This window comes from Bubalus kerabau, chromosome 5, assembly GCF_029407905.1.
Source record: "Bubalus kerabau isolate K-KA32 ecotype Philippines breed swamp buffalo chromosome 5, PCC_UOA_SB_1v2, whole genome shotgun sequence".
In the NCBI taxonomy this organism is placed as follows: domain Eukaryota; kingdom Metazoa; phylum Chordata; class Mammalia; order Artiodactyla; family Bovidae; genus Bubalus; species Bubalus kerabau.
The window spans coordinates 4,300,939-4,372,148 of record NC_073628.1 but is presented as its reverse complement, the minus strand read 5'-3'; the positions used below and the strand labels follow the sequence as shown (position 1 = coordinate 4,372,148).

Sequence of the window (71,210 nt, the reverse complement as noted above, 5' to 3'; positions counted from 1 at the left end):
CAGACGGGCACAGAAAGCTGCAAGGCAATCGGCTCCTTGGGGACCCTCTGGCTCCTTCTCTTCCCACCCACCCCTGGACAGTGCCCCATCCCAACCCCCCCCGGCTGAGGCCGCTGGACTCCCCAGGCTGGGCCCTTCTCCCAGCGCCTGCTTCCAGCCTGGGGGCCTTGGGAACCAGGGCTCCAGAATAAATTCCTAGGGCCTGATGGTGCAGGGTGGGCAGACCCTCTCCTGGGAGGTCACCAGTTCATGAATTGGAGGGATCCTCCCAGCAAGAGGTGAAACCCGAGACCTGCAAGAGAAGGAAAGGGCAGCCTCTGAAACCCAAGGCCAGTCAAAGGCGCTGAGCAGGAGGCCTGGGCTCAGGAATGGGGCAAAGCTTGGGGGCTCCTGGAGGGTGGCCTGCTGGCCTGAAGGGGAGGGGCCAGAGCCAGCCTCTGGTTTCCAGATCCCAGAAGCCCAAATACCCTTCATAACACTCCCCAGAGAAAGGAGGCAGGGAGGAGGCATTAGACCCCACCCCTAGAGACTGTGGGCTGTGGGGGCCACGCCCCACATGTTGGGAGTGGGCAGGGTCACTGAAGCCCAGACTTCCCAGGGATCTCCATCCTGAGTCACTCCCTTGCCTGGGGTCTAGCAGGAAATGTGGGCCTCGGACTGCCCAGGCTGTGTGACCGTGGGCAACCGGCCCACCCTCTCTGAGCCTGGTGCCCTGTCTGCAAAGCCAGACTCCAGGAAGTAACCTGCACCAGGCTGGGGCTGCTCCCTAAGCAACTGCTGTATCCTTACCCCTGGGAAGAGGGGCAGATGTTAGAAATCCGAGCTGCAGGCCCAGGTCAGGGGCTTGCTCCTGCCGCCCCCCTTGCAGAATTCCACCCGCCCGGGGTAAGCAGTGGGGCGAGAGGGTGCGTCCAGGAGCAAATTGCATTCTTGAGGGTTTTTTACAGTCTGCCCTCTTGTCCTTCCCCTTTTGTGTCCATCCCTTTCTTCTCCAGCCGCTCTCTTCCGAGGCTCTCAGGCCTCCAAATTAGCTAAACCCTGGGGAAGCAGCAGAGCCTGGAGCCTCGAGCAGATGTTAATCTGGTCTCCTCATTTGGAGGAAGAGGCAAGGCCTTTGTCCCCTGGGCAGTGCCTGCCTTCACTGCCGCCACTGGGCTCAGAAGTCTTCAAACAGGCCCCCATCCCCTGGCAAACCCCTTTTGCATAATCCACTGGAATCTCCCAGACAAAGGCCGCTTAGAAGTTAATTTGGGAAAGAGGTAGCCAGGGAAAGAAGGTTCCCGGGTGAGAAGGGGGCCCTGAGGGAAGCTGTCCTGTGGATAGATGCTCCCGGGTTATCTGAAGCGTCAGTTCATGCCGAACAGGGATGGGTTTGGGCTCCAAAGCTGAAGCGAGCAGTGACTCGTCAGGGAGTGTGAACTTGAGCCTCCCCGCAGCTGTCAGATGCTTCCTGGTGTGGGGTTACTTGGGCTTCCAGGAAGCCCCTTAACAAGAGGGTGGCTGGGGCTGCAGACCAGCTGGGCTGCCCAACTCACCAGGCAACCGAGGAGCTTTGGAAGTCCCGGGCACCCTGTGCCACCGAGGGGTGACACACGCGTCCTGCTTGGCCAGGTGAGTCTGCGTGTTATGTCACATCCTCTTTAGCTATCCAGCAAGCAGCTGCTAAATGACCAAGTCAGCTGGCACTAGGAACAGCAACTACATCCTTATGGGCTGACATTCTAGTGGAGGAGACAGAAAACAAGACAGATACACAAAGAACGCCAAGTCCAGAAAATAAGGCAAAGGAAGGTACTTTGGGATGAGTTGCATTGCCCCAAATTCATGTTGGAGTCCTACCCCCAGTACCCCAAAATGTGACCATATTTGGAGATATGGTCTTTACAGAGGTCATCGAGGGAAAGAGAAGTCACTGGGGTGAGTCCTCGCCTCCAGGATGGGTGGCCTCACAAGGAGAGGAGAGGAGGACACGGATATCCCTTGAGGGACCGCCAAGTGAGGACACAGGGAGAGGACGGCAGTCCACGCCCAGAGGAGAGAGGCCTGAGACAGACCCTCCCCCGAAACCCTCAGAAGGACCGAGCCTGCAGATAGCTCCAGTCTGGACTTGTGGCCCCAGAACCGTGAGACCGTCCATTTCTGTTATTTAAGCCACGCTGTCTGTGCAGCAAGAGTGAGTGAATCCAGAAGGCAATAGAGGACGGCAGGGTGGGGATTTAATGGGTGGTCTGGGACAGCCTCTCTGAACAGAATTAAAAGTAAGAGCCAGCCCTGGACAGCAGAGGGGCAGGGTGAGGTCCTGGGAATGGGGAGAGCTTGGCCTGCCCTCCCAAACCAGCAGAAAGTCAGCGAGGATGCAGAGGAGCGAGGGGAGGGCAGAGAGGCAGCTGGGGGATGGACTTGTGGGCTGTGGGAGTTGGTCCCGGAGTGGCTGTCAGCTCCAGCCCTCTTCTGCCAGGCAAACCCCACAAGCCTGGAGCCAGCCTGCAGCCAGGGCCCACTTGCCTCCTTAGCAGAGGTGATGGTTTTCAGCAACGTTCTTCCAGCAGGGCCGCCCTCCTGCAGCCGTGGGGCTGAGCGCCACAGGAGTTTCTGGGTTCCGAGCTGCATCGGAACCCAGACCACGGTCCCCACACCCCAGACCCTGTCATCACCCCTCCCTCTGGTCTCTGAACCGTCTGTCTTGATCCTGTAGCCCCGGCTTTAGCCCCTGGGTCCTCATGCCTCAAAAATGAATTTGGCGTTCAGTTGCTCAGTCGTGTCTGACTCTCTGTGACCCCATGGACTGCAGCCAGGCCTCGTTGACCTTTACTACCTCCCGGAGTTTGCTCAAACTTATGTCCATTGAGTTGGTGATGCCATCCAACCATCTCATCCTCTGTTGTCCCCTTCTCCTCCCACCTTCTATCTTTCCCAGCATCGGGGTCTTTCCCAATGAGTTGGCTCTTCACATCAGGTGGTCACAGAAGTGAAGCTTCAGCTTCAGCATCAGTCTAAACATGATATTATTGTTATTTGTTATTTTCCTTTCTGAAGGGTGGTGATTCTCCCAGCTCAGCTCCTCCTGGGCCCTCTGGCAGCTACGCTGGGCTGAACAGATGTGCTTCTAGGACAGCTGAAGTCGGGGATCCAACCCCTTCCCAGCCCTTCTCTCCACACCGGGTCATGAGCCCCCCACATCCAGGGCTGCAGGCCCTTCCTCCAGACCCAGCTACCCAGGGCCTGGCCCAGGGGTCCCCCTGCACCCTGACCCCCACTTCCCAGGGGCCCTTGGTTCCCAGAGGTGGAGCTCACGGGGTGGCAACCAGGCCTGCAGACTCTGGAGACTGAGCCCATCCCTTCTGGGTCCAGCTGCCAGTCTCCCAGGGGACAGTGTCGCCAGGCCATGGTGTGGTCCCCGGGGTGGTCTTCACAGCCAAGAGGGGCCAACAGGTATGGACAAACGGCCGGCCAGCCCTCCCAGCCCGGCATCCCAGGAATGTGATAAGCCACCCATGCCGCTGACCCCACCCACCCCAGCCCGGCTTCTTGTGTCTGCCCAGCCCTCCTGCCCTTCCCTCCAGCCCCTCAGCCGCTTCCTGGGGCCACAGCTTCACTGCTAACTAACCAAGGGATAATAAAGCCCAGGACAAGGCTGCAGAGGCTGAGCTTCCCAGGGCTCCATGCAAAGGGCCTGGAGGCTGCGGTTCTGCACTCAGAGGAGAGACAGAGACTGGGGGAAAGAGAGAGACAGAGAGACACAAAGAGAGACAGAGATAGGAGGAGAGATGGGGAGAGAGACACAGAGAGATGGAGACAGGGGACAGGAGGGTTCTCCAGCCCACACACTGCCCCAGTTTCAGGGCTGGAGTGTCCCCTGGAGAGGGAAGGGGTCCAGATTCAGATACATCAGTTCCTTTGGTGACTAATCCCTAAAAACCCTCCAGAGAACTGTGGGTGCTTCTACCCCATCTCAGGAGGACCTCTGCCTCCTGCTTATCCTTCAGAGAAGAGGAAAGAAGGGCCACGGAGACACAGCCAGCCAAGGCACGGTGTGCTGGAGGCTGCAGGCCTCACCTTGCAGACCACAGAGTGGTCCCCTTGGGGTCTGGGGTCAGACGGGAGGGGTGCAGCTCTTCTCTGAAGGCAGGGGACCAGCAGGTGGGAGGTGGGGGCTTCACCTCGAGGGAGCCCACTTCTCTCTGAATACCACCTCCAGCCGCTCCCCCACTGCTTGAGGTCCATGGGTCCCCCTTTCCCCAGACAACCAGACTGTGTGTCCTGACCTCCTGGAGAGGGCAGGGGGTAGTTCTGGACATCAGGGAGTCCATCAAGTAAAGACAGGTACTCGGCAGGGGGGTTCCAGCCCCCCTGCATCACATCTGACTTTGTGTCCCCTCCACCAAGCTCAGGGTCTGATTGCTGTGGGGGCCCCAGACAGACTGGACTTAGGTCAATGGATACACCCCTCACTACGTCTTCCATCAACCCTACAAAGAAGGCAGATGGCCCCATTTCACAGAGGAGGAAACTGAGTCAAGGAGAGATTAAAGGTCTAAGTAAGGCCATATGGCAGGGGTGGAGCCAGTCTCCTTCCACTGTGCACCCCAGCACTTAAAGGAAACTGCATACAAAAATGTGATCCCCGCTGTCTCTGGGTGGGCATGGAGTTGGGGTCAGCCCTGGCCATACCAGACCCTGCTAGGGACCCTGGTGGCTCAGGTGTGGGCAGGTGGGAAAACCTCAGCCTTTCCAGAATCGAGGAAGTGCTGAAGGCTCCTCTTGTTCCTCGAGGAGCCAGAAACTGGCTCCAGGACCTAGGTGAGACCAGGCAGGGTCCAGGTGGTGGGGTGCCCCCGCCCAAGGCCCTGACAACCTCTGTTGTCCTAGGTACGGAGGGGGTGAGTACTGGGGACTTGAAAAGGTGTCCCCAGGACAGGCCAGCTTCGGGGAGGTCCTGGCAGCTGAGCAAGGCCAGGCCTGGAAGCAAAGGCCAGTGTGCCAATGAAGCCAGCCCCTGGGCCCACCAGCAGTGCCCAGGCAAACCAGGCACTGAGTTTAAGAAGCCAGGGCCCCTCTTTTCTTTAGGAACGCAGCAACAGAGACCAACTGAATGTCATGCGGCATCCTCCGCGGACATCGTAAGCTGCCCCTTGGGTCTTCCCCGGGACCACCCCAAGGCTCGGCTCCACCTCCCCCGCTGCATGTCACGTGTTTCCACCCACTCCCAGGACAGGCCCTGTGTCGTGAGGTGGCCCCTTTGCTCCTGGCAACTTCATCCTGCAGGGAAAGTGCTCACTGCCCCTGGAACCCCTGCTGCCCACCACATGTACTGTCCAGCCTCATCCCAGGGCACCCAGCCCTCTGCCTCCCACGCCTCCTACATCCCCCCCCACCAGACCCCCCACCTTTTCCCTAGATGCCTCCAGCCAGCTAAGGCTCCACATCTCTGAGCTCCGAGCCTCCTCCTACCTAGATTCCTCTTCTGCTCAGCAGTGATTCCCTTCAAGACCCAGGTGGGCATCACCTCTTCCAGGAAGCTTTCCAGTTGTCCCCAGCAGTACTTCCTGCCTCTCTCCTCCACCTTAGAGTCCTGCAGGGGGTCAAACGGTGATCTCCTCCAAAAGATATGTCCTCCCAGGACCTGTGAATGTGACCCTACTTGGAAAGAGTCTTTGCAGACATAATTACAGTCAGGATCTCAAGATGAGATCATCCTGGATTGGGCTGGGGCCTAAATGCAAGGACAAGGGTCTTTAGAAAGAAAGGGGAGGACGCAGAGAAACATGCAGAGGAGAAGGCCATGTGAAGGTGAAAGCAGAGATCAGAGCAATGCTGCTGCAAGCCAAGGACTGCTGGCAACACCAGAAGCCAGGGAGAGGCCTGGGACGCTTTCTTCCTCACAGCCCTCAGATGGAGCCACCTTGCCGACACTTTGATCTTAGACTTCGCACCTCCATAACCGAGATGGTGAATTTCTGTTGTGTGAAGCCACCGAGTGCGTGACGGTTCATTGCAGCAGCCCCAGGACTCAGATACAAGCTCTTCGTCTGAAACTCCCCACTCCCCATCAGCTGAGATCTCGTCTCCCTCTCCCTGCAGATTGCCAGCTCTTCACTGCTGCATATTGCCAGCATGGATGTTGCTTGATTCACAGCAATAATACCTCAATAAACAAAAGTGAAAGGAATTCAAGGATGAGAGGCCAGGTTTTTCTGGAAAACCCTAGCCTTGCTGGGTGGCTCCATTGTGCCCACAGTTGACATACACTTAACTTCTGTCTTCCTCTTGCCATCCTTTACCATGCCTGGGAAGAGCCGACTCACTGGAAAAGACCCTGGTGCTGGGAAAGTTTGAAGGCAGAAGGAGAAGAGGGCGACAGAGGAAGAGATGGTATGATGGCATCACTGGTTGAACGGACATGAACCTGGGCAAACTCCAGGAGATTGTCAGGAGTAGGGAGGCCTGGCACGCTGCAGTCCATGGGGTCACAAAGAGTTGGACACGACTTAGCGACTGAACACCACCACCACCACCACCACGTCTGAGAACATCAGATTGTCTGGAGGAGGGAGAAGTTGGCCAGATCCCCATGGGCAGACAGGCGTGCAGAGCTCTTCGTCTATCCAGTGGGACTTGGCACCATTCCCTCTGGGACATGCCTCACCTTCTCACCTGTCCCTGCCTTCCTGCATCCGTCATAGCCTCACTCATTTAATGCAGGGATGGTCATCACCTGACCGCTGTCTGCTGCTTCATGGCCCATCAGGGGTTGGGAGCGCCTTACATATATGATCTGGTCTCAGCTTCCAGGGACCCCCCAATCTGGGAGATGAGAACAGCAGACCCAAGATCCCCACTTGGGGTCCTCATTTTGCTGTTCCTACCACCCAGATGGCTCTTTCTTTTCCCAATCAGATGCTTGAGTCCTACCCATTCTTCAAGATTCAGATGCCCCATAGCTTCTTCGCAGATCAGATCCAAGGCTCTTCTGGCCCACCCCACCCACCTCTTCAGGGGAATGTGGGAGAGGGCAAGGGCAGAGTCTGATATTTTCTACTGAGTGCATCCTTGGCACTCACTGGGTTCTCCCAGGGTTCTCTAACGTGTTTAATGTCTTAAGCCTCACCTCTAACCCACCTGCCCAAGCCTTCTTTTAGCCAAAAGGCCACTCTCCCAAAAGGCCCTTCTCCATGGGCAAAGCTGAAGGGGAGCTGGGCTTCTTAGTAGAACACTGACTTCCTGTCCTGTAGGCTACAGGTCTAATACTTTGACCACCTGATATGAAGAGTCAACTCATTGGAAAAGACCCTGATGCTGGGAAAGTTTGAAGTCAAAAGGAGAAGGGGGCAGCAGAGGATGAGATGGTTAGATGACATCACTGACTTAATGGACATGAACTTGGGCAAACTCCAGGAGACAGTGAGGGATGGGGAGGCCTGGCATGCTGCAGCCCACTGGATGGAAAAGAGTTGGACACGACTTAGTGACTGAACACCAAAATAAACATTTTATAGCACTGATGCTGGTTTTTGTTTATAAAAACAAAACCCAACTTTTTAGCCTAGGTACTGGCACTTGGTGATTCAACACCCATCTCACACTGGGAACAGGAGAGCCATCCACAGGCCAGGCGAAACCTGGTGGTCCTGGGGCTTCAGCCACGTGCCGGGCCTTGGTTCTCTCGCAATGTGACCTGCCCCAGCCTGACTCCCATCCACTGCCCACACCCTACAGGGCCCACGCCTGCTTCTCCCACTCAGACTGCAGGCTCACCTCCACAAGCCACCTACTGCATTCTCAGCAAGCCTCTGGAGGACAGCACGTGGCGGGGCAGTGAGTCCTGGCCGGGTCAACGCCAAGACACTCGGCTTCCAAGCCATCTTTCTGCTGGGACCTGCCATGGCTCACTTGTCACTGGGTCTCTCACCCACCTGTGTTCCAACCCCTCCCAGGGTTGTACACTCAACCTTCAACCACTAGGGAGTTCATCCATCCTTACAGGCACAATGAGACCAGAGAGCTCAGGGCTGGGGCCCAGACACGTAAATTAATGTGCTGATCAAGGGGCAGGTTAGGCCACTGCAATGGGACCCCAAAACAGAGTGGCTTAAACCAGGTAATTGATTCTTCTTTCTCATCAGGGCCCAAGTAGGCAATCCAGGACCAGTCTGGAAATGTGATGGGACAGGGTGCCCCTGGGTCCATGAGGCTTGAACTGACTCATGTTTCATCTCATCCCAGCCTGTGGACAGGGCAGAAGGGGAAGGCTCATTGTCTTTTTATTTGTGTGTGTGTGTGTGTATATATATAATTTTATCTTATTTTTTAAACTGGAGGATAATTGCTTTATAACGCTGCATTGGTTTCTACCATACATCATCACTAATCAGTCATAACTGTACATATACATGCCCTCCCTCTTGAGCCTCCTTCCCTCCCCCTCCAATCCCATCCCTCTAGGTCATCACAGAGCACTGGGCTGGGCTCTGTCTGTCTTATACATCAGCCTCCCTCTAGCTATCTATTTTACACACAGTAATGTACATATGGGCTTCTCTGGTGGCTCAGCAGTGAAGAATCCATCTGCAATGCAGGAGACTCAGGAGACGTGGGTTTGATCCCTGGGCCAGGAAGATTCCCTGCAGGAGGAAATGGCAATTCACTCCAGTATTCTTGCAGGGAAAGTCCCATGGACAGAGGAACCTGGCAGGCTACAGTCCATGGGGTCACAAAGAGTTGGACACCACCCAGCGACTGAGCACAGAGTATATATCTCAATGCTACTTTCTCAGTTCGTCCCACTTTCTCCCTCCCCCGCTGTGTCCATAAGTCTGTTCTCTACATCTGTGTCTCTACTCCTTCCCTACAAATAGGTTCATCTGTACCATTTTTTTCTAGATTCCATATATATGTGTTAATACACAATATTTGTTTTCCTCTTTCTCACTTACTTCACTCTGTATAACAGGCTCTAGGTTCATCTACCTCACTACAACTGAAATTCGTTCCTTTTTGTGGCTGAGTAACATGCCATTGTGTAGATGTACCACAACCTTTCTCTTACGTGTGTATTTTTAAAGATCTATTTATTTGGTTGCACCAGGTCTTGAGACACGTGAGACCTCCAGTCTTCACTGCGGCATGTGAGATCTCTAGTCCTGGCATGTGGGATCTAGTTCCCTGACCAGGGATCTAACCCGGGCCCCCTGCATTGGGAGTGTGGAGGCTGAGCCACTGGTCCCCCAGGGAAGTCCCGAGAGCTCGCTGTCCTCCTTTCAGAGGTGGGACTTGGCCACCGCAACATCATCTCTGCTCCCAGCACTGTCTCCCTGCACAGTCAGCGTCCACACGTCACACGTGTTACACGCATGCCTGAGTCATGGCTGCCGACTGGCCACCGCCTGCCAGCCAGGGCCCACACGTTGAGACCCTGCCATCAGGTTGTCAGACAGCCTCAAACTTCTCCTCAGAGACAAAACAGCAGTTCTCCATGTGTGGGCTCAGGAGGCCTGAGGGGTCAAAATTACTTTCACAATAACACTGAAATTTTATTGCCTTTTCCCCTCTCATTATCTCAGGAGCATACAGTGGAGTTTTCCAGAGACCACGTGAAATGGGACAACATTATCACTTCTGCTAGCTAATAGAATATATGCTTCTATACTCTTGTATTTTAAATGTTTTCTCCACTGAAGATTCTTTAAAGTCCCTTGGACTGCAAGGAGATCGAACCAGTCAATCTCAATCGTCAAGGAAATCAATCCTGAATATTCATTGGAGGGACTGATGCTGGAGCTGAAGCTCCAATACTTTGGCCACCTAATGCAAAAAGCCAACTCCTGATGCTGGGAAAGATTGAAGGAAGGAGGAGAAGGGGGTGACAGAGGATAAGATAGTTAGAAAGCATCACTGACACAATGGACATGAATTTGAGCAAACTCTGGAAGATAGTGAAGGAGAGAGGAGTCTGGTGTGCTGCAGTCCTGTGGGGATGCAAAGAGTCAGACACGACCTAGCAACTGAACAACAGCGATAAATACCAATAGATGAAACCTACATCAACAAAATTTTTTGAAATATTCAATAATTTTTAGAATGCAAATGGACTCTGAGATTTTAAAAATTATAAACTACTGAACTAGAAGATAAAACAAATGTGGGGGGAGACAGCTAGCAGAAATAGCTGCTACAATAACCTACAAGGTCTCTTCCGGCCTGGCCCTGGCTTCCAGCTCACAGATTCATGCAAGCACCTGGAAGTTCAGAGTCTGACTCTTAGACATTTGGAAACAGATATATTCCTTATCAGTTAGGATGCCTCAACAGCAATTCAGGGCCAGGCCTGGAGCTCAGTGCTCTAACTGTACTGTTATTAAATCCTCATACTGCTCCTGCAGGCTTGCAGCCCCGTGGAGGTACACTTCCTCCAGCAGAAGGCAGAGCTGGGCTCCATTCCGGGCTTGCCACTTCCAGATTGTACCACTTCCTTTTGCAGATTACTCAGAACCTCAGTTTTCTCATCTTTAAAATGGGGATGATGCCCCAGAGCCTTGTCGGTGGGTCGGAGTAACCAGGAGTTCCAGAAAGCAGTTTGCACAGGGTTAATGCTGCAGTTCCTGAAATGGTGAGCCCTAGCCAGGATCGGAGTGGGGGCGGGGGCAGTGGATTAGGACAGAAATACCACTCCCCAGCTCATCAGCTCTCCTCCTCTCCCAGGGCTCACTCTCACATTCAAGGCTCTGTCCACATGGCCACAACCCACATTACAAGAGAATTTTCTGTCCCACTTTTGAATTCTGCTGAGTCTGACTTTCCCAAGCAAGGGGGTCGCCCCCTGAAGAGCAAAACCTGCTCTGTCAGCCACACGACCACGTTGTCTGGGGAGAGGAGCCGGGACGCGGCCCCCTTAACCACGCTTTCTCCAAAGAGCATTTGTAAACACATGCCTGGTTTATAACATCAGCAAACAGAACATGTTTTCCTACTTAACAGGAAATGCAGTGGAATGGCTGGGTTCCCCCACTGCGGCCCCAGCCTTCACATGCATGCAGCACATGCAGCTAGGTCAAGGTCAGTGACCAAGAGGGGACGGGGCGGGCGGGCGGCGACCAAGCCCTCCGTTTTGCACAAGTTCCCAGCATTCGCACGTGTTGGGAGCCCCCTGTTTCCCTGCACTGGCCCGGGAAATGGGCCCCACATCTTCCCACCCCGCTGCCTCGTCCCCTGGCAACCTGCCTGTTCACGCTGGGGGCTGAAGAGCTTTCTCTGGGACTGGAGTCAGATGGAACCATAAGCAAAGAAATGCGTTTCTAACTGCTCAAGCCCTTTCACTGTCACAAGATCTCGAATGTCAACACTGACCACGCAGGGAAGCCCAAGGGCTATTGTCAGGAGCCGCAGCCAAGCCTCAGAATGACACAATTGTACCAGAACCTTGAAAGGGCTAAGGAATTAAAAAAAAAAAAAAAAAAAACCTCCTCCTCATTCCCCTGGGGGAGGGGTCTCCGCAAGGTAGGCGTGGCCGCGCCATTCATAGTTGCGGGGGACCGAGGCCCCACGCAGAGTCTAGGCGTTCCGCGGCCGCTGATTGGGCCTCGCCGCCGGCCGTTCAGCCAATCCGCTGCCTGGGAAGCTGGCCATTCATGAAAGCAGTTGCGGAGAGGAAGCTGGGGCGGGGAAGTCCCGGATAATCTGTGTGCCTCGCGGTCCCCCATTACGGCACCGGGCCTTCCGTCCTGGCCTTCCCGGGGCCAGCAAGGCGCGGGCCCCTCGTAGGGGAGACCCGACTAGAGGCTCAGAAACAGGCTAGCCTTTTTGGAAGTGCCTCCCGGGCAGGGCCTGGCAGCCAAACTCTGCCTCCTTCAGTCAACTGTGGCCATGAAGTCATTTTTTTCCCCCTGCTGATTGAAATCATCTGTTTTCAGTTCCCTGACAAATTCATTGAGTTCCCTCTGAGGCTGGGGCCCCTCGGCTGCACAGTCTGGAGCCGGAACTGTGGCCCAGACCCACACAGTTTCATCTTGGATTTACATGGGCTCCGGTTTCCAGAGACCCAGTGAAAGAAGCACTGTGTAAGCGATGGACAGTGGGCTTTAACAGCCCTTGCTCCAGCAGGGGTGCTTCTTAAGGGCTGTTTTAGGAGCATCCCTATGCTCCTCAAGGGGCCTGGCCATGGCCCCCCAGCCCTGGTCTTTCAGATTTCAGGGGCTCCAGATGACAATATGGCCAAGGAAAGGCCCGGAGCACCACACATCTGCTCTCTTAAAAGGGAAACGGCTGAGTGGAGTGCTGGCCTCATCTTCCTGCAGGATGAGCCCCTCATTTCCTCTTGCGATGCAGCTAGTGGCTTAAACAACACATTCACGTGTTGAGTTACATTTTGGCAGTGACTGTTCCACAGTTGGGGGAAGGGATGGTGTCTGCTTTTGCACTTACTTCTGCAGGATCATGCTGACTGTGCCCTGACTCCATGGCCTTCCCACCTCTCTGCGCCTCAGTGTTCTCCTCTGTAAAATGGACGTAAGAATACCTAGCCCTCAGCCACTGAGAGCATCCAGCAAAATAAGCAACACAGGGACCCAGTGCGTCGTTAAGAACTGCATCACTGATGCTGGCTGTTGGTTTGAGGTCAGCGGTGACTAACTCAGAGGGCAAGAAAAGGGTCAAGTTGCATTCCCTGGTGCCAGCATCGAGATGCAGAGCCAACAGAGGGCAGCGGGCTCTGGAGTCTTGGGGACACCCCTTCTGAAGCTGCTTACAGCCCCCAGCGACGTGCTGGAGCCGCCGGAAGCATGAGCACCAGGGGAATTTTTCTCAATGGAAAGATTTCTTCATAGCAAGTGTTTTGCAAACCCCTCCTGGGCTGTTGATAATGAATCTTGGCTCCTTGACTTCCAAGTGTGTTACGTAAGCCCAAGAGGTTGGTTGAAGGAAAAAAAAAGAAGACGTATGTAGCTTGAGATAGCAGGCAGGCAGGTTCTGCAGCTGTTCAAACTTTCATCCACCTTCCCAGGCCGAGCAGACTCCCAGCTTCGGGCCTGTCAGGACCAGGCTGGGGAATGTGAAGCATGAAATCTGGGTAAGAGAAGCCAGGATTACAGTGCAGGCTACGGGTGGGCCTCTCATAGGCCTTTCTAAAGAGCTAGCACCCCAGATTCCACTCCAGCAGCTTCATGTCTGGGGTGGGCAGAGAAGGGTGCCCATTCCCACCCCTGTGCCCATCCTGCTTGGCTCTGCAGCACCCATGCAGCAAGCAGGCATGGGGAAAACAAGGCCCAGGGACGAGAGGGGGGGCTGGTTTCCTCTGAGGCCATGTGAGCCTCAGAGGTGGCAGCCACTGAGAGCAAATAAAGGAAGCAGAAGAGGAGCTGGGCTGGAGGGGAAGCCAGATTTCACCACTTCTCACTTCTGCTCTGGGCTCAATGGGCTTCTCTTTTCATCTGTTTCCTTAAACTACAGGTGTTGGGGTAGAAAGGCCTGTGACTTTCCTAATCTGGCTCTTGTTCCGGCTTTGGCAATGCAGATAAAACTGACGAAGACTCAGTGACCTATTTCAGTGTGGGGGTCAGAGGCCTGGTTAAGCCCTGGGTAACTCAAGAAGGGCCACTTGTCTCCCTGAGCCTTTCTTCATCATGTGCAAAATAGTGACCATAGCGGGCTGTCAGCAACCAGCCAGTGGAAGCAGGTTGGAGAAACCTTCAAGGCCACACAAATACATCCGGTATGTCAGAGTGTTATAGCGTGCAACATGGCATTCAGAACATGTGAGCCCAACTAGAAAGCGTATTAGTCAGAACGGGCTGGCTCACGCCATAGTAACTAACAACTCACACCCATCCCCAATGTGAATGACTTAAATCAAGGTCAGCCAACAGTTTCTGTAGAAATACTTTAGACTCTGTGGGCCATACAATCTCTGTGGCAACTCCTCCACAATTATTTATAGTACAAAAGTAGCTTCAGACAAAACCTAAGTGTGTTCTGATAAAACTTTATTTACAAAAACAGGTGGTGAAATTCTAAAAGACACATGTACCCCAACGCTTATTGCGGCACTGTTTACAATAGACGGGATGTGGAAGAAATCCAGATGCCCATCGACCGATGAATGGATAAAGAAGTTGTGCTACTACATATATATATACAGTGGAATGTTACTCAGCCATGAAAAGAAATGAATTTGAGTAAGTACTAGTGAGGTGGATGAGCCTAGAGTCTGTTATACAGAGTAGAGTAAGTCAGAAAGAGAAAACCAACTATTGTATATTAATGCATATACACAGAATCTAGAAAAATGATACTGATGAACCTATTTACAGGGAAGCAATAGAGACACAGGCATAGCGAACAGATTGTGGACACAGTGGGGAAAGGAGAGGGTGGCATGAATTGAGAGAGCAGCATTGAAACATACCCAGTACCATATGTAAAACAGATAGCCAATAGGAATTTGCTGTATGACACAGGGAACTGAAACCCAGTGCTCTGTGGCAACCTAGAGGGGTGGGATGGGATGGGAGGTGCGAGGGAGGTTCCAGAGGGAGGGGGCCTATGTATACCTATGGCCGATTCACGTTGATGTATGGCAGGAACCAACGCAATGTGGGCATGTGTTCTAAGTTGCTTCAGTTGTGTCCGACTCTTTGCAACACTATGGACTGTAGCCCGCCAGGCTCCTCTGTCCATGGGATTCTCCAGGCAAAAATCCTGGAGTGAGTTGCCATTCCCTCCTCCAGGGGATCTTCCTGACCCAGGGATTGAACCCACGTCTCCTGCATTTGCAAGTAGGCTCTTTACCCGTGAGCCACTGGGGAGCCCCAGTCCACACTATATTATAAAGCAATTATCCTCCAATTAGAAATAAATAAAGAAAACAGGTGGTGAGCCCAAATTTGGCCTTTAGGCCTACTGATTCTTGACTTAAAATGACAAAGACTCATTTTTCACTTGTGCTGCACTTCCAAGGTGAAGGGGGCCTGTGCAGTGCTTACTCCAGGAACCCAGGTGATAGAAGGTCCATCTCTAACCATGCTTCCACCATCACCAAGACCAGACTCATGTACTGGTTCTTAATACTTCTGCTCAAGTTTCACCAGCCAAGCAAGTCACTCAGCCACACCTGACTTCCAGGGGGATGAGAAAAACAATCCTATCATTCGTCCAGAAAGTAGGGAGCTGGGAATCTTTGTTCTTACCTCCAGACTAGGAAACCTCGATTCTGGTCCTTTCCCCTGCCACCAGCTGGCTCTAGGACTCTGGCAAGTCCGTTCCTGTCTCTGGACCCCAGAGGCATATTTTCTAGCTTCCTCTCAGGTCTGTGAGCACCACCACCATCATGGAGCCCACTTTTCCAGACAAGGGACAACAATTTCATTTCTGCTGCACATCTAAGGAGCAAAGACAAGCATCAGCCAAGGTGTTTATGTCCCCAAATTCTTGTGTTGAAGCCCTTCCCTCTAATGTGACAGTATTAGAAGGTGAGGCCTTTGGGAGGTGATTAGGATTGGCTGAGGTGATAAGGGTGGGCCACCTGATAGGATTAGTGCCCTTTTAAGGAGAGTCTCCCTCTACCTACCAAAATCTGAGTCTGCTTTCAGAGGAGAACAGCACTCTGGGCCCAGTCACGCCCAGCCCTGGCCTCAGAAGCATTGTGGAGAAGCTCAGAGAAGCCAGTGGCAGCCTGCTCATGTGTGCAGGCTCTCTGCCTGTCGAGGCTGGGCCTCCTCCCAGCCCACTCTGGCCATCCGGGGTACAGGTCCCCCCTCTGGAGGGTCTGGAGGGCCACCCTCTCTGTGTCTTCTCTGGATTTGCAGGTTTGCAGGCTCCTCCAGGGTCTCCTGTGGGAACTGCCGTCCAGCACCCCCCGTCCCCCTGACAAACGGAATCGTGGAAAATCAGCATACAGTTCAAAATGGAGGAAAATGCCCAAGAAAGGTGCCTTTTGGAGTCTGAAGACACTTCTCTTTTAAGAGGGAAATTTGGATTGGGGATGGCAGGGGGACGCCCACCCTCAGGTGTCCTGGAGGGCAAATTAGGAACTGAGGGGCCTCGGTGACCCTGCTTGCTGAGGGCAAACTCTTATAAAGAGGAAAATCACAGCCAGTGGAAGTGGAAATTCTAAACATAGAACCGGGAGGTAGGGAAGTGAAAATCTTTCCTCATCTTCCCCCAGCCCTCGTGGTTTTCACCCCCCATCTCTTTTGCTCCTAACTTTTAGGGGTGGAGGCAGGGGGGCCGCACTGGAGGCGAAGAGGGTGGTCAGAGCAGCAGATGCTGCACCGTTTATGGAAGGACCGCAGCAACGTGCAGCCCAGCACACATCACCCGCGGGCCCCAGCTGTGGGGCCCAGTGCAGATACCTGGGGTGCAGGACGGCAGCTAGGCGGTCAGCGTGGGCGCCAGCTGTGCCAAGGAGAGCCAGGACCAAACGAGCTCCTGCTCAGAGGAGAAAATCTGACTGCCTGTTTCCTTTTCTGGGGCTCTGAGAGGCCTGGGCTACCGCCCCGGGCCCCGTGTGTCACTCCGGACCTGGGGAGGTGATCTGTCCCCAACACAAGCTGGGCTGGTGGCTTTCGTGACAAGCAGGGCTGTCACGTGACTTGTTGAGCTCAGTGCAAAGCTCCCGGTGCCGTGGGACCTGTTCATGGAGGGGGCAGAGGAAATGTCCTGAGCCCTGAGCTGATGCACGGCGACCCCGAGGTCTGGCCACAGTGATGGTCCAGTCCCCACTCCCAGGCCAGCTCGGCTCAGGGGCAGTTGACCCCGGGCCCCTCCTGTCAGTGAAGGCAAGGTTCTGTGTGCCTCCAAGTCAGGCGTTCCTGACAGCTTTTCCTGCCCGAGTCAGAGGGCAGGCCGGGATAGGGTCATCTGAGCCTCAGCTCCTAAAGCTTGCCTCCAAAAATAGGCCTTTCTTCCTGTGTCCAGGGCTTGCCACGGGCCCGGCAGGAACATGTACATTTCCGAGGCGGACGGAGCATCTGAAAATTCTTGCTAGCCCCACGCTCCTGGGTCAGGCCACAGCCAAGAGTCCTGGGGCCCTGGGTGACACCTGGCCCTCGCTTCCTTGCTTGTCCCCTACACTGGGTGAAAAATGTACATTTTTGGAGCCTGAGTCAGGGCAGCATCTGGATGCATTAGGATTGTCAGGTGGGCCCCCCGGGGACCCCTCTCTGCCGTGACCCAGGCCAACCTCCCAGAACGTTCTCTTCCCACCGCTCTGGGAGCATGTGGCCACTCAGCCCAGCTACGGGGCCAGGGCCGCTGCCCCGGGAAGGCCATCCTCCCTGAGAGAACTGTCCGGCTGCCCGCCGTGAGTCACGGCCTGCTCTGGGCAGCGCCCTGCAGATTCAGAAGTGGGAGCCCGTTTCCTGCAGATAAGTGATGACTGCAGGGGGACCCGGCAGGGGAGGGGCCCCACGGGGAGACTGTGCTTCCTTCAAAGCGCCCCCCCCAAGCGCTAATGAGCAATTCCAAGCATAGTTTCAACAGCATTTAGGGATTTCCTCATCCAAATAAACTTCCTCCCGTGTTATCTTCGCTTTTGGCATCTGGTCAGGTCCTTTTTTTTGGGCTCATTTATTTATTTTTTTCACTCCAAGACTCAGGGTGAGCCGCACGGAGCCCTGCTGTGGGCGGATGGGCAGGTGAGGACGCAGGAGTGTTTGAAGCGTGGCCAGTGGAGCCGTGAAAGCCCATCCCTGCCCACTCCCCACTGCCCCATGTGGGGCCCGCCTGGGCTCCCCTTCCCTGGTGGGTGAGCCGCGTGTTTCGGTCCCATATTCGCTCTGGGCTGCTGCAGAGGACACCCAGCTCGGTGGGGGCCCTGGGCTCCCCACAGGGTCCTGCCGCTGTCTTCTTAATGCCCCCACCCAGGCAAGGCCACCCCTTCGGGCCTGGGTGCGCCCGTCCACCCTGCGAGCTGAGGCCCTCGGATGCATGTCCACTGCAACTGGCCAGGACAAGCCCTGGGGGGCCTCTGGGCTGGCCCGGGGACTTCCACTGGGGTCCCCCAGGATCACTGAGTGATGCAGAACATGAGATAAGAGCTTGGCTGGAAAGGTTGCTCATGGCCACTGCCTGCTGGACTCGAGCCCTTGGGTGGGAGCCGTGGGTGTGCAGCCCCCGTGGGCAGCCAGGCCGCTTTGTGTGCTGCGGCTCCAGGCCTCCGGCTGTCACTTCCTGCAGCTCCGCACAGGCTTCGGAAGGCAAATTTTAGCCACAATAGGTGATTTCCTGATGGATCTGCTGATGCCAGGGGTTGACAGGCCTCTCCGGGCCGAGATGAAACCAGATAAGACGAATTCTGTTTGGGGTTGGACGATTGGTCAGGAAATGAGGTAGCAGTTGTTAACGGAAGTAGGATCATTACTTGGTATTTGGGGGAAGGCGGTGTCCCTGGAGGCACCCCCCAGCGCCTCCATCATGCTTCTGAAGACCACTGAGCAGGCCCCGCCAGGGAGGAACAGGCTGCCCACTCTAGGCTATGCTCCGGACGCCAGCCAGGGGCACAGGGGACCCTCCGTCCAAGGGACAGTTCGGGCTGGACCTCAGCTCACACAGGAGTTGGAGGGTGTCATAAGGGCAGGGGGATTACTGTGACCCGGGGCTGCCCGGGGACAGCCCAGAAACCCAGGACTCACCGCCCAGCAGGAGGCAAATGGAAGAGGAAGGAAAAAAAAAAAGGAAGGAAGGAGCAGATGGACAGATAGACTGAGAGATGGACAGACAGACAGATGGAGACTGTGTGGATAGACAGGAAGGACGGAGGGAGGGAAGGAAGGATAGCACCAGACTGCTTTCAATGTATAGCTTTTGTAGGGCGTTTCCTTTTTTTTTTGAGAAAGAGAGAGAAGAGGAAACTAACAAAAGTAACGTTTGAACCCCTCTGATCGCTGCAGCTCAGGCTGCCGTCTAGAACTCCTATTCCTCAAGCAGGCAGGGCGCTGGCCCCACCTGGGAGGTAATAGCTACCCGGAAGTCCAGCCTGCAGGCTACAGGAGAGGGCCACACCACTGTTCTCTGCCCCATCTCTTGGTGGCCCCCTGGGCCCGGCTCCGACCACGGGCTCCTCTCAGGGAGGGCTGGCTGGCCTCATCTGCAAGTCCCAGTCCCAGCCAGCCCCAGCCCCTCGCAGAACCCAGCCCCCTAAACACCACCAATAATAATAGTGACAGACATTAGGTGTACGGAATGCTGCCCTGTGCCAGATGGCTGGATGGAGCCCCTTACATCCCAGCCCTGGTGAGCCCTCAGCCTCAGTAGGCAGGCTTCCTTCCTCCCTGACAGAGCTGAGAGCACAGTCAGGGCCAGAGGAGGGGTGGGGGGCCCTGACTCTGGAGGGCCTCTGGACCTGTCTGTCCCCTGCTCACTGTGGGAACGTCCCCCACCTGGAGTCTCAAAATCGGGTGGATGGGGTCATCTCAGTCCCTCCCAGCTTTCCCAGTAGCCCTTCCAAACTTATACACGTACACAAACACATGTACATACACATGTGTGCACACACACTTGCATATACACACATGTCCACATGCGCCCTAGGTCCCACCTGGGGCAAAGATGCCTGCAGTCAGGACAAAGCACCTGATGACCGATATGCCAAGTTCACCCTCCTTGTCACGGGGACATTATTTACACATAAATTGTGCTTCTCCATCCTATAAAAGTGCTTTTTCTGAGTGAACAATCTTCTTCACAGTCTACACGCTACAGATTTCCTAAGCAGATCCTCATTAATAGAGCAAAGGAAATTCAGCCTTCCCGGCTGAAGGACCTTCAGTCTTTCATGAGTGAAGCCTGAATTTGTGGGCATTTGCAATGCCCGTGAAGTCAGTAAGGACCCTGTAACTCCACAAAGGTCCATATAATCAAAACTATGACTTTTCCATTAGTCATGTACAGATTCATGAGTTGGACCATAAAGAAGGTTGAGCACCAAAGAAATGATGCTTTCAAACTATGGTGCTAGAGAAGACTCTTGAGAGGTCCTTGGACAGCAAGGAAATCAAACCAATCCATCCTAAAGGAAATCAAGCCTGAAGGTTCATTGGAAGGACTAATACTGAAGCTGAAGCTCCAATCCTTTGGCAACCTGATGCAAAGAACTGACTCATTGGGAAAGACCCTGATGCTGGGAAAGATTGAAGGCAAGAGGAAAAGGGGGCAACAGAGGATGAGATGGTTGGATGGCATCACCAACCCAATGGACATGAGTTTGAACAAACTCCGAGAGACGGTGAAGAACAGGGAAGCCCGGCATGCTGCAATCCATGGAGTCACAAAGAGCTAGACACGACTTAGTGACTGAACAATAACTCCACTGGCCCTTTATGGGTTGTCTTCGGTTGGCACAGCACTGCTCCAACTTGAGTCACCTGGGGACCCTTGAACAAGGAGGTTCCGATGCCGCGGGTCTGGCCCTGGTGTCTGCATGACCCTGAGGTCTCAGGTGGCGCCCCCGCTGCTGGCCCTGAGTCTCACTTCAGGTCACCCTGTGTGGGAACAACGCCTTGCATGCAGTTTGGAAATTGACAGACTCAGGGATGCATCTGTGAGTCTCCTGCACACACGGAGCAGGATGGGCAGCCCCTGTCACGAGATGCCTGCTCAAGGGACATCAGCATTCGTGGGGTAGGAGCTGGTGGCTCTGAGGCCGAGGTCACCAGAAGGACATTCCTGGCTTGCCCACATATGCCCTAGTAGAGAGAGTTGGTGGAGGCTGTGTCCCTGGGGTCAACACCCGGCAGTGTCAGGGGACAAGACAGACCCCACCCCTAGCCCACCCTCCTGCATTTTGCCAGGAGAGGAAGCCAGCTGTGAGCAGACCGCAGAGCCAGACACACACAAAAACCGCCTGGATCATGATCCAGACTCACTGGAGGCCCGGAGTCCTGGAGGCCTCATCCATCCTCCCAGACTGTAGGGATGAATGCTGGGAGATGGGGGGATGCCCGGGGGCACCAGGTTGGGGGACGATCTCTCAGACTGCTACGACCTCTCCTTTGAGACTGTGGACTTGGGAGAAAATCAAGGATATCAGCGTTGGATCCATCCACACAGAGGCCGGAGCCAAAATCAACACTGATTCTCTACTGCTGAGGCACGGCCCACGTTACACAAACGGGATGTTTGCCCTGGTGACCAGGCCAGGAACTCGGGAATGCTGGGGCATCCATGTTTGTTTCTCTAAGTGCCTTGAGAAGAAGCCAGGTCAGTCCAGGCTCCAGGGCCTGAGACATGAGTCCCAGTCCCTGCACCTTCCCCAGCTTGGGACCTGCTTTGGTTTCCCATCCTGTCATGTGGGAATCATAGTTCCAACCATCCCCAGGCTTATCCTGAGGGTTGGACGTGATGGTATATTGACCATAACAGAAAGAAAGACATCCGAGGCAAAGATAAACATATATCCATACCCCCAAAGTTGGAGGTCCCCAAACTTAAAGAAACTCCTGAAGTGCTTATGACCAAACAGTTTCCCTGGCCCTAACCCCACCGCAAGGGGAAATCTGCATTTTTCCAAAGCCCCCGGTGGTTTGTATGAGAAGGGATTTGGGGTTAAGCTATCTGGGTTTTCCAGATGATTCAGTGGCAGAGAATCCCCCTGCCAATGCAGGATATGCAGGAGATGCGTGTTCGATCCCTGAGTCTGGAATATCCCCTGGAGGAAGAAATGGTAACCCACTCCAGTATCCTTGCCTGGATAATCCCTTGGACAGAGGAGCCTGGTGGGCTACAGTTCATGGGGTTGCAAGAGCCAGGCACAACCGAGTGACTGAGCATGCATTATCTGGATTCAGCCATCCAATGGTAAAACAGAGCATGAAACATCAACCAGCTCAGACTGAGCACAAGACAAATCAAAGTGTTAGGAATTTTGAGGGTGAGAGATGTCCTCCAGGATAAGATGGCCCTGGGGCTCCTCGGGTACCAGGAGGTAGGTGTCCTGGGCTTCCCTCCCAGGAGACCCATGTCTGCCCACGTCCTCTGCTCATGCAGGCTAATGTGTGAACAGGTAAGGGTGGCTCCAAGAGTGCAGTGATGAGATGGGATTTGCAGGCAGGCAGCTGTTGTTCAGTCGCTAAGTTGTGCCCAACTCTGCGACCCCATGGACTGCAGCACCCCGGCTTCCTTGTCCTTCACCATCTCCTGGAGTTTGCTCAAACTTATGCCATTGATTCAGTGACACTATCCAACCATCTCATCTTCCATCGCCCCCTTCTCCTCCTGCCCTCAATCTTTCCCAGCATCAGGGTCTTCTCCAATGGGTTGACTTTATGCATCACATAGCCAAAGTATTGGAGTTTCAGCATCAATCCTTCCAGTGACTATTCAGGGTTGATTTCCTTTAATACTGAAGGCAGGCAGATCTTGGTTTAAAACCTGTTACTTCCAGCTGTGTAGCCTCAAGCACACCCCAGACCCTCTTATTACTCCAGGGTGGTCCTTGGGGCCGGCAGCCTCTGCTTCACCATGGGCTTACTCAGGATTTCAGATTCCACCCCAGACCTCCGGAGTCAGAGCCTGCATTTTAGCAGGCTCTCAGGGGCATCCTTATGCACTTGAAAGCTTGGTAAGCCTGGTCTTTACCTCTCCAAGCCTGCTTATCCTCACTGCAAAAAGGGAAAATATTCTATGTCAGGAAGGCTCCCTGCAGCTCTAGGTAACATAAAGGCTGTTTCTAAGTAGCCTAAACAATCAAAAGATATGTTGACTGCTGAGACTGGAGCCCAGGGTGGAGCAGGAATCAGGGTCAGTGTGGCCCAGGACATTATACCTATGCCTTCAGGGGCATCCTGACTATGCCCTTCTCTGCTTATGGTTTCACTGTTAGCCGGGGTGCAAGGCAGCGGCAGCTCACCACCCCCTCACATCATACGGGAACGAGCAGAAGGGCAGATTGGAGCTGTCTCCTCCCGAGCTTCCCTGTTGAGAGGTATGGAATGCTTTTCCCCAGAAATCTCCATGAACTTTTGTCTCAAATCTCACTAGTCTATACCTAGCTATGGTCAGTCACTGATTCTGGCACCAGGCACAGGCTAAAGGAACTGATCACACTCAGGTCCACCTGTGGGCCCAAGATGTCTCACATGAACTTCATGAACCTGAATCAGGACAGTCCATAGGAGGGAAGTGCTAGTGGGCGGGCCTCGATCCTGGTCACTACAAGGTGGCCCTGCATTGAGGGGTGGCAGCTCCCTCGGCAGAGTCCCTGGGTTCCTGGAATAAAGTTCTCCTGAAAGAGCAGCAAGTCCTCCTGACTGTCATCATTGAAAGACTCTGCTAGATGGTGGTGGTGTGATCACTCAGTTGTGTCCGACTCTTTGCGACCCCATAGTCTGCAGCCTGCCAGGCTCCTCCATCCATGGGATTTCCATGGCAAGAGTACTGGAGTGGGTTGCCATTTCCTCCTCCAGGGGTTCTTCCTGACCCAGGGATTGAACCCAGGTGTCCTGCCTTGGCAGGTGTTTTTTTTGTTTGTTTTTTTTTGTTTTTGTTTTTGTTTTTTTTTACTGACTGAACCATCAGGGAAGCTGGTAGACGGGATTTTCCAAATGCGGCCCCTGTAATGTTTCAGGTCCCACGTCTCACCTCCTCTCCACTAAGAGATAGGGTCTGTTTTCCTCTCCCTTGAAAGGGGGTGGGGCTTTTGTGATCATCTTGATGAACAGATGTGATGCTGTCTGACTTCCAAGGCTAGATCACAAGCAGTGATACAGCTTCCTCATGGTCCTCTGTCTGTGGGAGCCATCACCTGTGGGCTTACCATCCACACTTACCACCATCTGGTAAGGAAGCACAAGCCACACGAGAGGCTGGAGGCTGTGTTGACAGCTTTCGGGACCTCTCAGCTGAGCCAGCAACAGCCACCAGGCAACTGCCAGTGTGCTCTGCTCATTTCAGTCCTGAGTTGTTGAATCTTCCAACTGAGGTCTCAGATGTCATCATGTAAAAGTGAACTATCCTGAACCTTCCCTGGGGGTCCAGTGGTTAAGAATCTGCCTGCCGATGCAGGGGACATGGGTTCAATCCTTGGTCCGGGAAGATCCCACATGCTGCAGGGCAACTGAGCCCACGTGCTGCAATGACCGAAGCCTGTGTGCCCTGGAGCCTGTGCTCTGCAGCAAGAGAAGCAGTGCGTCACAACTAGAGAGCAGCCCCTGCTCCCTGCAACTAGAGAAGGCCTGTGGGCAGCAAGGAAGACCCAGCACAGCCAAAATAAATAAATAAATAAATATTTTAAATTAAAATAAGCAAGTCATCCCCACTGTGCCCTGTTGGAATTCCCAGCCCACAGAATCAATGAGCAGAAAAAATGATTTTCTCTTGTCACTGTGGTAGACAGATTAGTGATTCTCCAAAATGCTCACATTCTAATCCCTATAACCTGTGAATGTGGATTTACCTGGCAAAAGAGACTTTGCAGACAGGATGAAGGCTAAGAATCTTGACATAGGAAGATTATCCTATGTTAACCAATAAGCACAATGTAATTGGAGTTCCCAGGTGGCTCAATGGTAAAGAATCCACCTGCAAATGCAGGATAGCAGGAGATGCAGGCTTGAGCCCTGGGTCAGGAAGATGCCCTGGAGGAGTGCTTGGCAACCCACTGCAGTATTCTTGCTGGGATAATCCCATGGACAGAGGAGCCTGGCAGGCTACATGGGTCACAAAGACTCGGACACGACGGAGGGACTGAGCATGCAAGCATGCAGAGTGTAATCAAAAAAGCCCTTATAAGTGGGAGGCAGGAAGGTCAAAGTGAGTTGGAGGAAGACATGATAACAAAAACAAGAAGCTGGAGATGTGCAAAGTAGGGGCAATGCTCTGGAAGCTGAAAAAGACAGGAAACATCTCCTCGGAAGCCTCCAGAAGAAGCAAAGCACTGGTGACTCCCTGATTTTCTATTTCCAACCTCCATAACTGTAAGAGAATGAATGTGTATTGTTTTAAGCCACTAAGTTGATGGTAATTTGTTACAACAGCAATAAGAAACTAATGCAAAAAGGTTTTGATAATAAATTGTATTTAAAAAAATAGATATAGGGCTCTTCAGATTTTCTGCTTCTTCTTATGTCACTTTTGGTAAGTTATATTTTTAAAAGAATGTTTCAATTTCATCAAAGTTGGCAAACTTTTTGGCCTAAAATTGCTCACAATATTTTCTTATTACTTTTGATGTCTGTAGGATCTGTAGTGATAGCCCTTCTTCTCATGCTTTGCGTTTGTGAATTTGCATTCTCCTTTTTTTGCATTGAATTTTGTTGATTTTTTTTTTTAGAGAAACAGTTTCTAGCTTCCTCAGTTTCCTCTATTATCTCTGTGCTTTGTGTTTCATTGGTTTCTGCTTTTATTTTTCTTACTTCCCCCCCCTACCCCCCACCCCAGGATTACTTTGCCCTTCCTTCTCTCACTTTATATGGAGGAACTTTAGGTCGTTGATTTCACCTCTTTCTTCTTTTCTAAGCATTTAAAGGTAAAAACACCAATACAGTATACTAACGCATATATATGGTATTTAGAAAGATGGTAACAATAACCCTGTGTACGAGACAGCAAAAGAGACACTGATGTATAGAACAGTCTTATGGACTCTGTGGGAGAGGGAGAGGGTGGGAAGATTTGGGAGAATGGCATTGAAACATGTAAAATATCATGTATGAAACAAGTTGCCAGTCCAGGTTTGATGCACAATACTGGATGCTTGGGGCTGGTGCACTGGGACGACCCAGAGGGATGGTATGGGGAAGGAGGAAGGAGGAGGGTTCAGGATGGGGAACACATATATACCTGTGGCGGATTCATTTTGATATTTGGCAAAACTAATACAATTATGTAAAGTTTAAAAATAAAATAAAATTAAAAAAATAAATAAATAAAGGTAAAGTTTCCCCTTAAACATTGCTTTAGCTGTATCCCATTCATTTGAATACGTTTCTGTTATTATTTGGGATTTCAGTACTTTTAAATTAATTGAGACGTACTTTATGGACCAGCATTTAGTCTATCTTGGTGAATTACAGTGGCACGTGAAAAAAATTTATTCTGTAACTGTAGGAAGTATTTTCTGTAAATATCAATTTTGAGGTCAGGTTGGAGATTTTTCAAATATCCTATGTATTTATTTGCATTTGGCAGGGGGCAGAGGGGGATAGGTCTAGTTCTATCAATTATAAATAGAAGGGAAGTTGAATACTATTACTGTAGAGTTGTTTCTGTTTAATATTACCCATCTTTTTCATGCATTTTGAGGTTCTACTAGTAGGTGAATACACATTTAAAACTATGACTTAACCTGTTTATTATTATACAATGTCCCTTTTCCCCCTCAATTATCGCTTTATCTTGAAGTCTGTTTTATCTGATATTAACAGTCACTCTTTGTAATATCACACAGAGTGCATTTCTTATAGGCAACAATCGCGTGTACGACTGGGTCTTATTTTTCTATTCAGATAACCCCTTTTAATTAAAGTGTTTACGCTGTTAATATTTAAACATGGAAACGGTAGTGTTTATTTTCGATTTGTACCCTCTCTCTTTTATTCTTCCGTGTTTCCCTTTCTGCTTCCATCTCTTCCGTCCAGAGCTCACCCCTGGAATCCCGCCACCATGCTGTGAGGAAGCCCAAGGTGCATGAAGGGGCTGCACGTGGGTGTTCCAGCTGACAGTCCTGGTGGAGGGCTCATCTGAGAGCCCCACCTTAAGTGCCAGATGCACATGAGAGGGTGAGCCTTCCCTGTTATGCCCTGTCCAAATTCCTGACCCACAGAATCTGTGAGCCTAACAAAGGGTGAGTTTCCACCCCTAAGTTTGGGCTCATTGGTTATACAACCTTAACAGCTAGAACAATGGTTTTGCAAGATTCTCAGTGGTAGCGCATACACCGCACGTCACACCACCTACATTGGAAGAAAGAAGTGGTCCTTGAAACCAAGAGCCTGATATAGTTGTTGGAAAGATCCAATTCCAACCCAGGACAGGAGGCATACCAGGAAAGGCGACCTGCGGTTAAAGACTGGCCCCCAGCTGGCCTGACCCTCCCTAAGTCATTGGAAGGGGATGCATGCTTTCCAGGGGGACAAATCACACCCTCCATTTTTCTCCCCAGCACCAGCTGGAGTCTAAAAAATGCAGGGAAGGAACAAAGGCCAGCACATTCCTGGGGAGGTAGACACGAAGGGGGCTCTGCCTCCCTGCAGATACGTCCTTCTCCAGTGGAGCAAGGACGAACATCTCACAAGTGCTCGTATCAAATCAAAATCTGAGCCTTGGATCCAGCCCCTGAGCCTTGGATCCCATTCTCCGCCTGTTTCATTATTTGAGAGCTGTCTGCGCCCTCTCTATCTAACATCTGGTCCTCCACAAGGCAGCACTGGCATGGCCTGGCAGCTGGTTAGAAGGTGGGATCCGTGCTAGACGCCAACTTGCTGACTCAAGACTCAACAAGACTCCCCCAGGTGATTTTCAGGCTCCGCAGGTTTGAGGAAGAGTCCCTGCACCGACTCATCAGCAAATCCATCTTCCTGGGGGAGCAGAGGGACCCTTGGTTGAGGAGGAGAATCAGAGAATGACCCGCACAGCGCCTGGAGCAGGCGCCCGAGGGCGGAGCCTGCCCCACAGCCTGGTGCGGGGTCCTCTGTGCACAGAGACACTACAGGGACCTCACGTGGCTTCCAGATGGCAAGCAGGATTACCTCACGCGCAAACCTGGTTGACAGGTGTTGGCCAGGCCTGCTGGGCCAACGACAATTTGGGGAGGGAGTCTAGACTCTGCAGTAAAGAGTGCTGTGATCAATTAGTGATGTCTGCCCAGGCTGGGTTGAGGGGGGTGCCGCGTGTGCTTTATTTGCTATCCTGGCTAGAATGTGCAGTTCCCTGCCGTTTAAAGCCGCTTTCCTCTCCCTGCTGGAAGGGCTTCTGAGCGACGGTGCAGCTCATGAGCCCATCCCTACACACGCCAGTCAGCCGCCCGTCACTCCCAGCTTCACGTGGGGTCTGCCTGGCGGCCCTCCGTGGCCACCCTGGTTGCTTCCAAGCCTGCACTGTGGGTGCCCTGCCACCCATAGATTCACCATCTGACTCACTTCCAATGGCCATCCCCTTTGCAGACCCTGCTCAGCTGTCTACAGAGTAAGGTGTCCAGGTCTGAATCTGTCCAGTTTCAGTCGGAACTTAAAAGCAAAGTAGCTGCGTGTCTCAGATCTGGAGGCACTGCACAATTCTCTTTATTCCCCAAACTCCTGGTGCCCCATGGGAAAACCCTTCAGAGGAGGCAGTTGCTCTGGCTTTCAGAAGCCCTCACTCAGACCTTCTCACCTGAGCCTGGGTGGTGTGAGCAATGCTGTTCCCGTTTCACAGATAAGCAAACCAAGGCTCTGAGAGGCACTGAGAGCTGTGGGTCAGGCAGCCAATCAGAGCCAGAGCTGGGATGAGCTAATCAAAGCAGCCTTGGCTCCGTGTCCTGTACACAGGTCCAGGGCTCCCTCGGGGCACCCATTGCCAAAGGCGTAACTGGGAGTGGGCACCATTACCAATGAGAAAGCTCCCCCAGCAACTCTGGAGGAGCTCGCTGGCCCCATACCCTCCCACAGAAGCGCTTTTGGAAGCAAACCTGATGACCTCAGCACATTTTTTCCAATCACACCCTTCCCCCCTCTCCCAAAATCTCAGTGTCTTTGGATCATTTCCCTGTGGAGAAGGCCAAGGCAGGCCTGAGGGCCCTAGAAGGGGCTCCTTCCTAGAGGCTGCTTTCAGCCCCTACCCCTCCCCAGCCACCGTCCTGGCCTGCTCGGCTGGGACACTAGGCAGGGAAACCACAAATAATTCAGCTGTTTAGGAGAACATCAGTCTGGGTTTCCACGGCAACAGCCTCTGGAGCCAGCTGTCCCGGCAGCTGACACCGCAGGGCCAGGCCAGCCCGCATCTCCAGTTGGAGCAGAGGAAATGGGTCCACGCTGGTCTCAGAGATTCCAGAATGTCCAGGACACAGAGACTGAGTGAGGGGGATCTTGGAAACCCCCCAGCTGTGGGGCGAGGAGGATGAGTACCTGGGAAAGTGGGTCAGAAATCCCAGAGCAACCCCACCCCCAAGTCATCACACATCAACTGAGCCGGCGGCCTCAGCATCGTCTGCCCCTTTCCACCTCACCTGGCAAGGTGAGTCCTGCTGCAGTCCCATTGGGCAGGTGGGCAAACAGAGGCCTAGTGGGAATCTGTGTGGCTCGCCCCTTGGTTCCAGATCCTGTTTCCACTCATCTCTCACCCTGCGGCTGCCTTTCCCCCACTCCTAGCTCCCAGAGTGTGGGCCCCCAGGGTCCTCTGCCTGGACAGTCTCTGAGGAGCAGAGGATGGGCTGTTGCCCCCAAGGGACCCCCCAGGACAACAGGAGCTGGTGCCTCTTGAGAGCTCGCTGCGTGATGCCTGGTTGGCCGTGCTCTTCTTACCCATCCTGCTTAGGGAAAAGGGGAGGCTCAGAGAGGGGATGGGGGTTGCCCAGAGTCACACAGCTCCTAAGTAGTGGGGCCCAGGTGAGACAGGCTGGGACCTGGGACCCTTTGCTGCAGGGCCTGCACCTGGCCAAACCTCTGGAGCAACAAAATACAAAGAAACTATAAGGGACTAAAAATCACTACCTTCATGCCCAGCTGGGACAAATTCTGGACAAGAAACAGAAAGACCAATAGCCAAACTGCCACTTCTGAAGATTTAGAAGTAAAAGCAGGGTACCGTGCGTGTCCCCTTCACACGGTGCCACAAAGGGGTGGGCAGACCACCTAAGCCACACCTCCATCCCGACCCCTGAGTACACCCCTACCCTCGCCCCATGTAAGGAACCAGCCATCCCTCCCAACCCTGGGGAGGGAGCAAGGAAACCTGTCGCTTGTTCTCACTCCCCCTGCTGCAGCAGGGTCCCCAGTAAAGCCTTGCCTGAATTTCCTGCCTGGCCTCTGATCAATTTCTATTGATTAAGGAGGCCAAGAACCCTGGTCAGTAACACAGCTGTGTGCCAAAGATGCTCAATTGGTGGCCTCGTGGGCACTGGTGTGACTTGAGCCTCCTGGAGCCCCTTGGACCCTGAGATGCCCTGGCTGTTCACAGGCCCCGCCCACAGACAGACAGGACTTCCAGGGCAAGTAGCAGTCTCAAGGACTCCAGAACCTGGGAGTAGGCCGCGTAGACCATTCCCAGGGCCCTGAGGGCAAGTCCTGAGCTGGGTCCCAGGGCAGGTGCACAGAAGCAGGAGTGAGCTGTGTGGACAGGTGGCCACAGAACCACAAGACAACGTCATCTGTGTGATCCTGAGAGGTTTTGGCTGGCGAAAAGGACCACCAGGGATGGCTCCTGGAGGAGGGAGTGGAGGGCTGGGAGCGGTGTGGAGCCCCAGGGGTGTTGAGACTGAGGAGCCTGGGAGGCAGGGGTGGCCAGGCCAGGGCCAATGGGCAATGCCGACTCTGCACGGGAAGTGGCTGGCCTGTACCAGGGAGACAGGTGTGGCCAGAGTAGGCACAATACGACACGGCTGTTAGTTGGTGAGGAAAACAAAGGGCAGACGCAGAAGACAAAACAGAGGCAGAGGCAAAGACGTCGCAGGACACGCATCCAGGGGAATACTACTCAGCCACAAAAAGGAACACGTTTGAGTCCACGCGTATAAGCTGGACAAACCTAGAATGTATCATACAGACTGAAGCATGTCAGAAAGAGAAAAACAAATATCATATGTTAACGCATATATATGGAACCTAGAAAGATGGGACTGATGAACCTGTTTGCAGGGCAGCAGTGGAGAGGCAGACATGGCGAGCAGACTTGTGGATGTGGTGGGCAAAGGAAAGGGAGGGACGAATTTGAAACATACACATTTCCATGTAAAGTAAATAGCCAGTGGGAATTTGCTGTGTGATGCAGGGAGCTCAAACCTGGTGCTCTGTGACAACCTAAAGGGTGGTGGTGGGAGGTGGGAGGGACAGTAAGAAGGAGGGGATATATGTATATCTATGGCTGATTCATGTTGACGTATGGCAGAAACTAACACAATATTGTAAAGAAATTAATCTCCAATTAAAATTAAAAACAGAACAGAGGTCAAGTTCATGGTCACGATATGTGCCGTTAAGGTCCTCTGTGTGTGCTGTTCGATACAGTGGCGAGTTTGATTCTGAGTCCCCTGGCAGCCAATGCAAAAAGGGAAATGCAATCTGCCATTCAACTGATGAGGCAGAAGCAAGCTGCTTGCGAGATGCTAGACTGTGGCTACTGCTGAAAAAGGAGAGGACTTTCTTGTCAAGACAAGTTGATGATGCCTACTTGCATAGCAGCTGAACAGTATCTCTGCACAAAGTGATGTCTCTGTCTTAAAGTGTTCCTGGGGACAGGAGGACCGCCAAGACCCTGTGCAAGGGGTCAGCCTGGGCAGATAGGCAGGCAGCAGTCTGCTGGCCAGGTTTCTGCAAGCTGTGTTTGAACACAGCTTCTCAGCAGGAGAGAGGCATAGCCAATGCAAGCCATGCTGCCCTATCCCCTCAAGATTCTACAAAGTCCCTGCCCCTCTTCCAGATGGGACAAAACCCCAGCACTCAGGTGGGGCATGAGTGAGTGGGAGGCGCTGCCTTGGCATCTGCTGTTTACCCTTGGCTGCAGGCTTGAATCACCTGGGAGTTTGCGAGACGTGGTCCCCGAATCCACCCCAGTTCTGATCTAATCTGCTCTGGGTGTGGTCCAGACATGAGGATTTCATTAAAAGCTCCCAAGTGATCCTCACGTGCAGCCAAGTTCAGAGCCCTGACTCCAGGTGAGCTAGATTACCTGTCTTCCGTGCAAAACTCGAGTTTGGCAAACATCCAGCAGCAGAGAACTGGGGCGGCTCCCTGTGGAACCCAATCCCCTGGGGATGGTGGGAGGGAGGGCAGCCCAACAAGCCTCAAAGCTAAAAGGAAGGCCACCCATCTTGGGATGGGGCTTAGCCAATGGCCTGGGGGTCCTCTAAAAATAATTCACACTTTGCTCCAAGCCTTGGTTTAATGGGTGGTGAGATCCCCAATCTTACTCTTTAGATAAACTTTTCCTAAAGGTGTTCCACACACTTCTTCCATGGCTTTGTGGGGGAAAGTGTTGTCTGGGCAAAGAGGCTAAGGAACCCATGGTTCCAGCCTTAGACAGGCGCCCCCACTCAGGGCCGATGATGCTCCTGCGTAACTGTTTTCACAAAGGCACGTGCGGGTCTCCCCAAATTCTCTGGCCGTGAAACTGCTTCACAGATGCAGTATTTTTCAGAAATTTCTTCCATGGAGCCATGTCCTGGAAAAAGCTGCTGTCATTCCAGCCAAACCCAGTTGTTTTTAAAAAGTCATTTCTTAAAGAAATCTCCAGGCCACTGCAAGTACACCATTCAGCCTTGAACTGTGAAACTGCCCCGTGAACCGCTGAGATAAAGTGGTTGAAACAGGTACCCACAGGTAATCGAGCAAGTTGAAACAGACTCATTAGCGCTCAGTTAGTAAAATGTCGAAAGAGGTACGCTGACAACGATGATCCTGGTTTCAGAACCACTGGACCTCTGCCCTTCGTTCTGACAGCAGTGAAAAAGCCTAGGGCCAGTCGCCTTTTAAGATTTCCAGCTGGCGACAAAATAACCACGCCACTAGAAGGGTTAATTTTTTTAACACATCCACGGCTCTGCAAAATAAATAAGGAAAAAATATGATAAGTCAATAGAAAGCTACCAGGGATCAGGAAAAAAAAAAAAAACCAACTGAAAAAAATAAAATACAGGCTGCTGACAGATGCATCGTCTGGGTTATGCTGAAGTAACAAACATTCCCAAGACTTCAGAGGCTTAAAACTACAAAAGTTTATTTCTTGCTCACACCTGTCAGGTGGAAAGCAGCAGGGTCTCTACTTGTTGTCAAGGTTGCTGGGGGAAAGGCTGGCAGAAGAAGAGTATGTAGACCCTGGCTCTTAGGATTGTACCCAAGGAGAGTACGCTGCCTTGAGCCCAGGAGGACAAACCCACCATGTGGGAACAACCCCACCAAAGAACACAAACATGAAAACAGGCAGACTCACTGTGACTAAAAAAATGCAAATCAGCAGCAACATACACGTAGAAATTATCATACCAAATGGAGTAAGTCAGGCAGAACAAGACAAATATCATATGATACCACTTATATGTGGAATCTAGAAAAATAATATAAATCAACGTATTTATAAAACAGAAACAGATTTATAGAAAACAAACTTCTGGTTACCAAAGGGGAAGGAGGGGGGATAAATCAGGAGCATAGGATTAACAGATACATATTACCATGTATAGAATAGACAAGAACGAATTATTGTGTCGCTCAGGGAACTCTATCCAATATCTTGTAATAACCTACAATGGAAAAGAATCTGAAGCTATACATCTGAAACTAACACAGTAGCATAAGTCAACTATAATGGAGCTTCCCTAGTGGTTAAGATGGTAAAGAGTCTGCCTGCAATGCATGAGACCCAGGTTTGATCCTTGGGTAGGGAAGATCCCTTGAAGAAGGAAATGGCAACCCATTCCAGTATTCTTGCCTGCAGAATTCCATGGACAGAGGAGCCTGGGGGGCTAGTTTAATAAATAAATTAAAAAAATTAAAATCAGAACAACAGACAGACTTAATGCAATTATTTGCCAAAGATTACAAAAACAGAAGCAAAAGTGCACGAAAACTTGCCATCTCCCTTTAGGCAAACGCTCGTCTTTGGCACCTAAGGATTTGTGTGTGTGCTCAGTCGCGTCTGACTCTTTGCAACTCCATGAACTGTAGCTTGCCAGGCTCCTCTGTCCATGAGATTCCCGAGGCTAGAACACTGGAGTGGGTTGTCATTTCCTCCTCCAGGGGATCTTCCCGACCCAGGAATCAAACCTGTGTCTCCTGCGGCTCCCGCATTGGAGTAGGATACTTTACCACTGAGCCACCTGCGAAGCACCAACGAGGATGCTTCATTCTAAAATGAGAATGAAGCAACAAACTAGAGACTGTGGATCAAATCAGCTGCCCGTTTTTGCACAGCTATGAGCTGAGACTGGTTTATAAATCATTTTAATGCTTGAAAACAATTTAATTAAAAAACATCCAAAGAAAAACCGTTTGTGAGGCAGAACAACTACAGAACATTTTCCATTCAATGTAGATGGAAACACAGGCACGCCCCTTGTGTCTGCAGCTCCCCCCTGCAAAGCAGAGTTGAGTGGTCCTGACGGGGACCACATGTGGCCACAAGATAGGAAAGGTACATCTGGGCCGATGCTCCAGGACCCCGGCTAGAACCTCGTGGGGCCAACACTCAGGCCTGGGAAGGTTCTGGACAGCCAGGCCCGGCGTGGGACAGAGCTCGGCCACAGCAGCTGGAGCCTCGGGGAGGGGAGGGAAGGAGAGAGATGGTGTGGGCAGGGGGGCAGACCTCAGGAAGGAGGCTTTATTCTGCTTGAAAGGCGATGCCATTGGTCCCCCTCTCTGTGTGGACGGCCCGGAGAGCCAGGCTGCGCTTTGTTTCAGGTGGTGATGGGCGGGCCTGGCTGGAGCTGGCGTCCCTCAAGCCCCTTCACTCCCTCCCCACAGCTGTGACCCCATGATTCCCACCATGAGAAGCCATGTGCTGGGAGGCTGTGGAGACACTCCCACCCCCAGGAAACCATAGACACCAGGGAGTTCGTTCATGAGCGCCATCTTTGTGCCGGACAGGTGACCTTCTCCCTAACAGAGGGACGAAAGTTCTAGAACATGTGAAGATGCAGATGAGAATTCTAGGCTGAAGGGAGCACTGTTGTTCATTGTTTACTCTGTCGGGTCTTTGCGACCCCGTGGACTGCAGCACGCCAGGCTTCCCTGTCCTTCACCATCTCCTGGAGTTTGCTCAAACTCATGTCCATTGAGTCAGTGATGCCATCCAACCATCTCATCCTCTGTTGCCCCCTTCTCCTCCTGCCCTCAATCTTTCCCAGCATCAGGGTCTTTTCCAATGAGTCAGCTCTTCACATCAAACTATTGGATGGCCAAAGTACTGGAGCTTCAGTATCAGTCCTTCCAACGAGTATTCAGGGTTGATTTCTTTCAGAGTTGACTGGTTTGATCTCCTTGCTGTCCAAGGGGCTCTCAAGAGTCTTCTCTAGCACCACAGCTTAAAAGCATCAATTCTTCGGCGCTCAGCCTTCCTTATGGTCCAACTCTCACATCCGTACATGACTCCTGGAAAACCATATGAGGGAGCATGGGAGCCAAAAATGTGATTGTGCAAGCAGAACTCACAGACCAGGAACGGGAATGAGGAACTCCGGGGTGACTGGAGCCCAGAGGGTATGAGGAGTGAAAGGGGGAATTTAAGGCTGAGAAATAAACTGGGGATCCACAGAAGCTCCTCCAAACTTGGCGGGGGACTGTAGCATGAGGGTGTTCATTTGTGAGTTCACTCTGATGAGCCCAGGGCCATGCAAAACAACAACAATAATAATAACAGTATTTATTAATAACAGCAGTCCAGGCTGGCTGTTAAACCGATTCCAAGCCTTGACATGCATGTGATCCTGCAACAGCCCTTCGAGATGGGCACAGTTATTGCCTCCACTTTATAGGCGGAGTAATTGGGGCTTCAGCAAGACCACAGGGCAGTCATTAGCAGAGGCGAGATTTTATTTTCTCTCGGGTACCCAGGAAGAAAGCCAGGAAACACAGAGACAGCTGTCCTGTGTATTGTCTGGGAGGCTGGGGGGCTGGAGGGGTGGGGGAGAGAAGAGTGACGGAAATGTAGCCCTGAGGGTGGAGCTTCAGGTAGTAAACAGCCGTGCTGACCATAAAACAAACCCGCCTCGCTGATCCAAATCCTGAAATGCGAAAAGCTCTGAATCCCAGAATTTTCTCTTACCTTTCTAGGCACCAAAATCCAAGCTGAAATTTTGCGCAATGAAACTCCACCTGGATTGTCAAATCTCTGTCTCTTTTGTTGTCGTTGTTCAGTGGCTAACCTGCGTCTGATTCTGCAACCCCATGAACTGCAGCACACCAGGCTTCCCTGTCCTTCACTATCTCCTGGAGTTTGCTCAAACTCGTATCCATTGAGTCAGTGATGCCCTCCTAACGTCTCATCCTCTGCTGCCCCCCTCTCTTGCCCGCCATCTTTCCCAGCATCAGGGTCTTTTCCAATGAGTCAGCTCTTCACATCAAGTGGCCGCCAAAGTGTTGGAGCTTCAGCTTCAGCATCAGTCCTTCCAATGAATATTTAGGGTTGATTTCCTTTAGGATTGATTACTTTGATCTCCTTGCTGCCCAAGGGACTCTCAAAAGGCTTCTCCCACACCGCAATTTGAAAGCATCAATCCTTCGACTCTCAGCCTTCTTTATGGTCCAACTCTCAAATCCGTACATGACTACTGGAAAAACCATAGCTCTGACAGGCAAAGTAATGTCTCTGCTTTTTAATATGCTGTCTAGGTTTGTCAGAGCTTTTTTCTCTTTGGAGTGAGTATTCCTATGTTTCATGGATTTGAAAGTGGGGTACCACTCTGAACTCCACTGGGAGGATTGCATAGAAGGTGGAATTCATAATCACCTTCTTAAAATCCCGAGTCTTGTCATTTAATAAAAGGTGGTCTTTGGCCTTCTGAGGAGGTCCTGCTCTCAGTCCGGGGGGTCAGGAGCCCCCAGTTCTAGGTCCAGCCCTGCCCCTCCTGGTTCACATGGTCTTGAGCAGGTGCAGGTCTCTCCTGGGCAGTAGGATGGGAGGCAAGGCCGCCAGCCCCACTCAGCAGGTGAGGCCTTGGGGGGAAGCAGGAGGCCCCCACGCAGAGGGACACACTGCTGGAACCCATGACGCCCTAGCCACGGTGGTGCTCGCCAGCCCGAGGGCAGTGGGCTTGGATGCAGGAGGCGTGGGTCCTAGCCCTGGCCAGCTCGGCCACCACACAGCTATGTGATGCTGAGCAGGGGCCTGCCCCTCTCTGGACTTTTCTTTTCTCTTCATAAAACACAGGCCCAGCAGGCCTTCCCACTCACATCACCTGGGACACACGGAGCCAGAGAGACAGACTTCTCTCTCTCAGCATCCTGCCTCCCCCCCACACCCCGGGGCCCAAGACCCCCAGGCCCAGGCTCCAAGCACCCCTGGGCCCCGGCTCCCCAGCCTCTAATTGAAGGGGTGGGCAGGCCTCGCCTTTCTCATTCTCCGTGGCATGTGCCTGCTTCTCGGGGTGGAGATCAGAGCGTTTGGAAGGCTCGATTCCCACGGGCGGGGGGCCCCGGGCAGCAGCCCCGCGCCCACCCGCCCGCCCGCCTGCCATCCGGGCGGCCCAGCGCGGACTGCAGGCTCAGAGCCTGCCCACTCACACCCCGGGGTGGGGAAGGATTTCCATGGGGCTTATGGTGATTTATAATGGGAAACCTCCGCTTTCCCCGGACATTGTTCTCCGTGACAGAGGGAAGAAAGAGGCCACTAAATCTCCTCTCATCATAAGTAATGATGAAGCCCGCCGCTGCGGCCGGTCCCCAATGCCCTCGACCGCGACAAAGTGCCCATTGTCATCTATTACACTTTCCTCAAAAAACCTTCAGCCGCGCACAAGGCCGGAGCCATATCCTTAACTGGCTCTTCCTCATTGTCTGAGCCCGAGGGAAATAGAACGTGTCAGTCTGAGTAATGCTCCCTCAATACTTTTCAGGAGGCTGCTCGGGCCTGCGCCGGGATAAAGCCGCCCCCACGCTTTCTCAGGCCCCTCAGGCAGGGATGAAAGCTGGCCTGCGGCGGGCAGGCCGCCGCCACGCCACCTGGCCCCCGGGGACAGGGCGGACCTGGGCCGGCCTGGCTGGTGGCCGCCCCCTCCTCCCCAAGCCTGCCTGGGGTTACCAGGGGAGCAGGGGAAGGATGCTGGAGGGGAAAGTGGGGTCTCCTTAGGGGCTCTCAGTGCTCAGATGGGGCCTTTGCCCCACCACGCCTGGAACTCAGAAGGGGCAGCTCCCATAGGTCTGAATCCCAGAGCCTTTTACTTCCAAGTGTGAAAGTGTGCAAAGAAAGCCAAAGTGCTAGTTCCTCAGTCGTGTCCAACTCTTTGCGACCCCATGGATCATAGCCCGCCATGGCTCCTCTGTCCATGGGATTCTCCAGGCCAGAATACTGGAGTGGGTAGCCGTTCCCTTCTGCAGGTGATCTTCCTGACCCAGGGATCGGACAGTACTTCTTGCGTCTCCTGCGTTGCAGGCGGACTCCGCCGTCTGAGCCACCAGGAAGCTGGCTGATTACATCCTGGCGTTTGCTCTCTGCTCACTCATCCGTCCTTCCCCTTACAGTCTGTTCATTCCCACTTTGCCTGGTGTTTTCATGAGTGGGTAAGGGGCTGCTGTTAGCAGTGCCTTCCAGGGGGTTCAGGGAGGGGAACTGGCCAGCAGCTTGGGTTCCACCCAACGCAGCACAAAACAAAATTAAAATGCAGCTCTGGGTCAACACCGAGGACCAACTCTGGACAGGACAGCTCAGCAGGGCACCGGCCCAGAGTCCTCTGAGGGCCGCCCCGTGTGACTGAGGGTCGTTGGCCGGTAAGACTGCCCTGCTCTCAGAGACCTGGGGCAGAGAAAGGCATGGACCCTGGGGCATCAGAGGCCTGCCTCTCCCTGGCCTGTGAGGCTGGACTCACACATCATTGGGCAAGAGCCCATCGGGAATTTGAGGTTGACCAGAGAGCCTCCCAGCCCCAGCCCCACTCCAGTGACTGTGCTTGGCCCGAGCGGTTGCCTGCTCTCAGCCGTCACCCCGATGCTGTCGGCTGTGACAGTTGAGCCCCTCAGCAGCAGCTGCAGAGCCCGCTAGGTGCGGAGGCCTCAGGGACCGCCCTGTCTGACCAAGGCCGGAGGCGGGCCAGCTGCAACCCCTGTGAGCCTCATGTCTCAGGAGCAGTGGAGTCCCCTGCCCACCCCGGGGGCCTCCCTACCAGGCCCCTTCCTTCTGGGTGACCTGCAACATGACAGAACCTTTTGGCCAGAGCCTTAGCAGCAGCACAGAGCATGTTCTCAGGGCTCTGTCTCTGCCCCAGAGGCGGGTCTCTGAAGCCATGTGCCAGCTATGATCCAGAGGTGCCAGGGCAGAGGCAATGGGCAGGAGGAAACTCCCCCAGACCGGCACCTCCTCCTGGCATTTCTGTATTCCTGCAGTTGACTGGGTACAGACACCCACCACCATGCTTTGGCTGATGCAACTCTGCAGCATCTCCCATCAAGAAAAGGGTGGGTCTCCCTCCCGTTGAACCTGGACTGGCCAGTGATTTACTTTGACCAAGAGAATATGGTGGAAGAGGCTAGATGCCAACTCTGAGCCCTGGCACCCCAGGCCCTGGGATGCAGGCAGGACCCTGGGGGCAGGGTAGCCCACTACCCCTCCGAGGTTCTCAGAGAGCCCTTGCTGAGTTGCATGGGCTGAGGCTGAGCTGAGCTGAATTGAATGAACTGAACTGAATTGAAATGAACTAAATTAATCAAATAAACAACACTTGGCTGCAACACCAGGCTAGGGACATAGCGTCATCTCTAACAATGATTTCAAGATAGGGACTAGCTTTTCTCTTCCTCTGGGTCTCCACCCACAGGGCAGGCATAGGGTTGGGAAGCAAGCGCAGGGAGCTCTGGCTGCAACAGTGGAGCATCCTTGGGAAGACTGCCCTTCTTCACAGGCAGAAAACTCCAGAACAGGTAAGCTCCACACATCTCCTTCTTCCATTTATCTCTCCATTATTTGAGGAGGGGCACCTCCATGTGACAGAAATTCTGCAGGTCCTGGGGGTGAGAAGGGAACTGACGCAGTTGTTGACCTTAAGAGATGGTTGTCCAGTAGAAGAGAGGACACAGGTATGTGTCAGGCAGGTGTGGAGGGAAAAACAGCAGTGAGGATGGAGGTAAAAGGGAGCCCCAGCTGGGGCCTGGGACCAGGAAGGCTTCCCTGGAGGGGGGCATCTGGGCAGGAAGCTGGAGGAGGTGGGATCGACACTGAAGGAGAGGGGAGATCAGGGCCCATGTACAGGGGTGCGGCAGCGGGAGAAGGGGGCAGGGACAGGCCAGGAGGAAGACACAGGGGCAGGATAGTCCAAGGCGTTGCTGGCCTCGGAGAGAAATTGCAGTTTGTCCTCAGAGTAAACAGGAAGTTAGAAGGATGCAGTGGTAACCGCCCCATGGCTCCACGATTCCATATCCTTAGCCACGTGGTTTTGCACGTGCCTCCCACCAAGGCTGGGCCTCGGACTGGAGTGAGGTCTGGGTGTCCCTACACAGAGCTTTCACCAACGCACGAAAGGGACCCAGGTGGCCTACTGGCCCAAGGAGGACGGGGTTCTTGAGCAGACCTGGAACCCAGTCCCGTCCCGGGGAGGGCCTGCCCCCTGCCCCTCAAGAGACACTGGCATAGCCCAAGCTGCCACAGCAGAACACTCAGACCCTCCCAGTGCTCGTGGCCAGAAGCCGGGTCTGCTGTCCCGTGGGGGTCAGCCTCCGGTTTGCAGACAGAAGTCGTCTTCTTGTGTCCTCACCAGACAGAGAAGGCAGAGAAGCCAACTCTCAGGTCTCTGCGTATAAGGGCACTGATCCCACTACAGGGGCCTCACCCCAATGACCTAATCCCCTCCCAGAGGCCCTACCTCCTAATGGCCTCCCATGAAATGTTGGCACTTCAACACTTGAATGGGGGGGACACAATATTCACACACACAGCCTGAACTGAGACTCAAACCTTCCTGGAAGTAGACACAGGGAGTGGACATGGCAGCCTCGTGTGCAAAGGGACGGGGAAACTGCGGTGGACCCCTGCCGGGTGGGGGGCGTGAGGCCAGGCCGCCGGCCTCAGGGCTGGGCCCCAGGTTTGCCTCTCCTGTCCTGTAACCTAACACCTCCGCACACCTCCTAACCTGGAAGGTGGGGACAGCGGTCTGCTCTCCTCCTGAGGTCGTGGGGAGGAAGCGGAGAGTAACTGCCATGCTCTGACACCTGTCGGATGCTCGCACGTCAGTTAGCCACGAATGTTTTGCTTGCTGGCGATTTTGGGCCAGAGCCAACTAAACGCTGCCCGCTCCCTCCTCAGGGGCCAGCTCACCCAGAGCCAGTCCCCTGCTCTTGCCTGGCCCCTCCCAGGAACCCAGCCCTGGCCCTGGCAGTCCTCTGGCCTACTCGTGGGCGGTTGGAGCGTGTGCCCGGGCTGGCGGACCTGCCCCCTCGCCCCTCTCTGATCTCATCAGCAGCACCCTCCTCCCCTGGACCCACCGTGGGCCCACCCAAGGGGTCCAGCTGCGGCCCCTTCTTCACCCCCTACCTCCCCCACCGGCGACCTCCGCTTCCCCAGACCTCCGGGGTGAGCTGCCAGGGAGAAGGCCATCTCTGACGTGGTCCTTCCACACAGGGGGCCGCGGGCCTGTCAGATTGGGCCACCAAATCAAGGGTGATGATAAAACCTGTCCCTCCAAATTAGGCCAGAGCCCCCGGAGCCCCGCTGATGACAGCCAGTGTACACCAAGGACAAAGACACCAAGCAGGTCCTCGGAGGATCATTAATATGGATTGAGGCCCATTGTTTCCTGAAATGAGGCCACGGGGGTGCTCCTTGGGGAAGCACATCGCGGGCATCCACATGTCCAAGGGGTCCTGGGTTCTGGCCTGGGGTCCCTCAGCTGATGCCGGAGGGGTGAAGCTGGGACTGGCTTGAAGAACATTCTGGAGATGTGGCCGTGGGAACCAAGGAAGCACTCACGACTCAACATGGAGGGTTTTGCACTTTGCAAAGCAGTTTAAGTTCACAGCGACTTTAGATTCTCCTCCACCCCCTGGGAGCCAAGGCAGTGCTTCACAGTTTACAATGCATCCTTCATTCTTTCTCCCATTTGAGCTCTGCAACAGGTCATTTTTCCCAGATGAAGTTCAATGACTTGTCCAAGGTGACACGGCCCATTAGAAGAAGGTGTGAGATGAATGTATGGAAAAAAGGAAGGAAGGAAGGGAAGAAGAGAGGAAGGTGGACTGATAGTGGATGGATTGGTAGGTGAGTGAAAGGAAGGAAGAGAGGGAGGGAATAAGGTATAGATGGATGGATTGTGATGATGGATGGATGATGGATAGGTGGATGATGGGAGGATGATTAGTTGGGTGGATGGGAGGATGGATGGATGATGGGAAGATGGATAGATGGGTGGATGGGAGGATGGATGGATGGATGGATGATGGGAGGATGGATGAGTGGATGATGGGAGGATGGATGGATGGGTGGATGGGAGAATGAATGGATGGATGGATGATTGGAGGATGGATGAGTGGAAGATGGGAGGATGGATGAGTGGATGATGGGAGGATGGATGAGTGGATGATGGGATGATGGATGGATGGGTGGATGGGAGGATGGATGGATGGATGATGGGATAATGGATGGATGGGTGGATGGGAGGATGAATGGATGGATGATGGGAGGATGGATAGATGGATGGATGGGAGGATGAATGGATGGATGGATGATGGGAAGATGGATGAGTGGATGATGGGAGGATGGATGGATGGGTGGATGGGAGGATGAATGGATGGATGGATGATGGGAGGATGGATGAGTGGAAGATGGGAGGATGGATGAGTGGATGATGGGAGGATGGATGGATGGATGGATGATGGGAGGATGGATGAGTGGATGGTGGGAGGATGGATGAGTGGATGATGGGAGGATGGATGGGTGAATGGGAGGATGGATGGATGGATGATTGGAGGATGGATGGGTGGATGATGGGAGGATGGATGGGTGAATGATGGGAGGATGGATGGATTATAATGGGAGGATGGATGGATGGATGGATGGATGATGGGAGGACGGATGGGTGGATTATGATGGATGGAAGGATGGATGGGTGGATGATGGGAGGATGGATGGGTGGATTGATGGGAAGATGGATGGATGGATGATGGAAGGATGGATGGAGGGATGATGGGAGGATGGATGGGTGGGTGGATGGATGGATGGATGGATGGGAGGATGGATGGGTGGATGATGGGAGGATGGATGGGTGAATGATGGGAGGATGGATGGATTATAATGGGAGGATGGAGGGATGGATGGATGATGGGATGATGGATGGGTGGATTATGATGGATGGGAGGATGGATGGATAGATGATGGAAGGATGGATGGATGGATTGATGGGAGGATGGATGGATGGATGGATGATGGAAGGATGGATGGAGGGATGATGGGAGGATGGATGGATGGATGATGGGAGGATGGATGGATGGATGATGGGAGGATGGATGGGTGGATTGATGGGAGGATGGATGGATGGATGATGGGAGGATGGATGAGTGGATGATGGGAGGATGGATGAGTGGATGATGGGAGGATGGATGGGTGAATGGGAGGATGGATGGATGGATGATTGGAGGATGGATGGGTGGATGATGGGAGGATGGATGGGTGAATGATGGGAGGATGGATGGATTATAATGGGAGGATGGATGGATGGATGGATGGATGATGGGAGGATGGATGGGTGGATTGATGGGAAGATGGATGGATGGATGATGGAAGGATGGATGGAGGGATGATGGGAGGATGGATGGGTGGGTGGATGGATGGATGGGAGGGTGGATGGGTGGATGATGGGAGCATGGATGGGCGAATGATGGGAGGATGGATGGATTATAATGGGAGGATGGAGGGATGGATGGATGATGGGATGATGGATGGGTGGATTATGATGGATGGGAGGATGGATGGATGGATGGATGATGGGAGGATGGATGGATGGATGGATGGGAGGATGGATGGATGGATGGATGATGGAAGGATGGATGGAGGGGTGATGGGAGGATGGATGGATGGATGATGGGAGGATGGATGGGTGGATTGATGGGAGGATGGATGGATGGGTGATGGGAGGATGGATGGGTGAATCAGTGAATGGGGGTGGGGGGAGAGGTACTGGCTGACTCACAAGTTTAAGTCGTCAGCACCACTGAAAGGCGTACTGGCTGGCACCCGAGACATGGTATGGGCTCAGTAACTCTTGAGTGAATAAATCCCTGGGTCTGCCAAATTGTATGTGCAACACAAAATATACAAATGAGCCTGACCTCCGTTCTCTCTACAGGCCCAACCATGAACCGAAGCCTGCTCCAGCGACGCATAAACAGACCTGAAAGCTTGCAGCACCTTGGAAAGGCGCGAGGCTGCTCCCTCCTGCTTGCCTGCTCCGGGGCTTCACCCCTCAGTACAGTGTGTGCCTGGAAAGCGCACAGCGCTCAGTGTCTTAGTGTGGGTGGCTGCTGAAACAAAAAGCACCACACACAGCAGAAAAATGGAAGCATGTTGTCTCCCAGCCCTCGAAGCTGGAACCTGAGACCCAAGTGTCAGCAAAGATTCCAAACCCTTCCAAGATGCATGGAAAGAGGTAGCCTTTGTTCTGACTGCACCCTGAGTCCCAGCAAGCACACTCCCATCCTCAGGCCCTTGTGGAGATGGACAGTTGTTTGTGGCCATGGTTGGGGGACCCTTCATTCATCAGCACTCCGGGTCGTCTGTCCACCAGCCCCTCTTTCCAAGCATCCCTTTATCAAGACAGGCACTCTGGGGCCCATGCCTGGCGTGGAACCCCAGCTCCTGCAAGCATTAGCCGTGTGTCCTTGGGCCTGTTACTTAATCTCCCTGTGCCTCAGTTTCCTCCTCCACATGACAGCTAATGACACTGCCTATATGTAGGTTTTTGTGATGATGAAAAGCAAACATTTGTCTGGGATGTTGTGGGCACCAGGTCTGTTGTTTGCTAAACAGACCGAGAAATCATGTAGGCAAGGTCCCCGGACTCTCGCTCTCTCCCTCCAGGAGCCCCTGGGGAGGTCTCAGGGCTTATCTGGGGCCTCGGAGGAGGGGCCTGGCATTCAGAGGCAGGGAGGAGCCAGGTCCACAGGGGACCTCGCCTGGCAGGGCGGCTCAGGACTCAGCCCTCAGCAGGCAGCCCTAGCCGCACCCCATTTTATGCATATTAGAGAGAAATCCAAGCGTGATGGTCCGCGATTGTTCCATTTGTTTACAGCATTTGTTCGAGCATATTTCTGGCAAGGAAGCTCACAATAAACCGAGGCCAGGGCGGCCGGGCTGGCGGGGCAGCAGATGAAGACAGCTGCCGTGGCGGGTGCTTCCCGGTGGGCTGGGGCCGGAAACCGGGGCTCTGTCTGAAGGCTTCAAAGAAGGGTCTTTGTCTGGGGCGGCCGAGCCCGGGGCCCCGCGGGGGCAGGCAGGCTGGGGCTCCCAGCCCTTGGGATTCCGCATAGCCTCTCTCCGGGCCTCGGTTGCCCTGGTACATGGTGAGGGCGCCCCGGCACCACGTATGTGCAGGGACACCGACTTGTGTTGGCTCTGGGGAAGCAGGGATCCTCTTGGGGTGTCGCTTGTGTTCTGCAGCCATTTGGGGGCAGCCACCAAAGGCACCAAACAGCATGGAACCTAACTGGTGGTGAGCTGGCGGGGGCAGGGGTGGGGGGGTGCCCTGGGGCGTGGCCCCCAGAGTCAGGCTGCCTCTGAGAAGGGAGGGAAGGACCCCAGGGCCTCACTGTCTGTGCGGGTGAAAGTTAGACACCTCATCCTTCCGGGCTGCACCCTGGTCCAGAACCCCTGCGGCTCTCTCCTGTCTGTTTCCTGCACGATATTCTGCACATAATTGCTGAAGAATGAATGAATGAATGAACCAACGAACCAATCAATCAAGCAACATATGAACACATGAATAGATGGAAGAAGATCTGGCTCTTGCTCCAACTGAAGGACGAAGCTGCCAACTCCAGCTTCCCGGGTGTAAATACCTAAGGGGTGTTCATAAAGGCTTCCTGACCATGAAACACTTTTTGAGGCTGTCTGTGAGGGATGTGAGTGTTTGGGGCAGGAAGAAAAAGACCTGGCAATTTCTGGAAGGAGCAGAAGACACCCTCCAACTCGGCAGGTAGGCCAGCCCTGCCTGACTGTGGCCAGTGGGGAGCATGGCCAAGGGCAGGTCTCAGGGCTGCGGCAACCTCCGAGGTCTGTGCCTTCAGTGTCCTTGACCTGCTTGGACCAAACCCTGCCCTCAGGGCCCCCTCCAGGTCACCTCCTCTGTGAAGCCTTCCCCAAGCGCCCAGGAGGGCACTGGCCGCTCCTGTGCGCTGAGTAGGAAGAATCTTCCATCCTGTGTGATTTACAAGGACACGTGTCCAGGTCTCATCTCCCATTGGCTGACTGGGGGATGACTTGAAAAAGGGATGTACCCAAATGCTGGAGCCCCTGTCTTGTCCCAGGACCAACGTCAGGGTGTCAAGGACAGGGTAGGGGCCTGGGGCAGGAGAGGGGCATTACGGGCAGGGCCCTCGCACTAGGCCCTGCTCACACCGGGCACGGGATCTGACTTGACCTCCAAGCAAATAGGCGGTGTTCCTGACGCCCGGTTACAGACGAGGAAACAGAGGGTGCTGGAGGTGAGGGCACCCAGAATGCGATGTAGCCGCGCCTCTCGGTTCCTCTGCCAAGGTGGCCTGGATGAGAGAACAGATGAGCTGGGGGCTAGGGGCTTCCTGGAGTTGGGATTGCCGATGCTGCTGAACCGGCTGGACTTAAATAGCGTGCACTGGACAAATATTTATCCCAGATGCCAGAGGAGCCGGGGAAGTCTCCGCCCCTCGCTCCAGGTCCCTGCTGATGAGGTGGGACCCTCGGGAGGGGAGGGGTGCTGCAGGAAAGGGGCAGGCTTTTACCGCAGGAGACTCTGGTCTCCTGCAGTGGTGTCCCCAAAGAAGCACAGGGTGCAGGGATGGGGGTGTGGCTCGCCCCTTGGGCACCTCCACCAGGTGACTCAGCAGCAGACTGCCTGGCGCCCGCTGCCCGGCCCTCTCCGCTGACCCCTCCGCCTGCCAGAGCTAATATTTGAGGTCAGGAGGTCAGCTGGCGCTTGTGAGCAGGCCATGGGGCCAGCGGGGTCTCCCTCCGGGGCCAGCGCTGCCTCTCCACTCCCTGACGCTGCCAGGGCTCTCCCGGGCCAGCCTGCAGGGTGGCGGAGGGCCTTTCGAGGCTCTGGGTACCTCCTCAGCCACAGCACGGAGCTCTCTCCAGGCCCCCTGCCTCAGAGTGGTGCTGTCTGAGATCCCAGAGGCATCGGGCCCCTGGCTGAGGACCCCCTTCTTAGCCACACAGGCAGGCAGGACAGGGACGACCCTCGCATGTGAAAGGTAGAACGAGGCCCTGAGACAGACGGGGAGGTCTGCTCGGAGTCACACAGCCCTGGGGCTCCCGGGCCAAGGTCCAGGCTCTCCCTTTGGGCGTGTGGTCCTCATGAGAACCCCTGGGTCACCTCAGTCAGCTGCCGAGGACAAGGCCGGCCCCCCAGCCACTCAGGAGGTGACGCAGTTTTGGGAGGACATCCCCCCGGGCCAGGGCCCCTACCCCACTCGGATCATCTCAGAGCCAGACGCCAGGCTAGCTTCAGGCTGGCTGGGAGCAGCGGGACCTGGACGGCCAGGCCTCGATGGGCCCCCCGGCAACCACCAGGCGCGGCGGCCTCCAGCCTCTGCTGGAGCCCACCAGCCCCATGGTGTCCAGCGGCCCATCTGGCCCAGAGGAGCACGTGAGTCCTGTGAAGGCCATGGAGGTGAAGGAGCAGGGGAGGACCGCCCGGGAGGACGGGGGCAGGGGGCGGGGGCTGGGAAGCCCTGGGACCTCTGCCCGGCCGTGTCCCCTGGCCCAGGCTCCTGGCCCTGCTCCGCGGTCCCCGCGCGCCAGGAGCCAGGCAGCCGGAAAATGTGAGTGTCAGCACGGCGACGCCACATTCCTGAGGTCTCTCTCCCGGCCTCGGGGCTGCCACCCCCGCCTGGGCCCAGCCCGCAAAGCCACACTGGTGGGTCCTGGGCTGTCCTGCCCGCCCCCAGGGGCTCATCCCTGGAACGCCCTCCTGCCAGCCAGCCGCGGCTTTGGCTGCCCCAGAGGCCCCCCGGCGGGGCCAAGGCTTTCAAGTGTGTTCCCAGGGGGCCTGCAAGGCTGCCGCTGCCTCCAGAGGGCTGGGTATTTTGGGGGACATCCCCTAAAGGAAAACAGGGCAGGAATGCTGGAGGCTGAGCATCCTGTCCCTGAGGCTTGGGTGTGGCCCTTGGAGCCAGGCGGAGCAGGAGGGGAGGGAAGAGGCCACAGAGGACGAGAGGGAGCCGGCGGGCGGACGGCCCCGGGCGGGGCACAGGGACGTCCCTCCGAGGCGGCCTGTCCCTCAGCGAAGCAGCTCACCTCTTGGGCCTCCTTCTCTCGTCTGCAGGGTGGACAACGAGGCCGTGCAGGGCGGGGCCAGGATGACCGCACTGTCCACCTTGTCCTCCTCCGTTGTCCCCTGCGTGCTGGTCCGGGGGTGTCTCCTCTCCTTCCCACGGAGGCCTGTGGGGCTCAGGGCCAGGCTTCCTGTGCACCCCCAAGGGGAGCCAAGAGCAGAAATCCGAGTCCAGAAGGAATGATGCTAGGGCACCCTCGACCCCAAGAAGCACTGGGGCCCCCCAATCTCCCGTGTCCCCGGCCACCAACTGTGCTCCTCGCCTCCCCAGGTCCCTTAGAGGGTCCAGACAGAAGAGCCTTAGAGAGGAGGGGGACAAGAGGGGGAACTGGGGCCTGGAGGTAGAGGGTGCCTCCCAGGCAGGGCTCTGGCCTCTGTGCGGGACCCGGGTGAGGGTCTTCCTGGCTCCCCCACCCCAGTGATGCTGGAGTACAGCACAGGCCTCCACCTTCCTCCTCCTTGCCCTGGTCCCTCTGCTCAGGGAGCTTTGCTTATGAGCATCATGGAGCTCCATGCCTTCTGTGATATCCTGGCTTCAGCTTTCCCAAGCACAACCACGCCACACCACATGGGCCCTCCTCGTGTATGAGGGCTGGGACTGGGCACCTTGATTGGGGGTGTATTGAGATTCAGAGATTAACCAACCCCAAGGCCCAGCCAGCAGGTGCTGGAGCTGCCTTGACCCTCAAGCCCGGGGCCTCTTGGGGCCACAGCAGGCCACGCCGGGAAGCCGCCAGCTGCCCTTCCAGCCCCCAAGGTGGGCATCGTGCCCATAGCCTCTCCTGGGGCAACAGGAGGGCACAGAGGAGGGGGCTTTTGTCTGGCCCCATAGGAAGGCCGGGGACTCACAGAGCTGGCCCTGGCAGCGGCTGGGTACCCGGGCCACCCGGGCAGAGGCGGTTAATGAACCCGCCTCAAGTGGGCCCAGCACAATGGCGCGTTGTGCAGCCTGTCGGGCCGATCAGTGTGCCCGCCCGTCACGGCTCCGGGGCTGGGAACACACGACTGAAGAGTGCGACCCTTCATGCCACCATGGTGGGCAAGGCGGGGCCCCGCGGAGCCCTGTGGGGGGAGGTGATCCGGAGGATGTGACCGCCGGCTGACCCGCGGGGGACCCAGACGTCGAGGCTCCTCACCCATCCCTTGTCCTTGGAATGTGTGTACCATCTACCATCCTCACCGCCGCAACTGCCCTGAGGACAAGGCCTCGAGAGAGCAAGGTGGCGCTGAGACCATCTGGCCGGACAGAGCACGTGGCCGAAGCCCAGTGAGGACTCTACGTAAACATGTGGACTTGGCAGGTGGACACGACGATCCGCTGGTCTTATGGAGTCTCATATGAGTCTCCTATGTGTGTTTCCGGCTTGTTCCACCTGCCACCTGCCCGTCTGGAGCGGCTGCCTCCTCTTCCGTGTCTCTTGGCCCTCCAGTACGGGGACAGTTTATGCACCGACACCCCTGAGCCCCCTGATGCCCTCCCATCTAACCCAGTGCCCGTCCGTCACCATCTGGTGCAGGGAACCAACACGAGAGGGGGCGCCGTAAGCATGGGGCAGGGGGACCACCAAGCCAGCCTGGCTTGGAGGGCTGGGTCCCCAGGTTGGGCCAATGATATAGGAGGAGGAGCCAGGCTAGGGCTCCAGAGCCCCTCCCAATTGTGACCTTGAGCTGACCCCCTCACCGCCTCAGTCCTTGCATCCCTACAATGGGCCCACTGCCTCCCTGCCGCCCCCAAGGCCTGTGGGAAAGCATGCAACTCTCCTGTGAACTTCACATGTGATGAGAAGGTAAGCTTTGCTCCAGGAAGCGAGAAAGCCACTTACAGCCTCGGTGCCATCATCATGGCCTCCAAATGTCCTTGGTGGGGGGAGGGGCTGGGGTTAGATGAACCAGGCCACCCACAGAGAGGACAGCTAAGTCCCCATGGCAGACCACATGGAGCCCTCAGGGAACTCGAGTCTCTCTTAGAGCCAGTTTCTCTGTCTGTGGAGTGACGGGTTCAAGACTCCCAGGCTGGGCTGACCTCCTTGGAGACCGGCGGTCACTGCCCACAGGTACCCCAGGCCCGCAACCTGGACAGGTGGGCCCTGACGTCAGCTGAGCAGGAGGTGGGCCTCCTCCCTGCCCCAGCAGAACACAGGGACCCCGAGGCAAGCACTGAACCACAGAAATAGCCCGGCAGCGTTCCCACAGGCTTCTGGGTGGTATTTTTAGCTCTGGAGCCGGAGGCTCGGCTTGTTAAGAATAGCCGTGGGCAGTGGGAAAGCGCTCTGGCCGTGGGGGCGGCGGTGGCCGCTGTGAGAGGCCCGCAGAAGTCTGCTCGCAGTGGCTGCTCCCCGGGCAGAGCGAGATAGCATCTGGTCTGCAAAATCAAGCATGAAGGGTTTGTGTGACAGCCGTGACCGAGAAAGAGGGTGGCATCCTCACCAAGCTCCCTGGTGGCTCTGGGCCTCCTGGTGGACAGCAGCCTGCAGGCTGGGGCTGGCCGTCCTCCTGGGGCTCTGTGCCTGTGGGGTCTGACACGCTCAGTGGATGACTGTGCAGGGCTGGGGGCCCTGAGCCTGACTGTGCCATCATCCCCCTGGGGGCTCCTGCCCAGGGATGGAGGTGCCCTTCTCAGGTCACCCAGCCAGGGTCCACTGGGCCAGCTCCAGCTCCTTGGGTTGTCGTTCAGTTGCTCAGTCGTGACCTCACAGACTGCAGCACGCCAGGCTTCCCTGTCTTCCACCATTTCCCAGAGTTTGTGCAAACTCATGTTGGTGATGCCATCCAGTCATCTCATCCTGTCGCCCTTTTCTTCTCCCACCCTCAATCTTTCTCAGCATCACGGTCTTTTCCAATAAGTCGGTTCTTCGCATCAGGTGGCCAAAGGAGTGGAACTTCAGCTTCAGCATCAGTCCTTCCAATGAATATTCAGGGTTGATTTCCTTTAGGATGGACTGGTTGGATCTCCTTGCAGTCCAAGGGACTCTCAAGAATCTTCTCCAACACCACAGTTTGAAAGCATCAATTCTTTAATGCTCAGCCTTCCTTATGGTCCAGTTCTCACATCTGTACATGACTCCTGGAAAAGCCATAGCTCCCTGGGAGGTCAGATACTTCTGCCCCAGGTCTGAGATGCTCCACCAGAGCACAGGTCACAGATGGGCCTGGAGTCTACAGAGCTCCCCTCCCTCGACCCTTCCCCTTCTCATCCGCTTCTCCAGGGGTGGAGGGAAGCTGCCCACCCCCACCCTGCAACCCTCTCTCCACCCTAAATCTTCTGCCTCGTTCACACGGATTCCACTGATGATCCTGCCAAATGACCTCTTATCCTAGCACTGAATCCTTCGGAGGGCAGGGCTCCGAGACGGCCAGGCCTCCCCGTGCTTGGGACAAAGGGTGCAAGCAATTGGCAGTTGTTGCTCAGTGAAGACAAAGACAAATGACCAAGGAATGACCTGCCGAGATTCACAGGGACAGCCTCTCATCCAGCGCTTCCTCTGCTCTAAGGCCGTCCGTGGCTCCCCAATACCTGTGCGTGCACACTCCATCACTTGAGTCATGTCCTGCTCTTTGCCCCAGTACCTGTAGCAGCTGGATACACTGAACTGGCAAATCTTTGTTCCCCCAGATGAGAATTCATCTGGAGACATAGGGAAGTTGAAGCAGATGAGGGCAGAGAGATCTGTAGTCCTGGTGAGGTGGGGGCCCCGACACTGGCTCAGAAGCTGCTTTCCAAGGCAGGGTGGCACCTGGTGGGGAGGGGCCAGGACAGCACCAGACACCTCAGCCAGGCATTCAGGGCCTGCCAGGGCCATCCACGTTGCAACCCAGTTCTACCACTTTCTAGGGGTCTGTCTTGCTCAGTGGAAACACCCAGGCACCCCACTGACTGGGACCTGGGGAGACTTGAACCGCAGACACCACACAAGCTGGCGCCCCGCGGGCACACCTCCCCTTCCAGGCTGACGTCATGAGACTTTGCAGCTCATGTCGGGCTCAGAGCAGGGGGCCTCTCCCAGCCCCTCTGCCCCGCCTGTCCCAGCTTACCCCTGCGACTCTGGGCCTCCCCCTGGAATCCATTCATTTACCAACTCATTATGCAGCCAGTCAGCCGTCCGTTTTTTTTTTTTTTTTTTTTATCCGCGTTTTCTGAGCACCTGCTGTGTGCCAGCTGCTTGAGACATGAAGACACTGAGGACCCCGGGACCTGACCTCCAGGAGCCCCCCGGGTTGGCAGAAAAGACAAGTGAGGAGACTGAGAAATGCACGGTCCTGACAAGAGCTGGTATGAAAGATACAAGGGAAGGAGAGCTGGCGGGACCCTGAAGGCTCGGCTTCTGCTCAGGGTACTGGGGTGGGATCAGAGACATGTCCCAGAAGAGGTGCTGAGCAAGCAGATATTCGCTGAGTGAAACCATAGCCCCTGCAAAGTGTCTGGAACACCCTCGGTGCTCAGCCTGTGCAGCCGGGACCATGCCTTCCTGTTCTCTGCAAATCCACTTCCACAACTGGAACTGGAACTCTAAGAGCATCCTATTCCTCCCAGCATCCGAAGACCCTGGACCAGCCCTTGGTAAACACAACTAGGGCAGGAAGGAAGACACCGTTTCCCCGCCAAAGCCTGCTGAACAGTGGTGGCAACCTGGGGGAATCTCGTGGGGGAAGAGGTAGATGGGGGATTCTGACCTGCCTCCTGGTAAGCTGGAGGGGTCTCCACACTCTGCCCAGGACCACTGATACGAAGAGCCGGGAGAGGCACCCAGCCCGGTGTTCCCCTCCTTCCTTCTTGTGTCCTCAGCCACCTGAGACTCATGCCACAGGTGCCCCCCTAGGGCCAGGCGCCACCGTCGTCCAGGACCACAAAGTAAGTGAAGCAGACAAACTGCCTGCCCCGTGTCCCCACAGCACGGGGCACAGACCAGACTCGAAGACACAAGCGAACAATGGAGTCTGTTAGAAAGTGAAGCAGGATGAAGGGGGCAGAGCTGGAGAGACCCAGAGCTTTGGGGACGGTGATTTGGGGGCAGAGATCACTGGGAAAGCGTGCCCAGGAGGAGGGCAGAGGTGGTGCAAAAGCCCTGAGGCAGGAGAGCATCTGGTGCATTAGAGCAACAGCAAGGAGGCCCTGCACCCCGGGGCGGGACCAGAGGAAGCATGAGGAAGGGGAGACGGAGCTGGGGCTTGTCCGCTGTCGAAAGGACTTGGATTTTACTCTGAGTGAGACCAGAACTGTTAGAGGAGTTTGTCTTGCACCTTCCCAGATCAGCCTGGCTGCGGAGTTTAGAACAGATTGGGAAAAGGAAATAAGAGAATTTAAGAGACCAGCAAGGGGGCCCAGATCACGCTTGGGAGACATGACTAGGCATCACTGAAAGTTGGCGGTGGGAGGTACTTGGAGCCTGATACATGCAGAGGGTGGAGCCAGCAGGATTTCTTGATTGATGGGGTGTGTGGAAGAAAGAGGGAGCTGAGGGCTGCAGAATCATGGCCCCGCCAAACACCACCACCTGATCCCTGGCACCTCAGGCTAAAAGGACTTTGCAGGGGTGATTAAGTTAAGGATCTTGTGATGGGGAGGTTGCCCTGCATTGTCTGGAGAGGAAGAAAAAGGCAAGGGGGCCAGGGCCAGAGATTGGGGTGATGCATTGCTGGCTTTGAAGGGAAGGGGCTGCAAGCCAAGGGATGCAGGTGCCTTTAGAAGCTGGAAAAGGGCAAGGAACAGATCCCCCCTGAGCCTCCAGAGAGAAGGCTGCCATGCGCCCCCTCCAGTGAGACCCACATCAGACTTCTGACCTCCAGGCTGTGCAGGAATAGATGTGTGTTTAAGCCGCTGTGATCGTGGTCCTTGGTGACGGCAGCCATGGAGATGAACATGAGGGCCAAGGGTGACTTAGTGATACTCATGTTCATGTCAGGACAGCCTCCTTGGTCCTGGGGGCCATGAGTGGAGATGGGAACAGATAGGTACATGCCGTGCCCACACCAGGAGGTCTATGATGCAGCAGCTTGCTGCGGGCGAAGCACCTCCAGCCGTAAAGTAGAGAGAGTGGCAAGGCAAAGAACCCACCCCTCAAGGAGGGGGCAGCTCCTCTCTCCTTACAGGCCCCACTTCAGATCCGCAGAGCGTCACTGGCCACATCCATATGTCGGCAGGAATAGCATGGGTCTCTGCAGCTCTGGGCGTGGCCTGCCAGCTTGTTTTGGGGGAAGGGCCGTGGCAGAGCTGTAAGCATGCGGGCTCATCCTAATTTGATGCTTGCTCTGTTTCTGTAACAGAATAAAAGGGATTTTTAGCAAATCCCTGGTTTCTCAGACGATAAAGAATCCACCCGCAACACTGGAGACCCACGTTTGATCCCTGGGTCAGGAGGATCCCCTGGAGAAGGGAATGGCCACCCACTCCGGTATTCTTGCCTACAGATTTCCATGGACAGAGGAACCTGGCAGTCTACCATCCATGGGGTCGCAAACAGGCGGACATGACTGAATGACCAACACCTTCACACTGGCAAACACCCAGTAACCCACGTGAGTCCTCTTTTCTCAAGGGTCTTAAGAAGACTGCTATTGGCAACGAGAGTTTTCAAGGCATGTGACGTGCTCAGGTTCATGTCTTTTAATGAAGAGACTTTATTCCTTAGAACGGTTTTAGGTTTACAAAGAACCGCCTCCCCACCCTTTTGTTAATATCTCCCATTATTGCTGTACACTCGCTACAAGTAATGAGCCCATATTGATGTATTATGCTTTAATATCTGTTTAAATACTTTTTTTTCTTTTTGGGCCGAGCGACAAAGCCTGCAGGATCTTAGTTCCCCAGCCAGACACCAAACCCTCACACTGGAAGCAAGTAATCCCAACCACTGCGCTGCTGGGGAAGTCCCGACGTATTATCATTAACCCAAGCCCAGGGCTTACATTAAGTTTCACTCGATACAGTACATTCTGTGGGTTTTGTTAACGCACAACATCACGATTCCGCAATTACCTCTCACAAGCGTCGTTTCACTGCCGGAAAAGTCTTCTGTGCTCTGTCTGCTTATCCCTCCCTCGCCCCCACCCTGGCTGCCACCAAACTTCAGTGTCTCCAGAGTTTTGCCTTTTCCAGGATAGTTGGAATCACACAGGGTGCAGCCTTTCAGATTAGCTTCTCCCGTTCAGCAACATATATTTACTTTTCCTCCACAGTTTTTCACGGCATGATAGATTATCGCTTTTTAGGACTGACTAGTATTCCTTTGCCTGGATGGACCACAGCTTATCCACTCACCTACTGAAAGACCGCCTGGCGGCTGTCAGTTTGGGGCAAATGTGTTTTTTATAAAAAAGACCATTTGCATTTTACTTATTTTTAGTTTTTTGGCCATGCCCTGTGGCACGCAAGGGGTATTAGTTCACTGACCAGGAATTGAACCCACGCCCCCTGCAGCGGTGGTGGTAGAGTTTTAACCACGGCGCTGCTGGGGAAGTCCGTGGGGAAATTTGAACAAAGCTGGAACTATACAGTCCATGGAATTCTCCAGGCCAGAATATTGGAGTGGGTAGCCTTTCCCTTCTCCAAGGCGTCTTCCCAACTCAGGGATAAAACCCAGGTCTCCCGTGTTGCAGGCGGATTCTTTACCAGCTGAGCCACGCGGGAAGCCCACAAGCAGACTTACACCATTACTTCTGTTTTGCTGGGCTGTGGAGGAAGTTCTTTAACCATTGAAGGGCACTGGTGCAGAGTTGAGTGGCCTCAGGGTTTCTGGGGCGATGGGTGGCCCCGGCAGAGTGGTGAGCTTTCTGAGACGGTGGGCAGTGGGGGAGGGCAGGTCAGGACATCTCAAAGAGGCTCCCTGACATCTCCCCCTCCCCTCCGAGCGCCAAACAGAGGCTGGGTGAACCTAATGGGCTATCAGTCAGGAGTTTTCCACTCCGCGGAGAAGGCTGGGACCCTCAAGTCCTGGGACTCTGGAATGAGCCTGTTGTGGACATATAACTGTTCAGCTGTCACCATAACCCTGCGTGTGTGTGTGTGTGTGTGACCTTGATGGGTGGTCCCAGGGCAAAGGAGGGAGGCCCTTGCCCCCGCTGCCTGGTCCCCCAGCCCCAACTCCAGAGTTCCGCATGGAGCAGGTACTGGCCAGGTCTGCAGTTTCATGAAGAGGGACTCCCCCCCCCCCCCCAACCTCGTGCGGCTTTGCTGGCTGGCTCCTGCCATGTAAGGGCAGAAGTGGGAGACGAGGCTGGGCATGGAGCCCCAGCGCCCCTGGAGCCTGCAAGGCCACCTCGCCCGCTGGGGGACCATCTCCCGGCCCGATTATCAGTGCCCATCTGGGTCGACCTCACACAAAAACAGGAAGAACTGGGACAAGATCCTCCACCTTCCTCTGATTGTCAGCGCCCAATTGTTTCCTCGCGGAGACGCCATCCGGCGGCTTCACGGATGCTCCTGTGCCTTGGCCTGGTCAGCTCCCCGTGACTCCCAGCAGAGAGAAGGAGACAGGGAAGCCATGCCCTCTGGCAGAGCCCAGACCGCAGCCCACGTGGCTGCCAGACGCAGGGAAAGACCTTGACCTCCCTCCGGTCTTTCAGGGCAAACCCAGGGGGCTTTCCGAGGCTGCGGGGGGCAGCTGCTGCTGAGGTGGAAACAACCCCCCAAGAAACGCCTTCAGCTGCAGGGCGACAGAGGAGCCGTCCCAACAGGATGCAGGTGACCCTGGCCAGGAGGCGGGGAGAGCCACCCACTCTCGGCACCCACGGCCAGCAGCAAAGAGCGGAAAGGAAGCGCGGAGGGTTGGAAGCTCCGGCCTTGATGAGGAAGGTCGCCCAGCCTCCCGCACTGCTGTGAAGGTTTTCCAGCGGCTTAGTGTCCCCGCGTAGTATTCTCAGTGACCCCCGGGGCTGGAGGAGACCTCAGAGCCCAGGAGGTAGAAGACTCGGTCCCGCACCCCGCTGCCCCATTAGACATGCACACACATGCATTCACGCGTGCTGCAGGGTCCATGCACACACAAGCTCAAGAACCTCTTCCCCTGGGAAGGGAGTCCTCGCCTCCTGCAGAGTTTACGAGACCACCTGGGTCTGGTTGGGCTTCGTCATTGGTCCCACCTCGAAGGTGACCTGAATTCTACTCCATCTGGCTTCGGGAAGGCTCAGCCACTGACTATCTGCCCCTTCACAGGTGCCTGCAACAGCCTTGGGCATCCACAGTGCCCTGTGCCCATCTAGTCCAGCTGCTCCTGGCCGCAGCAGCCTGATTTTCCTGGGAGCAGGAGAAGGTGCCTGCCCCCCTCCCCCCAAAGAGCCAGCCTGGGAAATTCTGGAGCTCTCTTTCCGCCATACTTGATGGACTGAAGCAGTGCCACGCCCTCCCACATGCAAGAGGAGTGGGCAGAGACCTCACCTGTTCATCAGCAGAGCGTCAAAGAATTCACAACCATGTTTGAAAGCCACCATCAAGCTCAAACAGGATGATGGATCCTCAAGGTGAGGGGGCAGGGGATTTGCCTCCCACCGCACCCTGAGGCTCTTTGGCAATGCCTGATGCTGTGGTCTGAGTGGTCGTGTCCCCGAATTCACATGTTGAAAACCTAACACCCAAAGGAGTGCCCTGGCAGTCCAGTGGTTAGGACTCCATGATTTCCCTGCCTTGGCCTGGGTTCAATCCACAGCGGGGGAACGAAGATCTCGCAAGCTGCACGGTGCGGCAGAGGACACCACCAAATACAAGCAAGCAAAGTGAAGCCTAACACTCAAGATGATGGCCTTGGGAGGCGCAGCCTCTGGGGGACCATGCCCATGAGACACCCCACGGAGCATCCCGTCCCCTTCCTGCAGGGGAGGACGCAGTGGGAAACCGCCGCACCAGCACCTTGACCTTGGACACCCAGCCTCCTGGAACCTGGGAATCGCGGCTGTTGTTTCTGAGCTGCCCCATCTGTGGTGCTCTGTTAGAACCATTGGAACGTGCTGAGATGCTGAATGCGTGTCTGGTTGTCATGGCTGGGTCAGAGTGTGGGTGGAGGGGAAACACCCCACAGGGCCCAGGACAGCCCCTCAGAGACGGACCCAGCCCCAAACACCCCTGGGGCCTCGGAGGAGAAACTGGGGCTAAGGGATGTGGCCTCCAGGTGTGGTCCCTCTGCCGGCCCTGGGGGCCACCGGGGGGCTAGGACATGGCAGGACAGCTGGCCCGAGGAGCAGCTCCCCACTCCCGGCTGAGGTCACGGCTCTTTGGCCGGCAGCAGAGGCCCAAGCTCTGGGCTGGGAGGGCCAAAAGCATCCCTCATCCCCACTCAGCTCCTTCCGCCTGGTGACCCCCGTGATTCACTCCCTCCATCACCACCCTGCTTACCCCCTGGAGGCAGGAGGGGCCGCCCTGGATGAACCACAGCTATCCAGGAGCTGGGAATGGATCAAAGACCTCTGATGATGGTCAGTGCCCGTGTAGACCCGGCTGGTGCAATGTGCCTGACCAGGGACCAGCGTGTCTTACCTGTGAGACTGTCCAGCCAGAGGGGCTCAGGCCTGTTCGCAGACAGCTTGGGTTTTCTTTAGTTCCTCTCTTTTCTCTGTGCACCCGCTCTGACCCCCCACCCCACTCCGGGGTTTCCCTTGAAATGCCAACCAGACAGCTGCAAAGGCAGCCCCCAACCACAGCCTTCCGGGGCCCGCTCTGAGCAGCGGCCTGAGAGGCCCAGGCCGGGCGTGCATTGTTCCATTTTTGGAATTCTTCAAGAGTGAGAGCAGCCTGGCTGTCAACAGAGCTCTGTTCACAGAGGCCGGCCCGGCGAACGGGAGAGGGCCCGCTATTGTCCGGCTGGGCTGCGGGCCGCTGGAATGCGCTGGAATGCCGGCCCGCGTGGCACGGCCCCAGAGCGGGGCCTTTGTGTGCAAACACCGGCAGACTGGCCATCCCATAAATAATGACAACCTCACTGCTAGGGCTGGACAGGCGTCCGGGTGCCAGGATTCCGTCCTGTGATGGGTGGGCATCCAGGGTGGGCCCGCCTTCCCCGAGGAGCGCCTGTAGCTGCTGGGTGGGTCGTTCATAAGTAGATTGTTTCGACTAGGGGTTCAGCTGACTCCACAGGGGGACTGACACCCCCCCAACTAGGCTGGGGACCTCAGTCACAGTCAAATGCTATGAACCTGTGCATGGGGACACAGCGGGGGCGGGGGGGATGGGAGGGGCCAGACCGGGTCACCATCAGGATGGTGATGCTCACTCTGACCTACTCCAAGCAATGTTCTGTGGTCACTTCATCCCTGAGAGCTGAGTTTTATCAGCAGAACCAGGACCAGGGAGCAGAAATCCATGTGTGTTTCAGCCAGGCTGTCAAGGTCACCATCACAGAAGTGAGTCACATGGGGAAGTGAGAAAGTGAAAGTGAAAGTCACTCAGTTGTATCCAACTCTTTGCAACCCCGTGGACTCCATGGAATTCTCCAGGCCAGAATACTGCAGTGGGTAGCCTTTCCCTTCTCCAGGGGATCTTCCCAACCCAGGGGTCGAACCCAGGTCTCCCACATTGCAGACGGATTCTTTACCATCTGAGCTATCAGGGAATCAGCTATCAGGGAAGCTCAATGGGGAGTAAGTATTCAAACAGCACTTCACCCTAAGGTTCTCCTCACCCCAAAACATGACCCCAGCCTAATTAACCCATAACCTCAGACACACCTGACTAGGGGCATCCTTACAAAATACCTGACCAGTCCCCCGCAAAACTGTCAAGTCATCAAAAACAAGGAAAGTCTAAGGAGACATCATAGCAAAGAGGAGCTTGAGGAGACATGATGACCGATGTGTTCTGGATGGGATCCTTGAAGAGGCAGAATATTAGGTGATAAAGTATGGGCTTTGATGAACAATAATATTGTATTGATATTGGTTCATTAATTGTGACTAACGTACCAGACCCATAGTAGATGTTGCTATTAGTAGTAAGAGAAACTGGATGTCTGCAAATTTTCTGTAAGCCTAAAACTGTTGTAAAATTAAGAGCATCATATACATTAAGGAACAGGCTGCCTGTGGCTACATAACAACTGCTCAGTAAACAGGAATTTGATGATCTGTGCCAACCTTCCCCCTGTCACTCCAGACTCAGAGAAGCATGAAAATTCAGAGAGAGCCTTTTCACTTTACTCTGCACAATAAATGACACTGAAGTTATCTTATTGTGAGGAGTAAATGGAATAAGGGTACAGGAGTGCACTGTGGGGGGAAGCAGGGGATTCGACTGTGAGCAACCTGAGGACAAGGGCTGAGTCTCTGTCTCCCTGACAGCCCCAGGGCTTGATCCAGAGGCTGGTGCACAGTAGATGCTCCACAAGCTTGTTGGATGAATGAAGGTGGGAAGGAAGGAAACACGAGTAATAGATTGGTGGTGGTTTAGTTGCTAAGTCATGTCCAACTCTTGTGACCCCATGGACTGTAGCCTGCCAGGCTCCTCTGTCCATGAGATCTCCAGGCAAGAATACTGGAGTGGGTTACCATTTTCTTCTCCACAATAGTAGACTGAATAGATGGAAATGGACAGACGGATGGTAGATGAATGGACAGGTGAATGACTACTAGATGGGTAGGTAAATGAGTGGTGGACAGATGAGTTGATTATGGATGGGTAGATGGATGGTGGATGAACGGATGAATGATGGACGGGTGGATGAATGATGGATGGATGGATGAGGGATGGCTGGCTGGATGACAGGTGGATGGATAGTGAATGGATGGATGAATGGATAGATGGGTGGATGAGGGATGGGTGGAAGATGTGTGGATAGATAGTAAATTGATGGATGAGCGGATGGATGGGAGATGGGTGGATAATGCATGGACAGACGGTGGATGGATGGATGGATTGATGGATAAGAGGATGGTGGGTGGATAGATGGATGGATGAGTGATGGGTGGATGGGTAGACAGATGTATCTGCTGGGTTTGGGAGGATGGAATCGGGTGGAAGCTCTTCACCTTCCACTCAGGTTGTGTCTTCTCCCTGGACAAGTGAGATGCTCTCTGGAATCATTATTTACCAAACTTAAGGCAGCTGTGTTTACCTGGATTGAATTATCCCACACTGGGGAGGTGAGGATTGTTGTAAAGAACTAAGTTAACCCGAGGTGATGCTGTCAACGCGGGCAAATGGGACTGCTTGCCAGCATACGACAGCCTGTGTTCCTGTGCGCTCTGAAATCCCCTGCACAGGGCGGAAAGCACCAGAATCCTGGGGATTTTTCTAGAGTGGATTTTGTTTTGCCAACGAGAAAGAGTTGCCATCAGATACAAGTGGTGAGAGGTGACCCGCAGAATCGAGAGCCCCTTCCCATCCCTCCGGTCAGCCATCACTGTGACCCCCCACCCTGGCTGACTGGCAGCACTGCCCAGGAGAGGTGGCATCATTCGGAGCCCAGTGTGACCGTCTGGGAGACCACTTCCCACAGAAGCAGCCCTTCACTAGAGCCTCCCGCAGCCAGTCTCTGCCTGCCTGTCAGCAGCACGGCTGCCTGGAGGATGGTTTCTCTTCTGCCCAGAACAACAGGATCCTCCACAGACAACTTGGCAAGGCCATGGCTGACCACTCATCACATTCCCGCCCAGCGTCCCTCCTGCACCTCATGGCCCCAGAGTCTAGGGTGGAATACAAAAGCCTGAGGTCCTATGCTACCATGTGAGATCACAATAATCAGTAGGTATGTGTCCTGGCAGGTGGGGAATCAGCTTACCGAATAGACGGCCGATTTTGTACATCTGTATCCACCTACATGGAAACAGATGAAGACCACAGACAGCAGGTCTCCTGACCAGCACCCACGGAGCTGAGACGACACGTGGGGCCCTGCAGTGACTGTCTCCAGCGGGGTCTGGGTCCTGCTGACCACTCCCAGCTGGCAGCAGTTCCAGGAGCCCCCCTGCCCCTCTGTGCCCCCCCCACACCTGCCAACCTCAGCCTTGTTCACACTGCTGCTGCTGTTTCTGTGCTTATAGTTAATCCATTCCTTTACATAACTATTACATCAACCAATGAAATCTAAGTGTAAAAAGTTATTCATTCTCTGGAAACTAAGCTTTAGAAAACACTGATGATGATAAGTTGCTAAAAAGGAAATGAAAAAGCTTCACCTGGGTGGTAAGTAGGGCAGAAGTAAACAATGGTAGCAAACATTCATAAACTTCTAGAAGAATCTTGAATTAGGACTGTGAATTCGGAGTATAGAACTTGGGGCAGTAACAATACCAAATGAATGTACATTTGCCCCATTTGAGGCTAAAACAGCGTGGAAACCGTGAGCGCGAGCCAGTCTGCTTTGAATGCCATGTCCCTTTCACCAGGCTCCTGCCCCTCTGGCCTCGGTTGGAGGAAGTAACTTCTTCTCCCCAAGATGCCGAGCATGGCTGTTCTAAGACTATAAATGACTTTTACTTTCTTCTTTATATTTTTCCACATTTTGCAAGTTTTATCCAACCAGCATGTATCACCTTAATAATCAGAAAGAAAAAATATGTGTTTAACCAGCATCAACACGTCAGGAGGATCGCCGTTCCCAGGCAACCTAAGCCAGCGCTGCACCTTCAAGATCAGAGTTGCTCAACCATCAAGATCAGAGTTGCTCAACCACAGCGTTGGATCCTTTAGGGCTGGGTTATTCCTTGGGGTGGGGGCGGGGAGACTGTCTCATGCACGGTGGGGCGTTTAACTCCTCAAGAGACCAGTAGCACCCCCTCCCCCAGCTGTGACAAAGGAACAAGTCTCCAGATATTACTAAATGTTTCCTAGGGGATCAAGTCACTGCAGGCTGAGAACCACTGGTCCACATGAAAGTTTCTAGAACACTCCATGTCCATCCCAGGTGAAGCCTGGAGCCAGCAGAACTTACAGGAAATCTTCTCTATTTCTCTAGACTACCCCCATGCCTCAGCCTGCCGCAGGGACCCCAGCCTCCTCACTGTTCCCACCCATGTCCCCATCGCACTGAACACCAGGCAGATAACACTCCAAATGCTTGCAGTTTTCTGGATGCTTTGGCTTTCCAGAGCCAGAACCCTGGATCATTGGAACCTATGTGTCAACACCACCCTTCCATTCTCACCCCTGGAAGGTGCTGCGCAGAGATGATGGTGACTGTCTTTCCAAGAAAGTTATTCTCGGGGTGGACGGAGCCCCGTGCTGGCCACCTCCTCCCACAAAGGACCTCCAGGGCAGGCATCCAGCCCCTCTGGCATCACTTTCTTCTTCTTCTTCAGTACATCTGTTCTTTTCTCCATTCTTGGAAAGACGTCGGCTTTTTCTGAATCTGGAAAAGCCCTTGAAGTACCCAGCCGAGTCAGAAGCATGGGGGGAGGGGGTTGCCGCTCCACACGGCCACACCCCTGCCTCCCTGTCTGGGAAAGGATGCTATCACGTCCCCCACCCCTACCCTTCTTTAACCACATGCTCTGGTTGGGGCCTTGCTAGGAATGGGCCCTTCCGCTTTCCAGAAAGCACCTGGGTTTGTCCCCCTGTGGTCCCTCCAGTCATATCCTAGGGGTCTGGGCAGCATATGTGGGAAGACTTTCCTATCAGGGTCCACTCATCTCCAACCCAGAAAAGCCAAAATGAAACTGTGTGAGCTGTGAAGGTGAATGCAGAGGAGGCAGGGGAGGGAAGGTCCTGGAAGGTCTGGTGGTCCTTCCCCAGGGAGGGCACACCAAGAGGAAGAAGACGGACCACACCCCCAAGTGCCTGGACGCCAGGCTTCACGGGGCAGACCACACGCCCAGCACTGGCGAGGGAAGCCACTGGGGGTAGGAAGTAGCATTAGACGTTTTTCCTTATTTTCTCATGCTTTTTTTCCAAATCACAGCTTTATCGAGACAGAAATCACATACCATACAATTCACCCCTTCGAAATGCACAATTCAGTGGCTTTTCATTCATTCAGCAGGCTGCGCCCCTGTCACCACCGCCTAATTTTAGAACATTTCCATCACCCCCCAAAAGAAACCTCTCAATCGTTAGCGTCACTCCACATCCGTGGCCAGCCAGACCCCGCTCACCACCAATCTACTCTCTGTCTCAATGGATTTGCTTGTTCTGGACTTTTCACATAAATGGGATCCTATAATATGTGGCCTTTTCAACTGGAGTCCTTCACTATATGTAATGCCTCCCCTGAATTGTAACGTGTCAATACTTCATTCTTCTTAGAACTGAAAAATATGCTGTTACATGGACATGCCACAGTCTGCTTAATCTATTCATCAGCTGATGGATGTTTGGGTTGTTCATGATTTTGGGTTTTATGCTGCTGTGAATATCCCCATATGCATTTTAGGGTAGACGCACGCTTTCATTTCTCTTAGACAAATACCTACGAGTAGAATTTTTGGGTCACACGGTCACTCTGTGTTTAATGTTTTGAGGAACTGCCAAACTATTTCCCAAGCTGACTGCACTATTTTACATTCCCACCACAATGAACCAACTTCTCCTCACCCTCGTCAACGCTTGTTATTGTCTGTCTTTTAAATTATCGCCATCCTAGTGGATATGAAGTACATTCTAGGTTCTTTTGCCTTAAGCGTCTTTTCCGTAGACATCTTTAATGCAAACATTTGTGCTGCAAACATTTCACTACATAACTAATTGGCCATAAGGCAAGTGTGCCATAAAAGACTATATAGCAAAAGAGAGACATTAAAAAGGACATAGTGAAGCAAGAGAAATGAATAAGAAAATTAAAAAGGCTTTATCCTGAAATGCAAAGTGTCTGAATACATTTAAGATGCGTGCGGGGCCTCTTGGGCGGCACTAGTGGTAAAGAACCCACCTGCCAGCACAGGAGACAGAAGAGACTCGGGTTCCATCCTCGCGCCGGGAAGATCCCATCGGGGAGCGCATGGCAACCCACTCCAGGATTCTTGCCTGGAAAACTCCATGGTTGGAGGCACGTGGGGGGCTACAGTCCAGAGGCCTGCAAAGAGTTGAAGACAACTGAAGTGACTGAACACATACACTCACACGCAAGATGTGTGTAGATTCTTGACGGCACTACTCAAATAATGGATTTTATTGTGTGGGTTTTACGCAAGCTCTTCTCTTCCAGGTCATGGTGTTTTTCTACAATTTTTTTTTTTTTTTTTTTTGGCTTGTCAATCTGTCTCTTCATTTGGCATCACAGTTTTTCTTTTTCTTTAATTTTTTTTTCCTTCTTTAAGAGAGGTGTCAGTTTCCATACACTAAGATTTGAACCCAAGCTCTGAAACACGCAGTGACAGCCTCCACACTGCTGTGTGCTCTTGACCTACTGTTACATGTCCCTCAGTAGACATTCCAGACTTCTATGCAAGTTATGGGTTCGATTTGCATCTTCAAGGTCCTCAGCTTCTTTCTCCTCCAAGCTAGTGTGTTTCAATATAAGAAACCAACCCTTGGAGTAAGTCATCCTTATCTGTCGGCTCCATAAAGTCATCAATAACGTCACCGACTGAAGAAACGCTGACGCATCTCAACCACGTAAGCCAAACTGCCATCCAGTTATTTTAACAATCAGGGCAAAATTGTCTCACCGTCAATTATTAATATTCAGGCTGTGAAAATGTTTGAGGCTAAGAAGCTTATAGCAAAAAGACTGGGTGTGTGTGAAGTGGTACCTCATTGCGGTTTGACTTGCGTTTCCCTATGGACTGATAAGCCTGAGCATCCTTTCATATACTTGTTGGCCACGTGTGTCTCTTATTTGAAGAAATGTCTACTCAAATCCTTTGCCCATTCTTAACTAGGTCGTCTGTCTTCAGAAATACTTTGTGCCCTTTGAACACAAGGCTGATATCAAGATACAGGATTTTTAATAATTTCTCCTATTCTTTTCTTATATATACAAAGGTGCTAAACTGGGCTTCCCTGGTAGCTCAGCTGGTAAAGAATCCGCCTGCAAGGCAGGAGACCCCAGTTCAATCCCTGGTTTGGGAAGACCCCTGGTGAAGGGATAGGCTACCCACTTCAGTATTCATGGGCTTCCCTGGTGGCTCAGTAAAGGATCCACCTACCATGTGGGAGACCTGGGTTCAATCCCTGGGTTGGGATGATCCCCTAGAGGAGGGCATGGCTACCCACTCCAGTATTCTTGCCTGGAAAATTCTATGGACAGAGGAGTCTGGCAGGCTACAGTCCATGGGGTCGCAAAGAGTCAGACACAACTGGGCGATTTTCACTTTCAAACCACCTCAAGACGCTTTTAAAAAAGTATTTATTTCTTTAGCTGTGCCAGGTCTTAGCTGCAGCACGTGGGATCTAGTTCCCCGACCCGAGACTGAACCCGGGCCCCCTGCATTAGGAGGCAGAGTCTCAGCCACTGAACCATCAGGCAAGTTGTCTTTTGCCCATTTTAACTGGATTGTTTATCTTTAGGAATTCTTTGTGCCTTCAGATACAAGATTTGTAAATATTTTCTGAGTCATCTTCTCATTTTCTCAATAGCATTCTTTGGCATACAAGAGTTTTTATTCTGATGAAGTCCAGTTTATCTGATTTTTCTTTGGCTACTTGTATTTTTGGTATCATATCTAAAAATCTGAGGTCACAAACATTTACCTCTCTTTTCTTGGAGGAATTTGAAAATTTTATCTCTTAAGTGTATGTCTTTGACACACTTTGAGGTAATTTTTGTATATGGTGTGAAGTAGGGGTCTGAATTCATTCTTTTGTGGGTGAATGTACAGTTCTTCCCTGTATGAAAAAGACTAATATTTTCCCCATTGAATACTCTTGGTAACCTGTTCAAAATGCAATGCACCTAATATAGATGGTTTTGTTCCTGGACTCTATTTTCTTCCCCGGGTCTAAATCTCTCACTATGCCAATACCATACTGTCCTGATCGCTGAAGCCTTGTGGTGAACTCTCAACAGGAAGCGTGAGCTCTGTCATTCTGACTCTCTTTCTCAGGATTGGGTCTGCTGGGTCCTTTGCATTTCCATATGAATTTTAGGATCCATTTGTCCCTGTCCTTCACCATCTCCCGGAGCTTGCTCAAACTCATGTCCATTGAATCACTGATGCTATCTAACCATCTCATCCTCTGCCGCCCCCTTCTCCTCCTGCCCTCAATTTTTCCCAGCATCAGGGTCTTTTCCAGTGAGTCAGCTCTTTGTATCAAGTGGCCAAAGTATTGGAGCTTCGGTGTCAGCATCAGTCCTTCCAATGAATATTCAGGACTGATTTCCTTTAGAATTGACTGGTTTGATCTCCTTGCTGTTCAAGGGACTTTCAAGAGTCTTCTCCAGACCACAGGTCAAAAGCATCAATTCTTCAGTGCTCAGCCTTCTTTATGGTCCAACCCTCACATCCGCACATGACTACTGGAAAAATCATAGCTTTGACTATATGGACTTTGTCCTCAAAGTGATGTTTCTGCTTTTTAATATGCGGTCTAGGCTTGTCATAGCTTCCCTTCCAAGGAGCAAGCATCTTTTAATTTCATGTCTACAGTAACCACCTGCAGTGATTTGGAGCTCAAGAAAATACAATCCATTTACTTAGGTCTTCTTGAATTTCTTTCAGCAATTTTGCAGTTCTTTGCACTTCTCTTGTTAAATTTACTCTTAAGCATTTTATTCTTCTTGATACTTCTGTGAATGGAATGGTTTTTTACTTCATTTTTGAATTGTTCATTGCCTGAATGGGCAGAGTTTCAGCATGAACGGACAGTATGCAGACATGGGACTGGAGGTGTAGGGCCCGCCTGCAGCTCAGCTCTTCCTGGACAAGCCGGGCCATCTTGGTTTGAGAGGTGTGTCCCCCCAAAGGGTATGTTCAAATCTTAACACTCAGAACCTGTGACTGTGACCTCGTTTGGAAAAGTCTTTGCTGATGTAATACGGTGAAATTAAGATGCATTAAGTTAAGGGAAGGTCGTCCTGGATTCCTTGGTGGTTCAGAAGGTAAAGAATCTGCCTACAATGCAAGAGACCCAGGTTCAATCCCTGGTTCAGGAAGATCCCTGAAGGAGGGCATGGCAACCTACTCCACTATTCTTGCCTGGAGAACGCCATGGACAGAGGAGCCTGGGGGGACTATAGTCCATGGGGTCTCAAAGAGTCGGACATGACTGAGCGGCTAACACATGTGCTGGATTAATGCTGGACAGGGGCGGCCCTAACCCAACAACAGGATAAGGGACTTTGGACTCAGGCATGGAGAGGACGCCATGGGGAGAAAGCCACGTGTCACTGCCGCCCAGATGTGGGGGTCGGGTTGCCACACCTGGGGTCCTCTAGTGCCATCCAAGTTGCCAAAGCAGATGCAGCATTGACTTCTCGATGGTGCCTTATGTCAGCTCCAAAGGCCCCTGCAGAAGTCTGTGGGACCTGCCACAATTATCGTCCTGATTTCATAAACTTCCCAAGTGTCATTTGCCCCCGTCAAGATCAAAGTCATGCTTAAAAGTAGCCACTAACTTGCCCATTCGATTGTCAAGGTGCAAAATGAAGATGCTCACCCCTCTGTCGGACCCCAAAGCTGGATCCTTGGCTGTCCTGACTCTGTGGCAGAGAGATGGAAGCCACAGACCAGCATTGGGGATCACTGGGAGAGGGTGCTGTGACTGATAGGTCTGCCCTGCCATGAGGATGGTGCCAATTGGCAGGGGCGGGATATGGGGACTTGGCTTTCCCAGCCCCAGGCCTCCTCATGTGAGCCGGGGGTTGGGGTCTGAGCAGAAACACCTGAGGGAGATGGACGCACCTTCAGTGTTTTTGATCCCAGGCCAGAGCATTCTCTGCGGGTCAAGGTTTGCAGCCCGTGCACCCCCGCAGCACTGGAGGCCTGCAGGTACAGGAGGCCCAACCAGCAAGGCAGGGAGTGCGCCTGTGAGGCCCTGATGAGTGCCCGCCCTTTGCACTCTCGTGCGTTACATTTTTGGCTGAACAGACAAGAGCACAGGGCTTTAATCTACCAGGTACCCCAAGGGTTCCAGAGGCCAGCATTGCCCATCACATGGGAGACCCCTGAGACACCCCAGAATGCAAGGACAGATTTGGGAGCCCCAGGGAAGCACAGATGGTGGGGTCAGAGTGGGGCACTCTCTTGGCCTCTGTGTTCAGACGTGGCAGAGACAGTGTTCCTGCCAATTGGGGGTGTTTGCCTTCAAGATGGATCCACCTAACACACATGATGCTTTCAAACTGTGGTGCTGGAGAGGACTCTCAAGAGTCCCTCGGACTGCAAGGAGATCCAACCAGTCCATCCTAAAGGAGATCAGTCCTGAATATTCACTGGAAGGACTGATGCTGACCCTGAAGCTCCAATACTTTGCCACCTGATGCAAAGAGCTGACTCACTGGAAAAGACCCTGATGCTGGGAAAGATAGACGGTGGGAGAAAGGGATGACAGAGGATGAGATGGCTGGATGGCATCACTGGCTCAATGGACATGAGTTTGGGTAAACTGTGGGAGTTGGTGATGGACAGGGAGGCCTGGAGTGCTGCGGTCCATGGGGTCACAGAGTCGGACACAACTGAGCGACTGAACAACAACAACACACATGATGGGTGTGTCTTCAGTTGCTGAGTTTTTTAATCCATGTGATGCTCAAAATCAGAAACTGAACTAAGGACACAGAACAGCCGGACCTGCCCCTTTGTGCCCGTGAGTCCTTCCAGGGAGCCCGAGCGTTTCAGAGCCGGGCCTCATCCATTGCCTGGATGGTCCTTCGACTCCTCCAGGCCGTCGTCCGCAGTCTGCCTACACCCCCCTCCCCCACCTAGAGTCTGCTCGCCAGCATCCTACACGTGTGAGGTACCCAGGGCCCTGGGGCCAGAGGGGTTTCCTGCCCAGCCAGGCCAACTGGTGGACTGCTAGGGGGACCTTCGAACCAGACCCTGCCGAGCCAGACTGCCCAACCAGCCCTGCTGAGCTGGCAGAGTGCTTCCCGCCCGCCAAGGTGTGTGCAAGTCTCGTCTAGGTAGTCTTTCTGGGAGCCGGGTTCTTGCCTTCACTTCCTCCTTCCCTATCTCCTTCCTTCCTTCCTCCTTCCAACAAGCGCGGGCTGGACCGCCCTGCACGCATCCCTGCTCATTCAGGGAATCCTCCTTTGCCTCCACCCGGAGCCCCGGGCTCCGCACTCCTGGACTGTGATTCTGACCTCTAGGTGTCGTGCTGAAGGCTGCAGGGAAGGCCTGGGTTTCCCTCAAAAGTGATTTTGGGGGTGGGGGACTGCTGAGGGAGGCAGGAGGCAGGTTGAGGATGCAAGGGGGGGTATTGGGGGGGTTCCCGGGGGTGCAGATGTCACGTATCCAGAGCCCTGGCCCAGGGACAGCCGCGTGCTGGTGACGAAGATCCACCCAAACAGAACAGGGCAAAGCAAGAGGTTGTCCTCTCCTATGAATTTCCCACTTTCTCACCCCGGCGCCAGCCCCCATCCCCAGGAAAGGCTTCTCCAAGGCCAGATGGCAAAGCCGTCTCCCATGAGGACATGGACCCCTCCAGCCTCTCTTCAGGGTGCGTATCTTAGTGAGTGAGGTCCCTCGACATGGAGTGCCCTGTTCACAGAGCCGTGGCAATATCAGGGAGACCAGAGCACCACCCTGGCCAGACTGAGGGCTGGCTGATGTCGGGGCCAGCATGCTGAGGCTGTGTGAGAGCAGAGCCGACACCCTGATCTCATGCAGGAGAGGGAGCTGGCCTGAATAGACAAAGGGATTCCTGGTAGAGGATGAGCCTCTGCTAGAATAGTCCTGGGGACGGGAGCTCACTATCTGTGCAGCCTGCCACCCCATTTGGGGACCTTCAGCTGTGAGAAAGGTTTTCCTCCTGCAGCTGAAATCTCACTCTCTGGAGTGCCCCCCAGCCCTGGATTCATCCCATCCTCACGAAGCCCGAGATACACTTGCTTACCCCAGGCTCAGCCCTGGTTTCCCTTTAGCTCCATCACTCCGGTTTCTCTGCAACTACTTGGTACGTCCCTTCAGGTTCAAAGCAACCCGTCCA

General features: G+C 54.0%; 1 long non-coding RNA gene across 1 annotated transcript; it reads left to right on the top strand.

Annotated features, from left to right (window-relative positions):
* The first annotated feature begins 39,624 nt into the window (after positions 1-39,624).
* LOC129653564 (uncharacterized) lies at positions 39,625-44,361 on the top strand. The gene is made up of 3 exons (XR_008715162.1): positions 39,625-39,677; positions 41,865-42,006; positions 44,090-44,361. It is a non-coding gene; the product is annotated as an uncharacterized LOC129653564 (long non-coding RNA).
* The last annotated feature ends 26,849 nt before the right edge of the window (positions 44,362-71,210 follow it).